The sequence below is a fragment of the Carettochelys insculpta genome, chromosome 10 (assembly GCF_033958435.1).
Source record: "Carettochelys insculpta isolate YL-2023 chromosome 10, ASM3395843v1, whole genome shotgun sequence".
Taxonomy (NCBI): Eukaryota; Metazoa; Chordata; order Testudines; family Carettochelyidae; genus Carettochelys; species Carettochelys insculpta.
In genome coordinates this window covers 8,643,849-8,715,263 of record NC_134146.1, presented here as the reverse complement: position 1 = coordinate 8,715,263, position 71,415 = coordinate 8,643,849, and the positions used below count along the sequence as shown (strand labels likewise).

General features: G+C 47.7%; 1 protein-coding gene across 3 annotated transcripts; it reads left to right on the top strand.

The window, feature by feature from the left end:
• The first annotated feature begins 25,293 nt into the window (after positions 1-25,293).
• PLEKHB2 (pleckstrin homology domain containing B2) lies at positions 25,294-67,027 on the top strand. Of its 3 annotated transcripts, none has more exons than XM_075003692.1 (8): positions 25,294-25,358; positions 38,805-38,852; positions 39,838-39,990; positions 42,039-42,141; positions 42,721-42,760; positions 60,219-60,308; positions 61,391-61,499; positions 62,643-67,027. In XM_075003692.1, exons 2-8 carry the CDS (start codon positions 38,816-38,818, stop codon positions 62,777-62,779), a joined length of 669 nt encoding a protein of 222 aa, XP_074859793.1. In that variant the 5' UTR covers positions 25,294-25,358; positions 38,805-38,815; the 3' UTR covers positions 62,780-67,027. The 3 variants fall into 3 exon arrangements, with proteins under 3 accessions (XP_074859793.1, XP_074859794.1, XP_074859795.1); XM_075003693.1 differs by having other exon boundaries at positions 25,312-25,390; XM_075003694.1 differs by lacking the exon at positions 25,294-25,358 and adding an exon at positions 25,731-25,997.
• Positions 67,028-71,415: the final 4,388 nt, after the last annotated feature.

Below are 71,415 nucleotides of genomic sequence, written 5' to 3'. Positions count from 1 at the left end.
CTGCCTTTTCCCATTTTGGATACTCACACTTACTTCCACTTGCTACATCCTTTGACAGCTGAATGCCCTGCAGCATAGTCACTTTTCATGGTATGTTCTGAGAGCTTCCAAATTATTAAAATTAGCCACACCGAGACACTTTTAGATGGTAGTGCCTTACACATTTCTGCTCTGATAGATACGTGTATTGTGGATACAAACATTTGGTGCTATTTAATGTTGCAACCATCACATTTAAAAGGCTCATCTTAACAGTTCCCATTCTAAGATCTCCTAGCAGTACAGAGGAAGTCTGTAAGAGTTACTGCTTAAGGACAAATGATCATTACTGGCAGGTGTGATGGCATGTACATACCCCCACATTCGGCTGGGTGAGGGGAGAGCGGGGGTAATGCTTGGAGGATAGAGGAAGTCCCACCCTTTGGCCATAGTGAGCATGCTCCAAGTGCAGGGGCAGTATAAGGAGGAGCAGATCAGCTCAGTCAGGCCTGGTGGCTGGAGAGGGAGGTCCTGCTCCAGGAGTGCCTGATGTAGGCCAGCTGGAGACAGGAGTCAGAGAGCTGTGAGACTATGCTGGACTTTCAGAGACAGGAAAGCCAGAGACAGAAGCGGTTGCTGTGGAGACCAAGGACCCTGGTAAAATGACCACACACTGAAGTGAGTAGGAAGTGACCCAGGGAGAGTGTGAGTTGTCTCCCATCGGGGAGCTTAGCATGTTGCTGTGGAATTCCCTGATGAGTGAGTGGTGGTTTCAATCCCCAATGGAGTGGGATAGCCCTGGCTCCCCCTAATGGGGCTGCTGCCCCATATCCTTGGGTAACCGATAGGCTCTGTGGCCCTGAACTGTAGGGCCATGATAAGGACTCAGGCCAGTGGGCTGTGTTAAGTACTCAGATGGGTTGCTCTGGAATAGAAAGTGGTAGAAGGGACTGGGGTGGTGATCACACCCCATTAACCTTGCCTCCACAGGGCAGGGTGTGACTGCGCTGTGACAGCAGGGCAGAGCTGTGACTTTTAAAGGATCTGTGTTGGCTAGTATATTTCCAGTGCTCTTTCCATCCCTGTGTAACATTGATCCTGGTAACGTTCACTGATTCCTTCCCTGTCTATTTCGATGAATAACGTCTACACGTCCTCCAGGGCTGGCAACATCGACGTTCAACTTCGACGTTGGGCAGCACCACATCGAAATAGGTGCTGCGAGGGAACGTCTACACGCCAAAGTAGCACACATCGAAATAAGGGTGCCAGGCACAGCTGCAGACAGGGTCACAGGGTGGACTCAACAGCAAGCCGCTCCCTTAAAGGGCCCCTCCCAGACACAGTTGAACTAAACAACACAAGATCCACAGAGCCGACAACTGGTTGCAGACCCTGTGCATGCAGCATGGATGCCCAGCTGCAGCAGCAGCAGCCAGAAACCCTGGGCTAAGGGCTGCTGCACATGGTGACCATAGAGCCCCGCAGGGGCTGGAGAGAGAGCGTGTCTCAACCCCTCAGCTGATGGCTGCCACGGCGAACCCCGCTATTTCGATGTTGCAGGACGCGGATCGTCTACACGTGCCCTACTTCGATGTCCAACTTCGAAGTAGGGCGCTATTCCCATCCCCTCATGGGGTTAATGACTTTGACGTCTCGCTGCCTAACATCGATTTCAACTTCGAAATAGCGCCCAACACGTGTAGCCATGACGGGCTCTATTTCGAAGTTGGTGCCGCTACTTCGAAGTAGCGTGCACGTGTAGACGCGGCCAATATCACACTAGCATCTGTAAAAATGAGTCCTGCAGCATCTTAGAGACTAACAGATTTATCAGGGCATGAGCATAAAACCTGCAAGAACGTTTGCTCTAATAAATCTCTCTAATGTGCTGCGGGATTCCGCATAGTTTTTACAGATGCAGACTTTAGCATCCGTGACAGGTGACCAGCTCTTTGTATGGATCAGCAAAATCCTTGCATTGATTTATGGACCCAGATTCCTCAGGACTCTAGAACACACCTCCACGAGGTCCTGGATTTTACATTTAGATTTTATAGGTAGTTGGGAGATACGCTAATAGTCCCAGGTAGTAGAGCTCCCAATACACTGTATCTAGTGAGCATATTGTGCACCACTCATTTCAGCAAGTAAAATATCTCATGCTTTCCGAATGAGGCAGAGTTGTACTTCACTTCCATGGGAATTTCTATCTCCAGTAATAGAGATAGCTGCCATCCCCAGCAGTTATTGCTATTGATAGATATCTGCCTGAGGCAGCAGTATTAAGAAACTGCAAATGGCTTCTTAAACAGCCACATGCAGCTGGGAACTGCCCAGTTGGTGACCTTTAACAAATCTAATGGGGCCCATATTTGGGTCCTGACCCATAGGTTGGGAATCCCTGCTCTGCATACACACACTACGTTCTATTTCTGGTGCCAAATAATACAAATACATCAGAAAAATACCTAAACTCAACTAGTTTATCATGTCAAGTTACAAGCACTTGGAACAAATTGGAGACTTTTACATGCATTTTAATGGGAATTTAGTGTCACTCTTATGAGTTTTCGCCTATGAGCAGAAATGGGAACCAATTGTGCTCGTATAGCGAAGGATGAGTGACCTGTGATCTGTCTTGGGGCGGCGGGGGGGAGGGAATTGTTCCTGGCTCTGACCAGCAACTCCTTCTTTCTGAACACCCCTTCAAAATAAGGGACTCGATCCCCCACAATGGAAGACACAGGCTGCCAGAAAAAAAGGGGCCCCTGTTTTTCTCCTTTGCAAGTAGATTTTGCTCAGCTGTTGCTGCTCTTCACAATGTGACTTCTAGTCTCCTGGAATTTGAAACAGAGAGACAAATCCCTTCTACGCCAGAGCTACGAGGTAGAAAAGTCCATAGTTGGTGTGACAAACTCATGGTTAGAGATCATCAGCTGCCACTTACCCTCCAGGTGGAGGATGAGGTGTTGGCTTGATTTATAAAACACTACATAGCTTGGAACCTCTGTTCTTGAGTGACTTCCAGCCTCCATGATAACGATGCAATTGCCAGCCCTATAGAGACTTGAAATAGGGCCCCGTCTTTCAGATGACAGAGAATTGTTGCTGGCAGGTTCTTCTCCATTAGACCCCTGGGGTGCATACAACGAGGGTAATTAACCAGTGGAAAAAGCTTACAAAGAGTCTCAAAGGCATCTCCATCATGGGCAACTTTCAAATCAAGATCAGGTGTTTTTTTCTAAGAGAGCTGCTCTAGGAATTATTTTGGGGAAGTTCTGGGAAGTAGGTTGTACAGGAGGGCCAACTAGAGAATCACCATTGTCCCCACTGGCCTTGGAACCTATGGTGTTGGAATTGACTCTCTTTTGGGGCTGAAAGAGAAATCCATTCAACAATGCAAAACCCATTTCTTTATTGATGCTTTTGGGTAGGCTGAGTTGCCTGGATGGTTCCGGGTGTATTTTGAACAAAGATGGGGTATTTTTCCAAGCAACAGGTTATTTAAAGAGATCTTTCTCATGTGGGGAGGTGGGTTTGTGACCCATAATATTTGTTATTTCTAGCTGAGGTTTTTAAAACAAATGAGCAAGTTGTTCAGTATGTGAGAACACCCTTCCCTTTAGGTGTAAATCAAAATTGCCTCACTGCACTATTTCTTATGTAGTTATTTGAATGGAACTTACACATGTGGCCAGAGTCCTAGAAAACAGAAATCAAGAAGAAAAGAGAACTCTTCCCAAAATTTAAGGCTCCTGGAAACTTTATTTGCCACTAACTAAAATGATCAAGCTCTGGGCATTTACTGACAACAAAACAATTAAACCCCTTTTCTCATCACTTCACTGGTATTGCACTCTGCCAGATCTCACAGCTGAGGCTGAGAAGTACAGTTCTGACAGTGACCATTATTCAGTTTACAATAGCAACGTTCTCTAGTATGATTCCAGCTGATTCTCCCTTGCCTTTCAGGTTGGGCTGTTATCTTACACCTGTGCAAAATATTCCCTTTCTGACTTTTGGTAGCATTTAAAACCTCCTTTGCACTGGCATCAATGAATCTCCAAGGACAAGGCAATGGAGAATCACATCTGTAGCAAGGGCATTGGTAGGAAAGATGGAGAAATTAATTTGCAAAAAAAATACAAAGTATGATGTTATGGTTTTGTCCCCAGTTGTATTTGCTGTATAGATAGTGTATTTCTTTCTTACATTCATACAATATGAGTGAAGGAGAAAAGAGAACCAAGAAATTATTAAGGACGTTGTTGGGGATGCTGCTAGCTCCTTGCAAGAAAAGGGCATTGCAAGAGGTTATCTAATCTTTTACGCTCCTTTTGTCAACATCTGTTCAGGAATTCAATACACAGAGGATGGTGGTTGGAGTAGTAATGACAGAGAGGTGTGTGGATAAAAACAAAGGGGAAGCGTGTAAGTTAATTAGCAGCACATTTTGGCAATGACAGCAGCTGCTCATCAAAGATAAGAAAAGGAGTCTAAGAATGATTAATTTAACAGTGCACTACTCGACATGGTAAGAGCAGGGGATGGGAGAACCAGGCTGTAAATACATTTGTGGCATAAATCGATGAAACTGTGTGGTGCCCTTCACAAATTTTACCTGCTCTATAAATATTGATTTATCTAATTTGCATTCTGTATATATGCTCCTCCAAGATACATATTCCTTTCTTGAAGTAGGCTGCCTGTAAACAGATTACCTCTATTTCCATAGAAATGGAGGTAATCATCCATAGATCTCACCCCCACCCCTGCCCTGCATAGATTTGTAGGAAAGAGTTGGGGCAGAACTAATACCTCCAAGCTGTGTCTACATGTGAGCGCCCTTTCAAAAGGGCAAAAATCGAAGTTTGGCGGTCAAAATAGCAGCCATCAAAAGGGAGCACCCGCCGCCATTTTTCAGATCGGCACTTCGATGCACTCTTTCAAAGTGCTGTCAAAGGTCTTTCAAAAGAGAGCATCCACACGGCTCCAAGCTCTCTTTCGAAAGAAGGGAGGCAGGAAACGCCGCGGACGGGGTCCCATGGCCGACAAGCCCTTCCGGGGCTGCAGCCAGCCATCTCCTTTAAAGGGCCCCTCCCTCTGCCCTCCCCTCCGCACGAGCCAAGTGCTGCCCAGCCTGTCCCAGCCTGGCAGAGCCCACTTGTGCTCACCATGGAGGCCCATTGACAGCTTCTGCAGGAGGACGCCCTCATCATGGACACCCTGCTGGCAGTGCTGTGCACCATCGCCACAGCTGCACCTGAGCTCATTGGGTGGCTGGGCAGTCCCCCCAGGGCTGTGGGGCTCCTCCCCAGGGCACTGCCAGGTGCCCCCCCAGGTGCCCCAACACCTCTGGACCCACCCCAGCAGCAGCGACTGGTGGGAGCGCATGGTGCTAGGGGAGTGGGGTAAGGAAAGGTGGTTGCAGAACTTCCGCATGTCAAGGCAGACCTTTGACAAGGTCTGCCACTGGCTTGCCCCCGCACTCCAGCACCACGACACCTGCATGCAGCCAGCCCTCACCCTGGAGAAACGGGTCGCGATTGCCATATGGAAGCTGGCCTCCTATCATTCAGTTGGACAGCAGTTCGGGGTGGGCAAGGCCACCATCGGGGCTGTACTTATGGAGGTAAGGTGGGGCTGGGTGGGTGGGGGGCCTGGGGCAAGGGGAACCCTCCTCTGCAAGTGGCCAGATGGTGCAGGGGCTGGACGGGAGTGGGGCAGGGACTGTACAGGGCAGGGGCTGGATGGGAGGGGGGCAGAATGGGCCCGAGGCAGGGGGTGACGGCCCCCACACCCACACTAGAGCACGTGTCTGCCTTCCCCCTCTGCAGGTCATCAGGGCCATCAACACGATGCTGCTCCATAGGGTCGTCCGCCTGGGGGATGTGAACAACATCATCGCCAGCTTCCAGGACCTGGGCTTTCTGAACTGCATCGGCACTTTGGATGGCGCGCACATCCCCATCCATGCCCCGCCACACAGCGCCAGCCAGTACATCAACCAGAAGGGCTACCAGTCAGTGGTGCTCCAGGCCCTGGTGGACATGAGGGGCCAGTTCACCAACCTCTACATGGGCTGAGCTGGCCGCACCCACGATGCCCAGGTCTTCTGGAACTCCGGCCTCTGCCGGTGCATGGGGCCCGGCACCTTCGTCCCCCAGCAGGAGATCCTTGTGGTGGAGGACGTCACCATGCCGCTCTGCATGGTGGCAGATGCAGCGTATTCCCTGCAGCTGTGGCTCATGAGGCCGTACACGGGACACCTCAACCCCACCCGGGAGGTGTTCAATGAGCGCCTCAACCACACCTGCGACGTGGTGGAGTGGGCCTTCAGGCGCCTAAAGGGGCAGTGGAGGTGCTGCCTCACGCAGCTGGAGGTCAGAGTCCTCAACATGCTGCAGGTGGTGGGCACCTGTTGTGTCCTCCACAACATTGTGGAGGGAAAGGGGGGATGCCTATGTCCCCGGTGGAGGGGGTGCCTTCCAGCCGGTGCTGTCTATGAGTAGCCGGGAGCCGCCCCTATCCACCAGGCCCACTGGGAAGGCCACCACATCTGGGAGACCCTCAGGCAGGCCTTTGCTGATGGCCACCTCTGACCGGCATGCACACCCACATCTCACGCACATCTGCCACCCACCATCCCTGCCACCCCCACCAGCACCACACCTGCACATCCACCACCCACCATCCCCCTGAGGAGCACGGTACAGAGTGGTGAACAATAAATAAATGTTTATGTAACAGGTTGTGGTGGTAACTATGTACAGCGAGGAACCTAACTTGGAGCGGGGTAAAGGCACTCATTCCAGGGCAGGGGTGGTGGGCCGCGAGCCCTGTCGTCCCCTGGAGCCCCTGCCCCCCTCGGGTGCAGGGTCCCCGGTGGGGAGGGGAGGGTGCGGGTAGCACCAGCAAATATTGACGGCAAGTGGGCCTGGTGGGGGCGGAGGAGCCGGGCTCAGTGGTGTCAAGAAATCCTGTCAGAGAAGCCCCTGGCAGGGTTTCGAGACGCCCCCAGCCTCTGGTGTACTGCAAGGTCTCCTTGGTGACAGGTCATGCTTGATACATTAACAAAACACAAAGTTTTACCTCAGAAATTTCTTCAGAAAGTGATTTTAACTTAAAATCAATACATAGCCATCCATTTAATCTGAGGGGGTAACTTTTGGCGGGAAAACAACAGCCAACAACTATGAATATTTGAGAATCATGATTATTAATGAATCATAACTGGTCACTCACGACCAAAAAAAGGAAAGACTTCTGGAAAAATCTGAAGTCTCCGGACCTGTTGAGGTAGTTCCCTGTCAGGTCCGCACCCAGCCCCCAGACTCATGAATAATTCATAAGCTGGGTGTATAAAAGAATGGTGCTCACCACAGACGAGGCCCTTCAGGAAGGCCCTGACTTAGGACTTGGACCAGTCCTTTTTGGTAGCCCCTCGGGGTGAAGCAGCTGAAAATCACTTTGCACCATACTGAGGGAGAGCACGCCACCGGACAGACAAGTGGCACTGAGGGGACCTGGATCGCCACACCAGTTGTTGCCTGCAGCTCGCAGCCATAACATCGTGGCAAAGCCCAGCAGTGACGGCGGTATACCACAGAACCTGACACCACTCCCCAGCAGGGGCTGACCGGGCCAGGGCCAGCCCTCGCTCCAAAAAGACAACTTCTTTACTGGACTGGACAACCCACCGACTAAGCAGCTGCGAGCCTAGCCTACAATAGAAAGGCCACTCCAACTGCTGTATCCTACTGTGATGGGGTTAAGGGGTCCCCATGCACTGCACCCCATCTGCTGGCAGGAGTGACTCTCACTCAGCAGGTACAACAGGAGGTTTATTAGGGAACAGATGCCCAGTTTCTCACAGAAGCGTCAGTACAGCAGTCAGAGACAGTCATTCCAACCCGTCTTGGGGAGAGGAGCCCGAGGGGTGCCCCTCTGGGGTGTAGCTTTTGGCTGGCTGCCTTCCAGCTCCCTCTCCCCCTAGCCTCTAACTGCTGCCCCCGATTTAAAACCAGCTTGGCTCCACCCTTCTCTTTGTTCAGGGCTGAGGTGTTACCTGCCAGCCTAGGTTATAGCCCCAGGGTCATTCTTAGCCGCTGGGAGCTGCTCTGCTTGTCTTACACATCCAGCCTGAGTCTCACACATCCACTCCTCCCACTCCATCACACCTACCAATATTGACTCACTCTCTTTTTCTCTTTATTTCTATTTGCAGTTATAGATATTATTGTTGATTATTGTTATTACTGTTGTTGTTGTTCTTAAATGCTTTTGTGCTTCCTCAACTATTAATATTTAAATATAAGTATTAGGCATAGTATTACTGTTATTATTAGAAACTTATTGTTAAGTGTCTCTTAAAGACCTTCTTGTTGTTAATTAACTTAGTACAGTTATATATTTACAAAATCATTGTAAGTTGCCATTGGTGTCAGGGATTAGCAACCCCTGGGCCAAACACGTATAAATAAGGGATGCCAGGAAGCAGCAGTTCCGCCCCCCTCTAGGTAAACGCAGGGGGTAACAGGGCCCCCAAGTGTATTATACTTAAGCACAGTGTTTATACTGTCTTATTTTCTCTTTGGGTCCCTGGGGAGTAGCGCCACCAGTGGATCTAACTGACAGCAGGGATTGTTGTCCAGTTTAAACAACACCCTGTTTGTCATATAAAGCAGTGCCTCCCACACGGGGGCACACTAGTGTGTACTCTTTAATACTTCTTTGGGCAATCTGTCAGAAGGCATGAGAATGGCAACAGGATTCATCCTTTATGTAAGTAGATGTGATTAACTGTAACCATGTTTATAATAGTGTAACATCATCACTTAAGGAACACTTATAATAAACTTCCATTCTGTTCCTGCAACAACTGACTACTCTCAGCTTCCATTTTCTCTGGGCCGTACAGGGAACTGCAGGGACCTAACACCAGGGGATGCCCTCTAAGGAACTTTATTAGCTATTGCAGACACCTGTGCTTCTTTTAATCTGACCACCATGCTAAATTGCCCTTGGGTCTTTTTAATTCAATCAGGCATCACTGTGTGTCATTTTTAAAGCAAATTGTTTTTATTAAAAGAGGGAAACCCGTGAGGGTTCGTTACACCACAGACCTATAGCCATTGTTAAAGCCTAGGTCTGATAGAGCTTGGCATTTTTGTTCGGCTCTCGCTGCTCACGCAGCACCCTTGTATCACAGCTCCTTGCCACATTCGGCATCTCGGCAGCGCCTGCGATAAGTGGGGGCTCAGGGGGCAGGACCAGCAGGGGGAGCTGCTGGGGGGGGTTGCCGGGAGGCAGCCCACAGTGGCTGTATGATCCCAGACAGCATGGCCAATGTCCTCCAGGGTGGTCAGCAGCCTATCCCAGGCTGCCCTCCACCACTCCATGTCAGCCCGGACGAGCTGAAGGTATTCCTTGGCCTAGCACTGGTTGGATGGGTCCTCCTCAGCCCAGCAGGGGGCTCTCCGGTCATGGGCCCAATGGTGCACTGCCTGGGGTGGCGTCCAGACACCTCCGATGGCAGCGGGTGGATTCTCAGGGGCGAGGGATGGCTCAGGGCTCTCCTGGCTCACGGATGGTGTGGCTGTATGGAGAGGGGTGTGATGTGCCCCAGACAGAGGAGACCCAGCTGTGGCCCACCCACCCGAGCCCACCCTATGCAGCCCCTGCCCCCCCCAAGGGACACCGACTCCCCAGAGAGCACTGACCCACCCCCCACATGAGCTGGGCCTCCCAGCCTAGGGGTGCATTCAGGGGTCTCTCCTGCAGGTGGCCCTTCCCGGACTGCGGTGTGCAGGCCCCAGGCGCCATCTGGCACTGACCGGCTGCCACCCTGTGCAGCTTACGGCACTGTCCACTGAGGGCGGGTGCTGGGCATCGGTAGTGCACTACTGTGGGATGCCACATCTGATGTGGGGGGGGTGGCCTGTGTGCGTCCTGGGACCACTGGTCCCATGTGCAGGCGACTAGCCATTGCATTGCCCCCACCCTGTGGAGTAGGTGTGCACCACTCCCTGTACATACTGGAGAGTCCCTTGGCGACGGCCGGGGACATCTGGCTCCCAATTGCCCGGCTGGAGGAGCAGAAAGGGATCACGATGGTCAACTCCCCCTCCTTGCTCGACCACTGCGTGGTCCCCTTGCCCTTCTGTGTCCCTGGTCTGGGCTGCTTCTCCTCACTGGAGGTGTCCAGGAACACTGGAGGGTGGTGAGCTCTCCTGGGGTCCCAGGATGCTTCGGAGCTCCCAGTAATAGGGGCATGTTGCTGGAGCTGCCCCGGAGTGTCTGGCCTGGTCCCTGTCCCAGGCATAGCCCTGGTGCAGCTCCTAAACTTTGGAGCGTACCCACTCCGCAGTACACTTCAGGTGGCCCCTGGTGTGGAGGCCCTGCACCAGGCAGCCAAAGGCTGCAGTGTTGCACCGCTTGACCCCCATGTGGTGCAGGACCTTCTCATCCTTCCACAGGCCGAGGAGGTCCCACAGCTCCCGCTCTGTCCAGGAAGGGGTCTGCCTTTTTTTCTCCACCTGGGAGCCCTGCGGGGGCTCAGAGGGGGGGCCGTGGGGCTCACAGTGGGGCTGGCTGCTGGCCATGATGATGCTAGAGTGTGGGGCTGGAGCACGTGCACAGGCTGCTCCTAGCAGGCTCTCAGCTTCCTGCCACAGGTTTCCTGCGTGCATGTGTCTTTAAGGCAGCCAAACAAAGGGACCATAGAGTCCCACTGCTGCTGGGTGGAGCGGCCCCGTGCTCCAGCTGACCGGCGCCATGGCGGACCCGTATTTTGAAAGAGCGGACTGTGGAGTGTCTACATGTGTAGTCTTTTGATTTAGTATTTCGAAAGGGAGCGATCTTCCTGATACGGGATCGGGGTTCAGCTTTCGAAGTCTGTGCCCCGTTCTTTTGATTTTCTTTCGAAAGATGGGTTTCCACATGTGGATGCTCCTCCTGCTCTTTTGAAAAAGGGCCACTTCTTTTGATTTTTTGTGCGTGTCTAGAAACAGCTCCATACAGCATAATGTACTCTTACTGGCCAGAAGAAAACACATTGTTTAGACTAAGCTGGTATCAGAAAATGAAATTCTGGCCCTCCAGTCAATGCTGGCGAGTTGACAAGACTCTATTAAGTACCTATTTTGGGCCAGATTTTCTAAGGTCTCCTGGTACGTAAAGATGCAGAAGGTGCCTAAGCAGGGTATGGAGCTAGATGCCGCCCTTTGTAAATCTGGTCCATTGTGTAAAGACACTCTCTACATTGAAAGAGAAGAGCCTGTAAGAGGGGGTGTTGTGAACGACACACAAAAAGACAAAGGTTCTCCTTTCACTTACCCTAGTTTGTCAGGAGAAACTCAGCAGTGAGTGGAGTTACTGGATCCAAACGGAAGCAAGGGGAGAGTGGGGCCCATATCCTGTAAGTAGGGTCTGTCACTGGACTGCTTTTCCCTTGGGGATTTTCAAATGTGCATATTTTGGTACATTCTACAGAAGTTGGTTAACTGACTTGAAATCATGAGTGCAGAAATGACTCATGTTCTCTTCCCCTGTTCCTTCCTGTTTACACATATTGCGTGTATCTTATCTGGACTGAAAGCTCACTAGAGCAAGGTAGTTTTTTATTCTCTGGGTTTGTACCAGGCCTATGAACTATGGCCCTATAAGTAGGAGTAGGGGATTAAAAATTAAATACATTCAGGAGATATTTGACTTCACTGACATTTCATCAGCAATAAAAATAAGGCAATTTGTAGCTCTAGGGCTCAGAGAAGGGAAGAGTGATGAGGTTCTTAATGAACTAACAGGCTGAGTGGCCTACAGTTCCCTAGCTTCTCCTTTCACCCTTTTTTTTTAAAAAAGAGCTCTACATTAGCCCTTCTCCAGTTTTGTGAGACCTCTCCTATCATCTGTGAATTTGCAAATATTCCTAGAGATGACTTGGCATTTGGATGTAATAAAATATATTCTGCTGGAATGGGCCCATCTTGCCAAGAGATCCAAATGGGTCTGGGTACATCATACACTCCCCAGCAGATCTACCCAGTCAGGGTTGATCTTCCAGGGCTCAGTTTCACGTGCCTAGTGGGGACGTGTGAAATTGAACTATCCGGTATCCACAGTCGACCCCGTACTCAATCTCACAAGGAGTAAAGGGAGGTTGGAGGGAGAGTTTTTCCCATTGACCTCCCTCAGTAAAGAAGGCCGGACAAGTTGACCATTGTGCTGGAATTGTGTATCTATTTCCGATTTAAGGTCTAGTGTAGACCTGTCCTTTGTGTGATTGCCATCCTCATTCACCATTCTGCCAACCTTTGTCATTCACGGATTTTTATCAGCAGTGAATTTACATTTGCCTTTAGATCACTGACAAAAACGTGGACTAAGCTCAGGCCTACTGCCCATCCCCAAGGAACCCTACCAGCAATACCGGAAAGCAGTGCTTTTTTGGCGCTGGTACTTGCTGGCATTGAGTACCAGCACCTCGGCAGCCACAACTAGGGGATTGGCTGGGGGACAGGGGACTGTGTGGCACTGGCTGAGTACCAGTTCATCTTTTTTTTTTTTAATTTAAAAACAAAACAAAACAAAAAAGCCTGTCCCCAAGCAAGGATGACTTCCAATTCACATCTACTTTTTGAGATTGTTCAGTTAGCCAGCTCTTAATCCAATTAGCGTATGTTTAAGAATAAAGTTACTGCTATCAGCCAAATTCTAATCTCATAAAAAATGAAATTAGATTTGTTAGAGAAGATGTATTTTCCATAAGCGGAAGAAAACTAACTTTTTAGTACAGTCTTTCCCTGCCTTACGAGGGTAATTTGTTCCTGAAAAACTCCTCTTAGGGCGAATTCTTGTAAGTCGAAAATGTAATTACCATTAATTTCAGCAGGAAAAAATTTAATGCATTCCTGAGCCCCAAAATTTACACCCACTTACGCTTACTTGGCAGAGGGCACAGCTGCACAGAGCGGGGAGCGAGCGGCAGGGGCAGGGCCAGGATGGACTGTGCGCCCAGCAACCACATCTCCCAGGAGCGCCTGGGAGCGGCCGCCAGCTGCTGCAGCACCAAGGTGGACACTAGACCAGCCCCAGGTAAAGGCTGGGCTGGGGGCTCCAGGAAACCACCGCCAGGTGGTGAGTGGCACCCGTGGCACAGCTGTACAGGGTGGGCGGAGGCGCAGCCCTAGCCGCCTGAGGAGCGAGCAGTAGGGGCGGGGCGAGGATGGGCTGACTTTCTCCAGCTGCAGGGTGTCCGTGTCCCGCTGAGGCACTTGTAAACTTGAGTAAATGCCTCGTAAGGCGAAGTAGTGGTCCTTAATCAATCAAGCTGCTCATAAACTTGAATTCCTGTAGCCCAAATGGGCGTATCTCGGGGTATGACTGTAATTGAACCCCACATCAGCTTTTCCATTATTTTGCCTATGGTTGATTATGGGCTAGCCCATCTATTAACTGGGCCAAACACCTGCCCTTTCTGAATATTCACACTGCATTAGCACTCTTCAAGTCTTCTGAAATTTCCCCAGTTTTCTAAGATTTGTTCATTTTTACTACAGCAAGCTGGAGAACTTCTCAGCCATCTTTCTTAGGACTCTTGGGTACAAGTTGTTTGTGGCTACTGACTTTAATATGTTCATCCCTATTAGGTGCTGTTTGACTTCCTCTGTACCTACTAATGGACTGAAAAGCAGCTCAGGCTCATGTGATATGAATACATCATCCTGCTTCTTTCCACATACAGAACAGAAATATTTATAGAATTTGTTTTCCTTTTCTAGATCATTATTTAAAAATGTTACTATTACCACCTAATGTGATTAAAACCATTGTTATGCTTCTTTCTGCAAAATGTGGATAACAATGTTCATATCTTTGTAAAGTGCTTTGAGATCTGTTAGAGTTAGGTACAGGCTGAACCTCTCTAATCTGGAATTCTCTAAAATGGCAACATCCATAATCTGGCATGATTTTGGTTAGCCTGATGTTCACTTACCATGGGTGTGACCAAGTTTCCTGCAGTCTCAAGTTTATTTATGGCCCCCAGCCCTGGCTCTCAGTGTTCTGTGCTGTTATTTAGCTCTAATTTACCTCTAAATGTCTTCTAAGAGCCCAGTAAGCAGTGGAAATGTTGGTAATGTGCTAGATAATATTGACCTCCTGTGATCTGGCAAATTCTCTTGTCCAGCACCAGTCAGGTTGCAGGAGGGGCCGGATGAGAGATGTCTCACCTATACTATTGTCCCTATTACACGCTAAAAAACCTCCATCCTATTGTCCTGCCAGGCATCAATTTTTTTCTGTCCTTAGCATTCTCTCAATTTTCTGTATTCTATAACTTCAAATTCATACAGATTGTAACCTAACTCCCTTTTTCCATTTGTTACATATTTATTAAAATTCTAATTGCTGCCTCCATTCCACCAGTGAAGTAAGATGACTTACCTCAAGTTGCCCTCCTTCACAGTCATTGCTTCTTGGCCATCTAAGTCTTCTTAAAGAACATTTACACATGAATGGAGTACAGTTAGAGAGTGGGTACTCTTGCCTCTGCAAAAAGAGGGCAGAACAACTGGCCCAGTCACATTGGGACTGAGCCAAAATCACCCAAAGTTAATGGAAAGGATCTTATTGACTTCACTGGGGCTTCGGGATCTGGACTATTGTCAACCTGAAAGAGAGAACTGATCCTCAAGAAGATAGAGAAGATGAAGTAAAAGTTGGGGGTGAAAGGAGTATGGGCACGTTATGGATCTGATTCAGAGCCCATTGAAGTCCAGTTTAAAGTCCTGCACTGAGGTAAGTACAGAGCTGTCCTGTCTCACCTATTAATTTTCACTTGCACACTGAAGCTTACAATGTTGCTGTAGCAGTGTTGGTCCAAGGATATGAGAGACAAGGTGGGTAAGCCAACATCTTTTATTAGCCCAACTTCTGTAGGCAAGAGAGACAAACTCTGTGTTAATACAGAGCTATATCCAGGTAATTGGAGGTAATTCTTACATGTGAGGAGGTTGCTGAGTAGCGCATGGATCATTCCAGCCCTGAAATCCTTTCCATTTCCTTCAGTGGGCTTTGGTCAGGTCCCACAGAGAAGCTCCTGTTTCTGGTGTGCAACATGTAAAACAGGTGCAACGCATGGAAAAGTATTTTTCATTACTAGCTTAAAATGACAGCGTTGCAGTCACTGTTTCAAGGGGACTGCGGAGAAGGGCTCTGCTTTAAGCATAATTTGGTCCTGGAGCTTGCCAGGGGTTGTTTCAGTGTAAAGTCACATGACAAGGTGGGTAAGAGTGTGACTAATTTTCAGCCATACAAAGAAAAATTGAAGACTGGGACTTTTCAGCTTAGAAAAAGGAGACAAAGGAGGGATATGATAGAGGTCTATAAAATCATGACAGGTGTGGTAAAAGTGAAAAAGGAAAAGTTATTTACTGGTTCCCATGACATAAGAACTAGGGGTCACCAAATGAAATTAAGGGGTAGCAGGTTTAAGACTACCAGGGGAAGATTTTCTTCATGCAGCACATAGTTGGCCAGTGGAACTCCTTGCTAGAAGATGTTGTGAAGATCAGAACTTTAGCAGGTTCAAAAAAGTACTAGATAAATCCATGGAGGTTAAGTCCACCAATGGCTGTTAGCCAGGAGAGTTTGGAATCGTGTCCCTAGCCTCTGTCAAAGGCTGGAAATGGATGACAGAGGGATTGCCCCCCCCACCGACCCAGTGCTTCTGGCATTGGCCTCTGTTGGAAGACAGGACACTGAGCTAGATGGATCTTTGGTCTGACCCTGTGTGGTCATTCTTATGTTCTCAAGCATGTGAGTAGTCCCAGTGAAGTCAGGGGATGATTTTGTACTGAATTGAATCAGGGCCTGGGTTATTAGATCTGAAACATGTTGATTCTGAGCAAACATGCACTCCCTTTACATGCTTTAAGCTAGCGGGGTTCATCTTTTTATTATTACTATGGCAATGAGCAGCCACAGCTGAGACAAACTGCATTGTGTGCTCTACAAATACATTGTAAGATGAGCAATTTTCTAAAAGTTTTGCTTATTCACAATCTGATGCCACATTTTCTGGAACAGCTAAATCCTACAAAGGTTCTCTCAACTCTTTTATTACTCAGGCTAGTTGATACTGTATAAAATTAATTCTTTTGAAGATATGGATGTTTATTGAACGGTATTCCAGCTGCACACCAGGAGGTTCACCTTGAAATAGTGCAATAGCTGGTAACAAAACCAAAGTGAAACCCAATCACTTAGAATTTCTGTACCTGTTTTTCCTGTTTGGATGATTTTGAAAAAACAGCCTTCAGTCTTGGAACCAACTTATCAACATGTTTATACTAAAGAAAGGGCACTTCAGTTGTTAATTGTGTCTGGGATTTGGGCTAAATTAACCCTATTGTGCCTTGTCTGTTTACACTGTGAAACTGTGGCTCTTCAACAGAAATGTAAAGTGTGTGCTCTGGTATGGATGCAAGACCTGGTGTACTAAAAATTCTTCCAATCACAAGCTACAGACATTCTTATACAGATGCTGGAGGTACATCCTTCACATCAAATGGCAAGACTGTGTCACAAACGAGGTGCTTTGGAACAGAGCAGGACAAGAACCACTTGATGCTCAAATCAAGAGAAGGAAGTGGGTATGGCTAGGCCACGCTCTCAGAAAATCATCATCCAGCACAGTCCATCAAGCTCTCACATGGAACCCGCAAGGAAAACGCAGAAGAGGAAGACCTTGGACAATGTGGAGAAGATCTACTGATATTGAAGGACAACAACTGGGGTGCTCTTGGAGTCAGCTAGAAATTGTCTCGAGACAGGGTGAAGTGGAGGAGACTGGTAGATGACCTATGCTCCACTCAGAGTACGAGGGTTTAAGTCAAGCCTTGTCTGTTTAGATTATGATGTCTTGGGAACAGGGACTCTCTCTTGCTATATTTACATACAGCATCTTGTACAAAGGGTATCTAGATGCTACTGTAATATATTTTTCCCTCTCTACTAGCTAGAATTAATTGCTTCACAAGCAAGGTAAAGAGCTTCCAGTGTTCAGAAGTTCTGATCATATAAGTAGAGCTATTAGTTACAAACTTGCACTCATTGTTAGAGTCAGTCAATTTCCTGATTGAGAACTGCTTGGATTGTGCTTTTTAATATTCAACTGCCTAGAATTCGTTTTCTAAAAGTTATGTACAAGTGAAACTGTAGTCTCAAGCATCTGAATTTGCAAAGTCCGTACAACACGTCTCTAGCTCTTGGGGATTTGTCAGTTACAGTTTCAGCAAGGTTTCTTCCTGCAGGATGATAAAAAGGCTAGTAGGTGACACTGGCCTAGCTTACGAACACATGGAAAGTACCAACAATGTTTTTATTTTAACATCCCTCCTTATCATGGTATAGGGTTTTCAGAGAGATGTTGCATATCTGTCTCTGGGGGATGGCACAAGGGTGCTCCGGCTCTGCCCATCCAGGCTTCAGGAAGACTCTTCTGCTTCTAGGGTGGGGGAAGGCCACCCCATCTCATTACAGAGGATTAAAAAAGCTTGAGAGTGCTCCATGGAGAGAACTTCCTATGTATGCCTTCCTGGGTTCTCAAAGGGGTTTCTGCATTTGGTTGATGGCAGCAATACTAACCCCAGGCCAGGGAATCTGGGACCCGGGGGATGTTTTTAAATACAAGCCTTCACCTACCTGGGCAGCAGCCTCGATGAAGAGCAGGGCACCAATGCTGATGTGAGAGCGAGGATTGGGAAAGCCAGAACAGCTTTTCTTCTCACAAAAAGCATCTGGAATTCTGAGCAGCTCAGAACTCAGACCAGGGCTTTTTTCTGCCAGAATGCTGCAGAACGGCGTTCCAGCACCTTTCCTCCTGGCACTGCTGCCACCATTTTGGAAGCTGATTGGGCTGCACTCCCTATTTGCCACATGTGGCAGCAAACGGGGCAGTGGGGAGCGGTGAAATGCAGCTCATTAGAGCCACACACGTGAAGAGCTCCTTCCCCTGCTCCACACAGGCATAGCTCTAGCTGGAAGCCACGTGGCTTCTCCGGTGGGGGCTGGTGCTGCAGTGAGGGGTGAAGCCTAGGGGTGCCCCAGGCCCTGCTGGGGGACAGTTATACTTGGTCCCTGCTGGGTCAGGGGATGGGACAGTTAAGCCACCGGGGGCGGCTTGGGCCCTGTCTTGGAGGTTAAGCTGTCTGGAAGTGGGTTGGGCCTCTTGGGGGAGGGGCAGTTTGACGCTTGAGTGCCACCACCTTTTTCTAGGAAAAAAGCACCGGAAAAGACAAACAATAGCTTGAGTCTCATTATGCCCTCTTTATGGTGCCAGAGTGATATACAGGATGCTTTAGTGTGACTGAGAATTGGGTGGTCTGGCAGTGTCTAGCTCTGGGGGAGGGGGAGGGCATTCATTTAGTGCAGGGAAGGGGAGTTGGGGGGTTAAGCCTGGGGGTGAGGGGGGTGGTTTGGGGCTTGAGTTCCAGCACCTTTTTTTTTCCTAGGAAAAAAAGCACTGACTCAGACTAAGAGCAGGCTATTCAACTCCAGAGCCAAATCAGTCCTACTGTGTGGAGCAGAAACTTGGAGAACAACAGAGGACTGTCGAGGGGAAAAAAAAAAATCCAGATGTTTATCCATAACTGCCTTCGTAGAAGTCTTCCAGATCCACTGGCCACATGCCATCAACAACCAAGACCTGTGGCAACTGACTCATCAACTTCTTGCCAAAGAAGAAATCAGAAGAGACAATGGCAATGGATTGGACATACCTTTGGAAAAACCAACCACCAACTTCACAAGGCAAGCCTTAAGTTGGAACCCACAAAGGCAAAAGGGTGCCCTAGAACCATCTGGTCTACAGACCTGCACCAAATACTATGGGATACACCTGGTCAGAACTGGAAAAGATGGCCCAGCACTGGAGACGCTGGTGAATTGGAGCATAGGCTATTGATGACCAGATGTAGGAGTGGAAGGGGCCTTCCTACTACTACTTTAGGGGCAAGGTATTTTTAAAGTCTCTTGTGGGCCCCTACCTTCTGCACTCAAAGTGCCAGAATGAGGAACAGCCATTACAACCTGGTCTACCCAGCATGACTGAAGAACAGATGGGCCAAACATGTGTGGCACTCTGACCTCACGCACTAGGTTGCGACATCACTCACTGAACTTTGGCTTCGCTGCTTCCGCATCATGACAGGGCTGGGGACAGCAAACCTGGCTGACAAGGCAAACTGGTTTGCAGATGGAATACCATTCAATAGACACCCATGTCCTCACATTAATTAATTTATACTGAGTGTCAATTAGCCTGAATAATAAAGTAACGATAATTTTGGCAGCAATTTGCTGTTCCAAAGAATGTGGCACCAGGTTGTGAATAAGCTGAAGGTGGTGGAGGACTCTTGTTGACTCTAGTGGGCTCTAGACTGGGCTGTAAAAAGGCAACATCAGCATACATTTAAAAGTAAGGATCCAGGTTTTCTAAAGTAGTAAGAAGCCAAGCTCCCCTTGGCATTATCAATTCAGTGCAAGTTGGGTGCCTGACCACCTTAGGGTTTGAGAAGATGCAGCATCCAATCCTTCCTGTTCCAGATAGGACTAGTTGATAGTGAAATTTACATCCCAACATTATTTAGTAATCCTACCCTAGCACACCAAAATGAATAGCATATATGGAAGTCAGAACACAAATCAGTGGTTCATCACCATCCAAGCAAAGGCTGAAGAAGGAACCTACGTTCCTTGACAAGAAGCTTTATCGTGATGCAGTAGAGCCACACAGTTAACGTTACATCAAAACTCTTGTTTAAAGATGATCCTTCTGAAAGTGACATGCTTCATCAAATTGCCCTGAAATTCCATCTGCCTGAGGACGGGGCAGGGTAGACTTAGTGACCCAAATCTGGAGTAATCTGAGCTGGGGGTTTCAGAGATATAAGCCTCCAAAAGACTCTTAAGTAGATTCTTCTGCACCGACTATAGAGCTAATGGCCACCCCTTGGTGTTCTGGGCTGAAGTAGCAAGGTGTGGGGCACGCTGCCTCACTGCAGTGTTCTGGGATCAGGCCGAGAAAGGGAATTAGCAGTCCCTTCTCGACAGGGATCGGAGTATAATAGCCAAGGCTCTGTAGCCTTTAAGCAGGACTGGCAAATTAGCAACCAGCAGCTCTGCCCTCACAGCTGGACAGCCAATTAAATACCAGGCTCAGTTCCCTGGTCTCTATGCCATGCAGGATAATTGACAATCAGTGGCTCTGCCCTCAGTCCAACAGTGCCAGTTCAGTAGCAATATGGGCTTCCTGGCCTGCAAGCAGGGCAGTGGTGAACATCCCTAAAGTCCACCTGCCCAGGGAAGGGGTTATGCAACATTTCACCAATCTCCAGGCCTGCAGAGGGGGTAGCCAGAGGGAACATGGGCCCAACCAACTCCTCCAACCTAGGCCCTATCAGTGGCAGGGCCCAGTGTGCCACTGGGTCAGCAGGGATCCACCTGCAACATGCTGACACAGACTTAGGTGCACCAGCTACCAGACTACCACCTGGCTCCCCGTCAGGCATACCAACAGATAGCTTTCTGGCTCTTTCAGGTGCACTAACAAGGCACCGGCAGCAGCTCCTCAGTGCCAATGCTTTCCAGAAGATCAGGTTAATCACCGAAGCAAGAGTGGCTCTCTCTGGCACTCACCTACAACCATGGTGCAGCTACATCTCTTGCCTCTAGCTACTCCTCCTCAGCTGAGCAGTGAGGTCAGCCTTTTATGCTTCTTCCTGTCCCACCCCTCCTCTGGGGTGGACGGGGCATGTCCTTCTTGGCCCCACCCACCAGTTGGCTAGGGGCATCTCACTGGCATCCCCAGCTCCAGGGGGAGGGGGCCTCACCATCCAGACCTAGAGAGCTAGCTACTGATGTGATGTGGGTGTAGACGGTTACAAATTGGTTGTTTTACCCAAGGTAGTGCATGGTACCCCTTAAATCTTTGGGGGACCCAAACTGAGAACTTTGTGCCAATGCAGAGAAAGGGCTGGAGGACTTCTGTGCAGGGAATGTGATGCAAGTGAATGAGGGGGTGGTAGAGAGGTGAATGCTTCCTCCTGTCATACATAGCACACAGTGGTGCCTTCTTCCACACTCAGCCCATCAGTACTTCCCCTCTTTGTACCAGGACAGCCCTCTGCAGCCCTTCCAACAAGAGTGTAATCAGTCCTCTCTCTTCCCTGCCCCAATCACTCACAGCCTCTCTGCTAGGGAGCAGCATTATACTCCTTGGCTTTCCATAGTTCCCCTGGGTCTAGTTCTGTAGCCCTGGAGATGTCAGCAAGTGAACAACTCCACTGCTCCCTTGCCTTCAGCTCTCTCTGGGCATCTGATCTAGCTTAGAGGCAGCAGGCAACTCCATCTGCTGTCACTGCCTTCTGCTCCCTGGCTTAGGGATGTTAGCCAGCAGCTCCTATCCTGGCTGTCCTGTCCAGCTCAGCCTTCCCCCACAAACTCCTGCTTTCTCCCAGGACCTCCATGAGTCCTCCCCATCACTGGCAGCTCTCTCCAGTCCTGGTTTAACACACTAGGTCATGTCCTCCACCCTGGTCTCTCCTTCCTAATCCTTCACACTCCCCAGGTGCTGCCTTGTGCCCATAATTGGCCACACGGGAGCACCAGTCCTTGCATAAGGGAGCTGAACAATAGTTCATTTGCAGGGGCCAGCTCCCTTGTGACACCTACCTGCTAGATAGCATTCTGCAAATAGCTTTTCATACTATTGTACGCACCCACATCACTAACAGGGAAATAGCTCTGCAGGTGGCGACCTGCAAGAACACCTGATAAGCATTTGAGCTCTCTTGTGTCAGTTTGTTTTTAATTAGCCTAGGCTGACAATGAAATCTGGGCCTCTGGAAACATTTTCAGCTCTTGGCCATGCTTCCTGTTTATCTCTTATCATTAGAGAGTTCCTCTGTTGCCTAATTCTCACTGCCTGAAGGCCCGCCTTGGCCTCTATCCAGGACTCCACTTTATTTGCATATAAATGTATCTATAATTTCAGAACAAAGCATACAGAGTAATATTCCATTTTGTAGAGCAGTATAAAGTGCCCAGAGTGTTCCACAAAACGCAGAAGGAACGGAAGGTTAATGAGAGGAAGATGGCTTTTGTAGTTAAAGGACTGAACATCAAACTTCCTCACTCTGCTACAGACTTCATGTGTGCTCTTGGGCAAATCTCTTAATCTCTTCAGCCCACCTTTTTAAAGGCATTGCTCAGTAGTCAGTGGCGTCAAGCCTAAGGGATTTGGATCACCACGTCCACTTGAAATTTGAACTGGAGCAGAGTGAAGTGCATCAGATCTGGTTTGAACTTTGGCCTCAGCTTCCTTGAATCCAGCTGGCAATGGATCTATAACTTTTTTCCCAAAAAGCAATGGAAAGGCAGGGGAAGACACAACTAAACCCCTCCGGATGAGGGTCACAGGTTTAAGGAAACATCCCTAACCTCATCTGCATCAAAGACCAGACAGAAAGACATCTCCATAAGCATATAGAATGGAAAGCAGCAATTCCTAGGCAAGAACTGCACTGAATTCTGGGACACAGAAAACAGGAGTGAAGTACAGGAAAGCATTGCCAGATGGGAAACCTCTGTGCCAGATGCTAACAAGGTTAGGGTTAGGGTTACTGCATGCACCCAGATCAGTAATTATCAGATCAATTTTAGTAAAAAATCTTCTCACGGTATCCAAAATACTGAAACTGTCTAATGGCATTACGCGTTCCCTGGAAGGAACACTGCACATAGCCAGCAGTGATCAGATGCTACCATTTAATCTGAACAAAACAACTTTGGAATACTCCTTGAACCACCCACTTACCTACAAACAAATTAGGTTTCCTTCTTCAGTCACTGTTTCCCTATAAAAAACCTTACCCACACTCAAGGAAAGTGTTCTGATGCATGGATCCAGGGGTGGTGCATGGGGGGGCATGAGTGGACCTCCCATATGCACCCCAAGCAGGCGGGCCGGTCAGCAGCTAGCACAGGGAAAAGTGGGGCTGGAAGGCCAGCACCAGTGGTACACATCTGTGCCCTGCCCCACCCAGGCTCACCAACAACTGGGGCTGAGGAGAGCAAAAAGGTGGCCCTGGCTCTTGCTGTGCTACTTCTAGGGAGGGTGAGGCTGGTCCTACCCCTCCCCCAGAGCAGCGCAGCTGGAGAGCAAAGCTAGGTGGAACTGCCTTGCTGCACTTTCTCAGCTGCTGCTGGTGAGCGTGGAGGGAGGGTGGCGTTGATCTCTGATGGCCCTGCAGCAGCTGGCCAGGGGCAATAGAGGGGCATGGAACAAGGGCTGAGCAGGAGAGGAACTAGAGGGAGGAATTAGTAGGAGAAGTGGGTGGCAGCATGGGCTGCAGTGATCATGAGATGGTAGATTTCAGGATCTTGACAAAAGGAAGAAAGATGAGCAGTAAAATACAGACCCTGGATTTCAGAAGAGCAGACTTTGGCCCCCACGGGGAACTGACAGGCAGGATCCCCTGGAAAGTTAGTACGAAGGGGAAAGGTGCCCAGCAACTGACAGTATTGTAAAGAAGCCTTATTGAAGGCACAAGAACTAAACATCCCAATGTGAACTAAGAAAGGCAAATATGGTAGGCAACCAGTTTAATTTACTATGGAAATCCTTGGAGAGCTTAAACTCAAAAAGGATGCATATAAGAAGTGGAAACTTGGGCGGATGACTAAGGGAGAAGTATAAATATATTATTGGAGAATGCCGGGGAATAATCAGGAAGGGGAAAGCACAATTGGAACTGCAGCTAGCAAGGAATGTGAAGGGTAAAAAGAGAGGTTAGTACAGGTATATTAACAATAAGATGCTGATCACAGAGGGTGTGGGGCTATTACTGGATGAGGGAGGTAACCTACTAACAGATGATGAAGTACTCAATGCTTTTTTTGCCTCTGTCTTCACAGACAAGGTCAGCTCCCATACTACTGCACTAGGCAATGCAGTAGGGGAAGGAGGTAGATGACCCTCAGTGGAGAAAGAAGAGTTTAAGAGCTATTTAGAAAAGCTAGATATACATAAATCCATGGGTCTAGATTTAATGCACCCTGAGGTGCTGAGGGAATTGGCAAATGTCATTGCAGAGCCTTTAGCTATTATATTTTGAAAACTTGTGGAGATTGGGAGAGGTCCTGGATGACTGGAAAAAGGCAAATATAGTAGTGCCCATCTTTAAAACAGGAAGGAGGACAATCCAGGGAGCTGTAGACTGGCCAGCTTTACCTCAGTCTTCAGAAAAATCATAGAGGTAATCTTCAAAAAATCCATTGTGAAGCACTTGGAAGAGGGGAAAGTGATCAGGAATAGTCAACATGGATACAACAAGGGCAAATCATGCCTGACCAATCTTTTTAGCTTCTATGATGAAGTGGCTCTGTGGATATAGGGAAGGCAGTAGACGTGATATACCTTGACTTTAGCAAAGCTTGTGATAATCTCTCACAATGGCCTTGCCTGCAAGTTAAGGAAGTATGGATTGGATAAATGGACGGTAAGGTGGATAGAAAGCTGGTTAGATGATTGTGCCCAATGGTTAGCGATCAATGGCTCTATGTCCGGTTCGCAGTCAGTTTCAAGTGGAGTGCCCCAAGGATTGGTTCTAGGAGTGGATGAGGGAATGGATTGCATGGTCAGCAAATCTGCAGATGACACTAAGCTAGGGGGGCAGGTAGATGTATTGGAGGGTAGGGATGGGGTCCAGAGTGACCTAAACATCTTGGAGGATTGGACAAAAAGAAATCTGATAAGGTTTATCAAGGACAAGTGAAGAATCCCACACTTGGGAGGGAAGAATCCCAAGCATTGTTACAGGCTGGAGACGAACTGGCTAAATATGAGTGCAGCAGAAAAGGACCTGGGGATTAAAGTGGATGAGAGGCTCGATATGAGTCAACAGTGTGCCCTTGTCACCAAGAAGGCTAATAGCATATTGGGCTGCAATAAAAGGACCCCTCCGCGTGCCCAGAGCCCCCGCCGGGAGGGAGGGAACCCGGAATTGCCCCCCACCCCGTGCGAGGATGGCGAACGCTCACGGCCCGGTCCGGCCCGGCCCTCGGGGCTCTAGGGATGCATTTCGCTGTAGCCCAGCCCTCTCGCCGGGCAAGCACTGCGTAGAGGGAGCGCACACACCCTGGCGGTAATTCTGGGGCTGGACGCCAGGAACGTCTCACGGGGGGAGGTGGAGACTACAACACCCAGCAGGCCCGGCGGCGAGCATGCGCATTGGCAGTAGCTGAGGTCCCGCATCACGGGACGGGCTGACATCAGAAGGGGCGAGCGTAGCCGCGCAAGCTAGGAGTCTGAGGTGAGCCGTGGGGTTCGCGCGTCCGTTGCGAGGTACTAAGTGAGTAGCGGGGCGGGTATGCTGCGCCGCGGCCAGGCCAGGCGTCGGGCGGTGTTTGGTACCCCCGGCGACAGCCCGAGGGTCCGCATGCAGTCAGCGAGGCGGGCGGGAGGTGTTGGGATGTGTCCGCCTGTTATAGGGCCCGCGGGTCGGGTTGTGTGTGTGTCCGACCGCTGTAGGGCCTGCGGGTCGCGGTGTGCGCGCGCCTGTGTGTTTGGGTGTGTGCGAGCTGTGCAGTCTCCGCTCCGCTGGCTTATGCCGCCCCCCCGCCCCTCCCCTCCCTCCGCCCGGCCGCTGCGCTCTGCCTCACGGGGCGGTGGCTGTCTCCCTCCGCTCTCCTGGGAGCGCCAGGGCTGCGACACCCGGCCTGCGGGAAGGAAGTGCCCAGCGCCCGCTTTCCTGGGGCAGCGGCTTCCTTCTGCCCGTTAGAGCGGCGGGGCGCTCCCGCTCCGCCGCGGAAGTCTGGGAGCAGCTGCGGTAAACAAACCGAACCAAAACTTCCGCTTTGTCTACCCCGATTCTCGCCGTTGAGCCTCTGCAGCTACGCAGATAGCATCGCTGAGGTCGATCCATTCCCCGCGGACGCTGGCGTGCGGTGAGGTGGGTGGAGGCTGTTCTGTCGTCTACATGGGCTTCTCTTCTTGTTCTCCTGGAGTCCCCGAGTCGCTGGCAGATCGATTTTTCGTGCCGCAGCTAGTGGCTCAAGTGCTGCATTGTCCGTCCTGGGCGTAGCAGCAGAAGTTCCTTGGTGTAACTGAAAAGCAGAGGCCTCCCGTCTCCAGCATGTTACCTCTTGGGATAACATTCCTTGGTCATAATCTTAGGTGATCCTATATTAGAGGGGGAGGTGGAATTAAGGTATTTATTTATTACAGAGCTGGAGTCAGTGTACTTTAATTTGAGGTTCCGTGTGGCCTCTGCTGCAGGAGGTCAGTGGGAACAAAGGTGCCCATTGACTTCCCTTACTACTTGCAAGAGGCAGGAGCACAGCACTGAAGGGGTTACCTTGTGAGTTTTAGTGCATCCCCACCAGACATGCTAAATAAAATTCCAAAGGATCGATTGCAGCAGCATTAATGTTCTCCATAGTGAAGGCTCATCCATCTCCTCCCAGTGTAGTGTTCTTGCCTTTTGGAAGAGAAAACAAAGTCCCTTCTGCTGAGGTCACCCAGATTAAGACTCTAGGATCTAAGATGTCTGTAAAGTGTGGTGTTGCTGTCCATTCTAAAATCATGAGACTGATTTAAAATCTTTTTTTTTTCTCCCCAATTTGGCCATCTTTTTATTTGTCATCTTGTCTTAAGGTTACATTTGCCTTTCCCGGCACCCCTCGCAAGCTTTTCCTCGCAGCCATGATGAGTAGAAATTTCCCTTTTTAATGAAACTGAGATTCTTATGGACTTTCTCTGTTCCAGCATTGAGGCTTTAAGAAGAATGCCAAGTATTGCGAGACTTGTGATTTAAAATGGCAAGAGCTGACAGCATTGAAGATATTGGGTACATGAGCTGATTGGATACATTATTTCTCCCCCCACTCCTGTTTGGTACCCCAACCAGAAAACAAAGTTCTTTTGTCTCAGACTGAAACCAAATGTGTTTGTTGCGTCTGTTTCTATTTTCTGGTTTCAGTTTCGTTCAGGATTAGTTGTTTATAGGTCTGTCTAATTGGTTAGGTTAGAGAGCCTAGATGTGTTTTGTTTTGATAGAATACAGACTACCACAGCTATCTCTGTCACTAGACACATTTTAGGATTAATACCAAGGTGGTGCAGACTTCCCAAGGAAGCTTTGCACTGCGGCTATGCTGGGAAAGCAGAGCAAGACATAATCTTAGTATAACCACTATGGCAGAGCAAAAAGGCAGTCATGTAGCACTTTAAAGACCAATAAAGTAATTTATTAGGTGATGAGCTTTTGTGGGACAGACCCGCTTCTTCAGATCATAGCCTTACCAGAACAGACTCAATATATTAAGCACAGAGGTCCAAAAATTGTTAACAAGGTTGACAAATCAGAAAAATTGTTTATCAAGGTTGGCAAATCGGAAGAGCAGTTAAGAGTTAGATAAAACATAAAAGTATGTAAAAGAGCCCTTATAATGGGTCAGGTAATTACTGTCCCCATTCAAACCATGTGTTAATGTGTCATATTTGAATATGAATGTTAGTTTTGAGCATTCTCTCTGTAAACAGTTGTTAAAGTCCCTTTTCAGTAGAACACAAACTTTCAGGTAAAAAAAAAAAAAAAAAAAGGCAGTCATGTAGCACTTGAAAGACTAACAAAATGATGTATTAGGTGATGAGCTTTCGTGAGACAGATCCACTTCTTCAGATCAATAGGCTTACCAGAACAGACTCAGAACACTGTGCCTGAGTCTTTTCTGGTAAGGCTATTGATCTGAAGAAGTGGGTCTGTTCCACAAAACCTCATCACCTAATACATTATTTTGTTAGTCTTTCAAGTGCTACATGACTGCTTTTTTGTTTTGGTAGAATAAAGACTAATACGGCTTTCTCTCTGTCACCGTTTGCTATGGCAGAGGTATAAGTTGTCCAGTAGTGGAGAGTGGGAAACTATTTCTGGTAACAGTAGAGAAACACAGCCACATAATATAAGATTACATAATGGAGGGAGTGAATTAGACAGGGAAGTAACTGGGATATTATTTTTGAGTCATTTGCATCTGAGCTGTGACTTGCTAGTCTCAAGCAGTTTTATACTGAATGATTTTGGCCCTTTCATGTGTTATCCTAGAACCTGCAAATGGCTCTGCCTGGAACATGTTTACTTCAGGAGGCTCGACTGTGCCAACATGTAGCCAGTTGTGGGATTTGGACACTTCAAAGACAAAGTATTCCTCTTTGTTTGAAAGGACATAGAGCTAGTGTTTGAATTTGTCCACTCTAATTTTTATTCAGAGAGGTGGGAGAGAAGAGAGAAGGCTTATGGGATGGGGGGGAAATAAGTTCGGAGAGGAAGACACTATAGTTAGGCCTGAAAACCCACCTCAGGATGGGGTAGGGACTAGTTAGCTGCACTCAGTGCTGACATCATTCCAAAACTGATCTTTGTTTAAATAGATCATGATGGGCCTGATATTCAGACCAGGCTTGACCTGGCTGCCTTTCATTACATTGTAGTTTTAAAGATGAAATTTTCCATCCTCAGTCATTCACAGTAACTCTTAAAGCTGCTGGGATGTGTTTGTATTAAATGGATTTAAGAGACTATGGAACATCAATAATATTTTTTTATGCAGAACACCCATGAAAATTTTCTTAAAAGTCAGGCTGAACCCCCCTCCAAAACAAACAATAACATACATAGAAAAACAAAAGAAATAATTTAATCAGGTATCCTAGCAACGAAGAAGTAACATTGTATTTGGTTTTAATAATTGAAAATACATACTTTAAATTATTTTTCCAAATGCTTGCAGCCGACCTGTGAGGTGTTGAGGAATACCAGTGTTCCATGGAGCATGGTTTAAGACACACCGCTCTAATCAGTGGGCAGAATTGCATAGCTGGGCCTCAGTGCTGCAGTTAGAACTCGATGAGCACATCCCTGCACAGACTCCTACTGAGATCCAGTTGCAGGATTGGGATCATTGTCATCTGAATTATATTAATTGTCTCTAATTTTCTTTGACCTCTTAAAAATGGGTGCAAGTAGAGAGAGCATGTTTTAAATATTTGCCCCATGAATGCTAAAGGATTAAAGAAAAGCAATTGGATAATCTGGATCATATTTACGTTTGTCAACATGTGCAAACAATATAGGAGGATGAATGCTGCTAATCTTCTTTCAGTCTTACTATTGTTAATTCATATTCAGTTTTGAGGAACACCATTATTGCCTTTAGATTTTAATAATTGATTTATTTACCACAGGTGTCAACAAAACTTGCCAATTTGTTCCATTTTAAATCCTCCATTTATGTACATTAAACTGTTTTACCAGTTTTCATTCAACCGGAAGTCTCAAATAACTGGCACAAACATGAAGCTGCTTCACCTTCTGAGTGCAGAACTGCACAGGCAAGCAATGTCCTGCCCTCTGGGGTCGGCCTGCTCCGCACTCGCCTTGCTTCCCTCCATGCTGATTCTCCCAAAGAAATTGAATTGCAGGCAAAGAATGTATAAAAAGTAACCTTTGTAAAGGATTCCAAATCAGTGTCTCTTGTGAGATTCCAGATGCAGATGACAATATAGAATTGGCTAACCAGATTCCTACATCACTCAAAGAAGTTTCCTGAGACACTTTAATTTTGGTGAGAATGGGTAGAATTGCTTGGTTGCTTTTTTTTTTTTCTTTTTGTATTTGATCTTTGGGGATTTGTGCTGAGTTGCAGGAGATCCAAGTCCTCTGTTTTCATATGCTGTGGTAACTAACTTGTGCTCTCCAGCCAATAAGGAAGGGAGGGCACTGACCTCCCCTCTGCCAAGGGGGCTTGCAGGTCTGACTTGCCTGCAATGTTCCTCTGAGATGAGAGAGACCAGCCTTTCCAAGTGAAAGCCCTGCATCTGTTTGTGCCCTGCTCGGGGGAGGGGCAGCAAAACTCATTTTGAATGTGCAGTCCAAAATGTGGATGTTGCAGTCACTGTGCCCTGGGTTTCAGCTTTGTTTAGCAAGCTGTCATTTGCCATATTCTGTAAGCCTTGATGTTGCTGCAGGAGAGCTGCTTTGTGTTCCCCAGCAGAGCACAAGTCAATTTTGTGAACTCTGTGATGTGGGGAAGGCTGAAGTTCACAGCTGGGTTTCTCTGCAAATGTGCACTTCCTGGGAGCTCCCTTTGCAGGGAGGGATGTGCTTCTACAATCCGATCCCTCACTTCCCTTGCCTGCCAGTGGAACCTCCCACAGAAGGAAAAGTGACAAAAGGACAGCTCTAGGTGGTTTATATTCTCTGTTGAATGGCCTGGGCTCTTGCCTGCCAGGGGAGAAGTGTTTCTTGCTCAGTGGCTTTTAAGCTTCTTGGAGAATCCTGAATGTGTGTTGGACTTGGTCAAGGTGCAATAGAAGAGAGCAATAACAGGCTTTGGAACTATAGCTCATTGCTCTGAGCTGTTCCTAAGATATGGGGTAAGAGAATAGCTAACTATTGATTTCAGAGCAGCAGAGGCATGGGAGAAGCGTGGCGGACTGAGCCAGGCACAGTGCAGCTGGTGTGGGTGGGGCCACAGAGCTTTTGCAGCGGGGGCAATGGTGACATGCTTTCCTGGGTCTCTGTTGCTGCAGGGGTGTGAGAAAGATGCCTCTCTCTGCCCAGCTGCCTGTTTTTCCTCTATGTGGGATCTGATTTATTGAGTGGGACCTGGCGCTGGGTGTGAGAGGGAGCTGAACTTTCTTACTGGCAGAAGGCCACTGACCCAACCTGTGCCTCCCCCAGCTGCTCTATATTAACCAGCATATTTGAACATCTGGCAGTGTCCCAGTTCCAGGGTTCCCGGGTATGAACAGGTTGACTTTAGCAGTTGCACTTGCCTTAAATGTTGTCTTAAGGCAAATACCACTCAATTCCAGCCATTCCTACCAAGTTAGCTTTTGTAATTTTGGAAATGTTACTAAATTTACTGTTGACTGACTAAACACATCATATTTCTTCTTAACCTTTAATATTCCCTTACCAGTGGTCCAGAGTAGAATATCTGTTTGGTTTCAATGCTACTCCCATTTCTGTGTTAACAATAATGTGTTTTTACTGCCTGTCTGATTTTTGTCCCTATATATGCTGCAAGTGTCTTGTGGTTTTATTTTAATTTTATGCCAGCACAGACTTGTCGTGTGTGTGAATTACTGTGCAAATATAAAACATTATCAGTCGTCAGTTGCTGCCCAGCCACTGCATTTTTTTAACCAGGGTAATGATGTGTCTTTGTGTGTGATCCCTTCTAGATATTCTAGAGGCGTATCTTTTTTTAAAAAAAAAAAAAAAAAAAGCTCTCCCCCTTTCAACTTTATATGTAGCTTGTAATTGTTGCAAAAGTTTCCTTAATTAATTAACCCTTAATTCCTTCTTTAATTTTTATTTTTTCTTTAAGGAAAAAAAATGTTGCTGGTAGAAATGTCTCTGCCCTGTACCCTGGAGTGTAACTCTGTGTATTCTAACAATACCACTGTGTTTCTAGGTGGCAACATCTTTCTTATTGCCTGATAACTATATTTTTATCCCCTGAAGTCAGTGGGATTTCATGGGAGTTCACTGTTGAAACTGCAGTTGACTTTCATACCAGTGGAGGGTAGTCAGTACCACACATTCTTGTCTGTTATGTGCCAATTAGTGTTTAAATGTTTCCAGTGCAGCAGGACCACGTTTTTCCTTTTTTTTTAAATCTTAAATACAGTTAGAGCTTTGGAAAGGAGGAAGGATGATCCAGGAGGTACAGTGCTAGGCTGGGATTTGGCAGATTTCCTGTTCAATTTCCTGCCCTGCCATAGATTTCCTGTGTAACTTTTTGGAAGCCTCTTGCATCCAAATCAAAGATATTTAATTTTGGTCTTCCATTGAAATCAGTGGAAGTTAAGAGACTACATACTTTTCAGGATCTGGGCCTTAGTCTTACTGTGCCTCAATTCCCTATCGGTTAAATGGGAATAAAAGCACGGCTGTATCTCATGGATGTCCGCAGGTGTACATTAAAGATCACCGAGTACTCGGATAGTACGATAATGAGGTATTTAATGAAAATATATTAGGTAGGAGGAAGGAAGTTGTTGAGTCTTCCTCTTTAGCAGACAAAGTGAGTAACGTGACCAGATGATGATTCATGAAGTTCTGCGTGGCAACAAAGTAGATGAAGTGTAAATGTGGAGAGTCTCCAGTAGCACATGATCTTGTGTTTACAGCACACAGAAAACTACATTAACCTCTAGATTTCATGTTAACATCATGAGCTACAATTTGTTGCTTTAAATGGAGTGGGGGACATATAAAGAGAACCAGTAAAACAAACCCAAAAGGTAATAAAATAGAAGGGATTTAACATATACCTGCTAATTTTCCAGTGTTAGGAATTGTGTGCCAGGGGAGGGTTATTCTGTGCCCAGTGCTTAGTTTAATTTCTGTATTGCCAGATAAGAGGTGCATTTGTGATGCTGATGGTATCACTTACAAACATTGGAACAGTAACAGAGAGAGAGCCATGCTAGTCTGCATACTATCAAAGCAAAAAAGCAGTCAAGTAGCACTTTAAAGACTAACAAAATAATTTATTAGGTGAGCTTTTGTGGGACAGACCTACTTCTTCAGACCATAGCCATACCAGAAGAGACTCAATATTTAAGGCACAGAGAACCAAAAATAGTAATCAAGGTTGACAAATCAAAAAAAATTTGTCAAGGTGAGCAAATCAGAGGGGCAGAAGGCGGGGAGGGGAGTCAAGAATTAGATCAAACCAAGTATGCAAAAGAGCCCCTATAATGACCCAGAAAATTCCCATCCCAGTTCAAACCACATGTTAATGTGTCGAATTTGAATATAAAAGAGAGTTCAACAGCCTCTCTTTCAAGGCTGTTGTGAAAATTCCTCTTCAGTGAGATGCAAACTTTTAAGTCATAAGGAAGAAGGAGAAAACTTGTTCTTGTTGGCCTCTGAGGATAGAACAAGAAGCAACGGGCTTAAACTGCAGCAAGGGAGGTTTAGGTTGGACATTAGGAAAAAGTTCCTAACTGTCAGGGCAGTCAAACAGTGGAATAAATTGCCAAGGGAGGTTGTGGACTCTCCATTGCTGGAGATGTTTAAGAACAGGTTAGATAGATAGTACTTGGTCTTGCCATTGGGGCAGGGGTCTGGACTCGATGGCCTCTCGAGGTCCCTTCCAGTCCTAGTGTTCTATGAGTCTATGATAAGTCATTAACATTAAATGAATTAATATTAACATTAATTAAATGAATTAACAATTAATATTAACATTAACTCCATTAAAATGCTGGCTGACAGATTTGTGGATCAGGAGTGTTTTTATGTCTGTTTTGTGCCCATTAACTCTTAAGAGTTTGAAGTCTGTCCAGTATACAAAGCATCTGGACATTGTTGGCACTTGATGGCATATATGGGGTCAGTTGAGGAACATGAGAATGTGCCTGTGATTCTGTGAATAACCTAAATATTGAGTCTGTTCTGATATGGCTATGGTCTGAAGAAGTGGGTCTGTCCCACGAAAGCTCACCTAATAAATTATTTAGTTAGTCAAGTAGCATTTGAAAGACTACTTTTTTTTGTTTTTGATAGCATATAAATATTAGAACATATTGACACTGGTATCACAATTATGAGAATTAAGGCTGTGATCCTGTGAAGTCTTAAGCCCATGATTATCTTATAACATTCAGTTCCGTTGAAAGCCATGCATATAAATCAGCAATTGTAAGTTTAGGGAGGTATGGAGCCTTAAAATGTAATATTTTCTGGTATTAAGCTAGCTTTAGAGCAGGACTTGAGCTAGTTTAAAGTCGCTAGTTTAAACTATGATCTCTTACAGATGGCTTTAAGCAAAATGGGTGCCTGTCTAGTAAGATGGCTTAAATGTCTGTTGGTAGTACAGGCTTTCTTCTTAAATACACATCATAGTTTAATGCCCGTCAAGAAGCTGAGCTTACCACCCTAAACTTCCAGAATTTTGACACTGTAAGCAGTTTGGTTTTGTATTCCTGGGACTGTTAATAATTCAGCTGGGATAGCATCCTTTGGTAGTTGGCATTTCTTCATCATCCTTGATCATGTTGTAATAAGTTAATTAGCCATTTAATGTGAAAGGATACCAAACTGCAATCAGCAAGACGTGTTATAGTGTACTCTATATATTAGCAAAGTTACTAAGCAATACAAGGATATGCTCTAGCAACTCTTCTAGGTAGTGCTTCGTAAGACGATGACAGTATTCTTTATCTCATTTTAAAAACTGGCTTCGTATGTACAAGCCATATAGAAACTGTTTGTCCATATATAGCAATGTAGCATTTTTGATCCAAGGATCTGGGTTGCTGCTAAATCATGTTGGAGATCTTTGGTACCAATGCTGGTACATAACTTGTGCTTCAGGAACAGTGGTGTGTATAACAACACTTCATATGACTCCAATTAATCTTATGTTGTAACTGAGCCTGACTGTGTGATGCTCCTTTATGTATATGTAATGTCAGAAACTCTTCTAGTATGTTTTCTTGTTTTTCCTGCCTTGATGATAAAGTTTCTGGAATCCTGCAAATAAACTGTGCCGTCCTCCTGTAGACAGAATTATAATGATCATGGAGCTGCTCTGTGATACCCTATGAATGATCTGAATGGACTTGGTTATTGGGATATTTACTGTATGAATATATTATTTTAGTTTAACGGGGCAGCATGGAAAAATAAACAGGAAGGGGAAGAATGGCTCAGATAAGCTACTTCACAGCAAGCCCTCAAGAACTGAGACAGTGCCCAGGTGGAAGTGGTGTGTACACACCACAGATTAAAGAAGGTTTGGATAGTTGAACAGAGAACACGCCCTCACAAAAGGGTGGGATGTAGTTTGGGGAGCCAGCAAGCCAGCCAGATAGGATGTCTGAAGAAGAGGTCTGCTTACACCAGTCAGGCATGGTAAATCTTTAGGTATAATATGTGGTATTATTGTAGCTGTGTCTGTCCCAGGGTATTAGAGAAACAAGATGGGTGAGATAATATACTTTGACCAGTGTCTACTGGTGAGAGTAACAAGCTTTCAAGTTGTATAGAGCTTTTATTTAAGTAAGCTAGACATGCATGTAGACTTGGTTCAGTTTTCTCTATATGCGTTTTTCTATGGTTAGCTTTTTTAAACCAGAGTACTGTTTATCCTATCTGTCATATATGCTTCTGGTTGCAGGCTGCTGAAGAGATCATGGTGGGCAAGGCAGCCCTTGCTCAAACTCAGCTGGCTCTGCTAAGAATCACAGCAGTTAATACACGGGATAATATATATTGGTCTGAGAGTGGCAGAGGTACACCTGGGGATAAATGAAGGCCTGAGGCCTGACAACTGAGGCTGGGTGCTTAGAGGTCTGAAAAAAGGGCAGCAGCACAAATTGTCTATAAGCATGACAAGAATATTTTAGATTCTTGTTGTGAGAACTGGGTGGTAAAGTGTTACTTTCATGTTCGCTGGCACTTCCATTGTAAATTTGTGTGTGTTTGTGGTAAAGTTTATAACTTGACATTAATAAATTATCTGAACTAAAATTGGATAGTCTCTGTTTACGTGAACTTTTCCTTTCTAAATTCAAAGTGTACGTGGGGGCAGTTGATACAGTTTCTGCACTTTATCTGTAGTTATGAATTGTAATGACAGGACTTTGGTAGCTGGTTCAATTTTCTCATCTCTGAGAGGGGGTAGTTACCATCATTTAAGGGCATTGAGTCTTTATTAAGCTCCTTAAGATTCTCAGCTGGAAAGGTCTCAACCATCAAACATGTTAATGTCAAATCAGTGGGACTTTTAGTGGACACTCTTGTGTACTGACCCGTGCTGGATGAGAGAATTTGCCAGACCATGGGAGGTCAATATTGTGTAGCACATTACCAACACTTTCACAGCTTAGTGGGCTCTAGGGAGACAATCAGGGGTAAATTAGAGCTAAACAACAACACAACACTGAGAGCCAAGACTGGTGGCTATAAACAAACTTTATGGGACCATGGGAAACTTGGCCACAACCATGATAAGTGGTCGTCTGGCTAACTAAAATCATGCTGTATAATGGATATTGCCGGACAAGTGTTCCAGATTAGACAGGTTCAACCTGTAGTAGATTCAAAGGGGTCTGAATCGCCTTTAAACTCCTGCATTTTTCATAGTCTTAATTTACAAGTTAAAAAAGTGCATCTGAAGGATTAACCTTGTTGCAAGTCAAAAAAAGCCTTTGTTCTAGCTATTCTGTTTGAATCATGGCCAGGTAAGTAAAACTCAATCTTTTTAAAATAAAGAACAGTCAAAACATCTGTGTGGAATGAAACAAAAACCGTTCCTTCCTGTGCTTCATTTTGACGTTGTTCAGTTTTCTTTATCGTGCACCCAAATCCAAAATGTGGTAGCTGAGTGTAGTGTACAATAGAACTTGTTTTAACGCACCATCTCACATTCAATGTCAAACATTTTATAGTCTCATTTGAAAGCTGAAGACAAATAAGAATTTTCAGGAGCAACAGTGCCTCTGAGTGAGTGTCAGTTTTTTGTTATGGGACAACACAGGACACAAAGGAAAACTTCCGCATTAGTGTTAGATTGTGCCCACTTTTAGGCTGGTGACGTAGATTGAGTTCTGAGAAGCAGAATAGAGAAAATCCATGGAGTTTCATGAAACTGCATAGAACAGTTGCGAGTTTGACTTCTGTGTGAGAATGAAGACAGCATTTTCAGTCACCTGCTGATGTGCACCCCTTCCAGTGTCAAGTGAAACTCAAAACTGGCATTATATTGGGATTGAAATGGTTCAGAAAAGGGTAGCAGAAATATTTAGTGGCTTTTAATAGCTCCCACATGAGGAGAAAAGTAAGGCTTAGATTTTTTCAGTTTGGAAAAGAGATGGCTATGGGAGACATGATAGAGGCCTGTAAAATCAAAATTGTTATGGAGAAAGTAAATGAAGTTTTCTTGTAACGCAACTAGAGTCACATAGTGTGAATAAGTGACACAAAGGTCACCCAGTGAGATTATGTGAAAGGATAAATAATACTTTCACTTTCTTCACAAAATAAATGATTTTATAGACCTCTATCATATCTCCCTTCAGTCAATAACGGTCACAGTTTTTAATTTTCTCCTCATTTGGAAGCTGTTCCAAAACACTACTGTTTGTCACACTTCTCTGTTTTTTCCAGTTCTAACATCTCTCTCTTTTGAGATGGGGGCAACCATAATTGCTTGCAGTATCCAGGAGTGGGCATAAGATGGATTATAGGTATATAGTGACTATGTATGTTGTTTTTTCTCTGTCCCTTTCCCAATATAGTAGACCCCTGAGATGCTCTTGATTTGCACATATGTCAGCTTAATGTAACTGAGTGGCATGGAAACAACCAGCTGCTCCACGGGTCAGTTTCCTGGCTCCTGACAGACAACAGCTGAGACCCTCACTTGGAGCTGCCACCCCTGTCTGGAGCAGGCAAACTGACCATCACAGAAGCGCTGGTCAGTTTCCCCTGTCCTATGAACAGCAGGCAGCCCAGAGCCAGGCTCCCAACTGCTCCCCACTCACAGGAGACAGGAAGCAGACCATCGGTGCTGTACTGGTCAGTTTTCCAGTCCCCCAGAGTCGTGCGGATCTGGGAACCAGGCAGCAGCAGAGGGGAGGGGAGAGCTGGGTTGCTGCTTTGTTCCCTGCTCCTCCTGACTTGTGTGAAATTTGAGTCGTGAGGTTACCCAGGAATCCAACCTTCATGGAATTCAGGGGTCTACTCTAGTTCCTAACATTTGTTCTCTCTTTCTGACTGTTGCTGCTCATTGAGCAAATAAGAGGGTGCCATCTATGATGCATTCAAGATCTTTGCTGAATAGTAACAGCTAACTTAGACCCCATCACTTCCGTGTATAGTTGGAATTACTTTTTGTTGCCCACTCCCATAGATTTGTGAGATTCCACTGTAACTCTCCACAGTTGGCTTTGTATTTAACTTGAATAATTTTGCATCATGTGGAATTGTTACCACCCCTTTACCCCACTATGTAGATCTTTTGCAAATATGATGAACAGCACAGATTCTTGGCGAATCTCTCTGTTCACCCCCTGTGCTGTGAAAGCTATTTATTCTTATTCTTTGTTTCCCATCTTTAACCAGTTACTGATCCATGAGAGAATCTTCTCTTATTCCATGGCAACTTACTGTACTTTGAGCTTTTGGTGCAGGACCTTGTCAGAGACTTTCTGAAAATCCTAGTACATGGTATCTACTCAGTCAGCCTTCCCAACGTGCTGCTTGAGCACCTTAAAGAAATCCAATAGAATGAGGCATGATTTCCTTTCACTAATGTCATATTGACTCTTTTCCAGCATATTGTGTTCCTCTATGTTAATATTACTTAAAGAATAGGCTTAGGTCAGTAGTAGTTAAAGGGTCTGTGAACATCATAGGAAATTTTTAATTGCATTTACTAATATTGTATTTGTTAGTGGAATATTAACTGTTCTTCAGTGGGTATCTTCCTTGCTAGGGGCTGCCAAAAAGATCTGTACAGTCTTCATTTAACCCTTTCAGATCGCTTTTCAGTGGTTCAGACTGTGTCTTTTGATGGGCATGCATTTCACGAAGGAGCTGCTCGTATTCTTCCATCAGCTAGGTGCACCGAGGTGTTAACTAGCCAGCACACACAACGATTCCTCTCCCTGATTGATTGTTGCAGTGTATTGAAGATGATGGGTGATTTTTTTTTTTTCTTCTTTTCTCGCCTAGGGTAGCCAGAGATGGCATTTATGAAGAGTGGATGGCTGCTTCGGCAAAGTGAGTGATGGGCCTTTTAGTGACTTTCCCCAATAGTTTGGTGGTGTATGTCATTTTCTTTTGTAGGATGTCAGGATACTTCCTGGTTTAAACAGTCCTGAGGATGTTCTTCAAGATATTGGACCATAAAATGTCCCATTTTGATAGCATTATCTGACCTTTCGGATTACAATAGATACTGCTGTCGAAGAGTGCACTTGATCTAGCAGTCTGCTGCTGGTATACATCTATTACTAATGCTTTGTGAAAAACAGATGACAGTAGTCCTGCAAGTTATGTGAGGGTTGCATTCCCACACACCCTCACATAACTTGAATTTAGCAGAACACATGTTCTGTAGCTGGGGAAGCAGCAGGAGCACCTGGAGCTCCTTTTGAAAGGTAAGTCCTGGGGAGGGAGGGTTAAGCGTGAAGTGGGTTAAGGGTTGCAGGGTAGGTGGGGAGAGTTAAGCCTGTTGGTGGGTTGAGGTTGTGGGAGTGGGGACAGAGTGGTTAAGCCTGAGGTGGGTTAGGACTGCAGGGTGGGTGAGGCACATGGTGAGCTGGAACTAGGAGGGTTGAGCCAGGTCTGGGGGGAGTGGGATTTTGAATTGCGTTTAATTCACGTTTCCGCAAGTTGAGCGCAACTCGAAATTGCGTATTTCGAGGGATTACTGTATTATAATTGGAGCTTGAAAAATATGGCTGATACCTTTTGATTTACTTTCTTTGGTTTACTTGGTCCCTATTATGCTAAAATCCCAACGCATTAGGTTGTTAAGCAAGCAATCTAGCAATCATCGCACTAATTCTTAAGAGAAACAATGTGTAGGGCCTAGTTGTGCATTATTTATTGTACCCTGTCGTTTTGTAGTTGAGATATCCTGATGCAAAATGAATGTGCAGTTAGTTGTCATACACTCAGAATAAGTTGTTCCAAAGGTCAAATTGAAAAGATGCAAGCGTTTTTCAATCATTACTGCCAGTTATGACTTTCCTCCTTCCAGGCACTATTTTACGACGTTGGAAGAAGAATTGGTTTGACCTGTGGTCTGATGGGCATTTACTATTCTACGATGATCAGCATCGGCATGAGATAGAAGATAAAATCCACATGCGAGTTCACTGTATCAACATCAGAGTGGGAAATGAATGCAGAGGTAAAACATAGGCTTTTTTATTTTTAAAACTTCTTTCCTGATTCCATATTTGTAAAGTAATAACACAAGTGGTTTTTCACACATGGTACTGTACCATGTAGTAGATCATCTTGGTGATTGCTGCAATCTTTTGTGTATTTTAGAAATGCGCGTGTGCCTGTCTAAGCTGCTTTAAGAACATCTAGACAGTAAGAGCTAGGCCCACTGGATTTGGTATGCAGCTTCCTCTTCTTCTAACTTAAAGCAAGGTCAGGGTTTGATTGTACCAGGGCAATGTGATGTGCATGAAATGGAAAGGGAAGTGTCTAGGGGAGGGTTTTATAATGCAGAATGATCACAGACAGGTGGCAAGGGGCCAGAGGTGGGGACTAGGACAGCTTTGGTCTCCCTGGGCTGGCAGGGGCTAGAGAAAAGGACATCTGTTTGCTGTATATTTCAGAGTCTGTCTATCTCTGTTTCCCACCTGGAAGGAAGACATGCACCCACCCCCTTGCTGTGCCCACTGCAGCTGTAGCAAACATGGCAGGTGCTTCTCACCTGGCCTAAAGCTGATGAGATGGGAGAGGTCTGGGGTTATTTCTCCTTGAGGCAGCCTGCATCCTGAACCCCCCACCCCCAGCTCTATCCTAGAACATGATTTCGATGAAGAAAAAACTCATTTGAGTTAAGGAACTGCACTGTGCCCAGTAAATCTTCTAGTTCACATATGAAACACTGCTTGGTCGGTGGCAAGCATACAGCATATGACACTGATTCCGTTGCCATGTACTCTGGGTAAAATACTGAATGCTGGCAGCAGTGGTGAGAGTTGGGGATATGGGTAGCAGAGTGCCGGTGCAGTTCTGACAGCCAGTGTGCAGTTGGAGCTGTGTGGAGGCTTGGGGGGAGAAAAGAGAACTGGAGGGAAGGCCCCATCCAAGTATTGGCAAGCTCATTTCTAGCACATCCTTTTTATGAGAGAGACTCGATCAGTCAGGGCTTGAGTGGTAAAACAGGGAAGGAAGCCACAGTTCAGTGGGACGCCCCGCCCAGCAAGAAAAACGTACACAGCATTGACTGGTAAAGTTCAGGCTGGGGTCTGGGGAGGCTGCAGCTCCTTTTGCTGTTCTTCTGTCCTGCCAGCATGTTCGGTGTGTGCATGGAAGCAAGGCGCTCCCATGAACATCTCCCCACATTCTAGCCTGACCTTTCTTGGCAGGGAGAGGGGCTAATGTTTGTCTTTTCAGGGAGGAACCTTTGTAGTGTTCTGCTTGGTCTAGTAACCAGTCAGTGACTCTTCCTCATTGCAGCTTTGTAAATCCCAGGAGTGTTCATGTTTTAAGTCTGGCTGAGGCTTCAAGTTGCAAAGGGCTTTATGGTCTGAAAAACTGTTGCATCTTTTCCTAATGCACGAAATTACTGGAGTCTCTTAAGCTGATGCCATCTGTGCTGACAGCTTCTGGTTTCAAGCAGTAGAGCACTTGAGACAATTTAACCAGTGAGTGTGTGTGTGTTTGCATTTGCGGTTCATTTTGTGTTAGTTTCTTGTACAAGACAGCGTTATGTGTGCAGTTTTGTCTCTAACAGAGCTTTTGGTCTAATGTTGTATATACATTAAGAATGAAAACAGAGCTGCTGGGCCAGAGTCCTTCCCTACAAGGCTTTCACCTTACAATCCAAGTTGTAACTTTCTCCTGTCCTGATGGAGCCCCTGCCCTATGGATACATCTACACAGTTGCTGGCCTGTGTTAAGTAGCAAGGGCTTGCCGGGCTCAGGCTGTGAAGCTCTAGAACTGCAGTGTGGACACTGGTGCTTGAGTCGGAGCTTGGGTTCTGAGACCCCATGAGAGGGAAGGGTCCCAGATTCCATCCTGAGCCAAAATGTCTGCAATGCAACTGTCTTTTCTTTCAGTCTAAAGAGAGCACCTGTACAACTCAAACTCTTTGTTGTGCTTAAACCTGGCCAGAAGGCCTGAGATCCCCATGAATTAGAATATTCGTGGAGTAAAGGATTTTGTTTTCCAAAGTATTACATGGAATTCTTTTTTGATTTCTTTTTCTGAACTAGATTTCCAGCCTCCAGAGGGGAAGCCGAGAGATTGTTTGCTGCAGATTGTTTGTCGGGATGGAAAGACAATCAATCTCTCTGCAGAAAGCGCAGATGACTGCTTGTGAGTTTTCAGCGAACATTGTTTCACATGCTGTGTTCGTCACTTGGTTGCCCAAGAATGGGCCCCAATGCTCTGGAATTCCTCAAGGCTGCTACATACTAGTGAATGCCAAGAGGAAGAATATTCCTTTGTGTCCTTGTTCCTCTCCTTGGTAGGTGACACCTTAGCACAGGTGCCGTTGCTGAAGAGACTGTGAGGACACTTCTCCTTTCCCATCCTCCCACATTGTTCCTGCCATAGTGATGCCCTTCTTTGGGATTGCTGCAGGTCCCTGGCTCTTTGTCTGTTGCCCTTCTCTGTATTCGAACAAGGAACCCGAGAGCAGCACACAATACTGCTGCCATAGGCTTATGAATTGTACAGAGGAACTAATGCCTCCTTGGTCCTTCCCACAGTCTCTCTGTGCATATGTCCTGCCTTAACTTCATCCTCCCACTGCCCCCCCAACTTTGATATACACTTCCAGAATCTCACTTTGTCTGCGAAATGTGGCTCTTTCGGTGCCTTTTCAATTGCTAACTTAAAACCTTAGAAGAGATGTGGAGTATCTCTGTATCCATTAAATAATGTTTCTCGCAGGGCATGGAAAATTGCTCTCCAGGATGCTCGAACAAATGCGGTAAGTGCACTGTGAATGTTTGCATAGTGATTGGGTAGGGAGGAGGGAGTGTGAGTGGCAGTTAGGGGCCTAGCAGTTTTTCTTCACCCTGCCTTCAGGAACCCATTTGGATTACTATGCTTTGTCCGTCATTGGCTGTGTCTACACTAGCCCCAAACTTCGAAATGGCCACGCAAATGGCCATTTTGAAGTTTACTAATGAAGCGCTGAAATGCATATTCAGTGCTTCATTAGCATGCGGGCAGCCATGGTGCTTCGAAATTGACGCGGCTTGTCCCGACGGGGCTCCTTTTCAAAAGGAGCCTGCCTGCTTTGAAGTCGCCTTATTCCCATCTGCTCACGGGAATAAGGGGACTTCGAAGTAGGTGGGGTCCTTTTGAAAAGGAGCCCTGTCAGGACAAGCCGTGTGGTGGCGAGCTGCGTCAATTTCGAAGCGTCACGGCCGCCCGCATGCTAATGAAGCGCTGAATATGCATTTCAGCGCTTCATTAGTAAACTTCGAAATGGCCATTTGCGTGGCCATTTCGAAGTTTGGGGCTAGTGTAGACGTAGCCATTGTCTGGGACAGAAGAGGGTACAAGCACCATGGATCTGGTGCCTGCAGCTCTCGTAGGGGTTGTTTTGTGGCTGTGGGTACTGACAGCTAAAGGAGAGGAAAGGTGTTCTGGAGCACCACAGCTGCTTTGCTGTGAGCCATATTAAAGGAAGAATCTCAGCTGTGGCTGGGAAAAGACTAATCTGTACATGAACACTGCGGATCAGGGCTGTGGTCACTCATGAATTCTCTTGTAGCTGTTTAAGATATGGGCTGACCTTTCTGCTGCTTTTGGCATCAGGCCCATCTAGATGCAGGTAGTCCACAAAGAAACTAGGTGTGTGTATAGAGAAGCCTTTAGCTGAAATAAGTTGCAGCTACATTTATGTAAGTACTTAACACAGGTGCCAAACTCACTTGTAGAATATGCAAGATGTTTTTGCGTTCCATCTGCCGTATACAGTTCTGTGGAACTCATACAATAGAGACGTAACCTCAGAAACTTGGGCTTGAGTCAGAATGGTTCATGGCAGTTTTCAAATTGGATGACTGCATGTTGAAATGCCTGGTTGGCATTTGCAGTTAACGTTTTGCCTCCTGAGACTGTCCCCGTAAACTTCCTGGAAAATGGAACTAAAAACTAAGGGGTGGCACCTTAAGCTTAGCATTGATGGAGAAATTGCTTATTCACTCCCTAATCTGTAAAACCGATCTGTGCTCAGTTGTAAACCCTTGCAGCTTATAGTATAACTAGTGGCATTTGCTCTTCTGGAGGGCCTGCCTAGCTCATTTCTGCCATTTATTCTGCTAGAGGGCCTATCCATCCTATTTCTGCTATTGACTCACTTTCTTGCATTTGTTTGAGACTGGCTGATAGAACACTTTCTGGCAATAGCTTTCCCCCAGTTGGGAAAGAGCAATATCTAGTGTATAACTGCACTGCAGGTGGGAGATTTGATTTCCAGGATTAGACAGTAGACTTGAGTTAGCTCCATTTGAGCTAGCTTGCTAAAAATGAAGCCATTGCTGCAAAGGTGGTGGCATGGACTGGCCACCTGAGGTCAAGCATGGGGGATCAGGTGGGCGTGAGATTGGGTGCTGCTAATTTGGCAACATTCCCATTGCTATTTTTAGCACCCTTGTTCAAGGTGAGGTAGCACTAGTTTGTCTGCTCCTTTTACGAAGCACACATCCCAGTTGCAAAACAGACATACCCTAAGGCCTGGTCTACACTAGACTTTAAAGTCAATTGTAGATGCACAATTCTAGCTGTGGCAGCTGTGTAGCTGGAATTGTCTTATCTGCAATCGACTTACTTGTCTGTCTTCGTAGTGGGGGCTCAGCAGGAGAACCTCTCCCATCAACCTCCCTTACTCCTCAAGAGGAGTTCAAGGGTCAACTGTTGACCCCAGATATGGGGATGCACAAAATCCAACTTAGGTGCGTGAAATTGAACCCTGGAAAATCGATCCTGACTGGGTCAATCTTCTGTGTAGTGAAGACAGACCCTTAGATACCAGGTCCCAAATTCCTGCAGTTCCATTGGGAAATACTTGACCCTTTATCCAAGGACTTTTCATACTCTTAGTTCCCACATTGCAACAATAGCTGTTACATCCCCTCATGTGACAGTTTAAATTTTTGAATACTTGAAGCAATATTTGTAGTATGGTAAAAGTGCTCTTTGCTTGCACCAAGGAACTACTTCGCTGTGCAGAATGCTACATTATACTGCATCACGGTGTTAAACAGAGGGCAAAAAAATGACTCTCTGAAAAGCAAGTGTAGAATTCCTGTTTTTAGCCCTTGAAGCGGTGTGCTTGTGTTAAAAATCTCTTAGTGGGGTTTTTTGACATCCTTGCCCTTGGGGTGTATTGCAGGGTCTCCTCCCATGTGTGGCCATGCTTATCGCAGGCAAATCATGAAGTTTTTACCTCAAAAATGTTGTTAGAAATGGGTTTACTTTTCAAACCACCACATGTCCATTCACTTACATTGAGGGAATGACCGTTGGAGCCCCCCAACGGTCAGTTACAATCTAGCTTTACCACTCTATTAATGTAAATACGATACAAGCTACCTATAGAATCATGATGAACTCCTGTATTAATAAATACACCTGGAACGTTTAGAAGTCCAGCGGATCACAGGACTTAAGTCTTCAATCAGGTCCGTTCAGCACTTTGAGCCTCATGAATATTAATGGAGGAGCTCTATAAAAGAGTCTGGGCTCTATAAAAGGTCTCTCTAAAAAAGTACAAGGGTCGGGGTCCCAGTTGGCTCATTTTCCCACTGTCTGCTCACTTCTTCACTGCTCACTTCTTGGGAGCCAGGCGAAGAAGGAGGAGGAAGAAGGAAGAGAAGAAGAGAGCTGAATTTGCACTAGTTGAAAAATCACTAAGGCATATGGCGTAGAGCTTTGTCTCTGTCCGCCTGTTAAGAGCTGACGCGCGGCCGCGAGCCTTGTCTCCACCCGCCATTTAAATAGCAACAGTAGACATCCGGTTCTTGATGTGAGTTGTAGTGGGTGGCTCCTGCCCCTGTTGGCTAGTGGTCAAACTGGCCCCTCTTAAGGGGGTACTGCGCTCTAGTCAGCATGTGAGGTGGTAGAGCCCCACTGCCGACAGCAAGGGAACTGGTCTCCCTGCAGCAAAAGAATTGCAGCCCAGTTCCCCCATATCCTTTATTCTGATCTGTGTTCAACTATTGACTTTGAACATTTGATATCGACAAAGACTTTAATTTCCTTAACTGTATAAATTTATATTGAAACATGAGAGGTTTTGTTAATATTATTAGTGTTAATATAAGGTAGGGTAAGTATAAGATTAAGGATAAATAGATATTATTTAGTTAGGATATTTAGAAAAGAAGGATTTATTTGCTTAATGTCGTTATCTTACTCCAATCAAAAATAGTATTCTTAAAACAGTTAGGCCGTGTCTACACTAGCCAAAAACTTTGAAATGGCCATGCAAGTGGCCATTTCGAAGTTTACTAATGAAGCACTGAAATACATATTCAGCGCCTCATTAGCATGTGGGCGGCCACGGCACTTCGAAATTGATGCGGCTTATCCAGACGGGGCTCCTTTTCGAAAGGACCCTGGCTACTTCGAAGTCCCCTTATTCCTATGAGCAGATGGGAACAAGGGGACTTCGAGGTAGCCGGGGTCCTTTCGAAAAGGAGCCCTGTCTGGAGGAGCCGTGTCAATTTCGAAGTGCCGTGGCCGACCACATGCTAATGAGGCGCTGAATATGTATTTCAGCGCTTCATTAGTAAATTTCGAAATGGCCACTTGCATGGCCATTTCGAAGGTTTTGGCTAGTATAGATACGGCCTTAGTGAAACATAGGTAAGGTACTAGAGAAAAGAATATATGTATATTGATAGCATCGAGAGGGAGCAGCGCCCCACCTGAGCTAACTATAGTAATTAGGTTCAAAGGTAGCAGGGCCTGGAACCTACATAAATAGTTCGTTTGAAAAGTAATAACCTTAAGGGTTAGTTACAGGTATCAAGAAGAAAAGGCAAAAGATTTGCTACTTTTACATTGACCCAAAACTTGGCAGAGTGCAAGTCCTTTGGCCATGCTTGGCGAGCTCTGTGTAAGTACTAACTGTAATCTTATGTAACCATGTTTGTGAGTGTGACACAGTAACTGATACCAGTGACACGAGGGCTACGTCTACATGTGAAGCCTACATCGAAATAGCTTATTTCGATGTAGCAATATCGAAATAGTCTGTTTCGATGAATAACGTCTACACGTCCTCCAGGGCTGGCAACGTCGATGTTCAACTTCGACGTTGCGCAGCACAACATTGAAATAGGCACTGCGAGGGAACGTCTACACGCCAAAGTAGCACACATTGAAATAGGGATGCCAGGCACAGCTGCAGACACGGTCACAGGACGGACTAGCGCTTCCGGGGCAACAGCTAGCTGCTCCCTTAAAGGGCCCCTCCCAGACACACTCAGCCTGCACAGCACGCGGTCTGAGGAGCCATAGGCGCACAGACCCCGGGCGACGCAGGCATGGACCCCCAGCAGCAGCAGTAGCAGCCAGAGGTCCACCCAGCCCTCCCTGCAGGAGCAGGGCTTGCCCTGATCCATGCTATGCGGGAGGCAGCTGAGCACCTCCTTGCTACACCGGAGGAGGAGCTGCCCCCAGGGCAGCAGGGCTCAACCCCCAACCCTGCAGCACCCCGCCCCCCCACCCCCTGCCTCACACGCCAGCGGCTGTGGAGCTACCCCACCAGCACCAACTGGTGGGAGTGGCTGGTGCTTGAGGAGTGGGACGACGACCACTGGCTCAGGAACTTCAGGATGAGCCGGCAGACATTTATGGAGCTGTGCCAGTGGCTCACCCCCGCACTCAGGCACCAGGACACTGCCAAGCGGTGTGCCCTCCCTGTGGAGAAACAGGTCAGCATCGCTGTCTGGAAGCTGGCCACTCCAGACAGCTACCGATCCGTGGGACAGCAGTTTGGTGTCGGCAAGGCCACTGTCGGGGCTGTCCTCATGGAGGTAAGAGAACCCACGGGGGAAGGGCAGGGCAGGGGAGGGGGGCCCTGGCAGAGGAGGGGAGGGCAGGGCAGGGCCACGCACACCTTGCTCACCCCTCATTGGTACTCTCCCGTGTGCTTTCCCTGCAGGTTGTGCGTGCCATCAATGCCATGCTCCTGCACAGGCTCGTGAGGCTGGGGGACCCAGATGCCACCATCGTGGCCTTTGCCACCCTGGGCTTCCCCAGTTGCTTCGGGGCTCTGGATGGGACTCTCATCCCCATCCACGCCCCGCATCACAGTGGAGGACGCTACATGAATCGCAAGGGCTACCATTCTGTGGTCCTCCAGGCCTTGGTGGACAGCTGGGGCCGTTTCCAGGACATTCATGTGGGCTGGCCTGGTAGCACCCACGATGCCCGGGTTTTCCGGAACTTGGGCCTGTGCCGCCGGCTGGAGGCGGGGATCTACATCCCCCAGCGGGAGATCCACATCCCCCAGCGGGAGATCCCTGTGAGGGACACCACTATGCCCCTCTGCGTCATCGCAGATGCGGCATACCCCCTCCGGCCCTGGCTCATGCACCTGTACACGGGCCATCTCTCCGTTAGCCAGGAACGCTTCAACCAGTGCCTGAACCACGCGCGCCAGGTGGTGGAGCGCTCATTTGGCCACCTGAAAGGATGCTGGACAAGTCTCCTGACCCGCCTGGATGCGGGCCCCAACACCATCCCCCTGATTGTGGGTGCCTGCTGCGCCCTGCACAATTTGGTGGAGAGCAAGGGGGAGACCTTTTTCCAGGGCTGGGCTGTGGAGGCAGGCAGGGCCGACGTGCAGCCACCCGCTGCCCCCAGTCGGCAGGTGGACCCCGAAGGGACCCGGGTCCGGGAGGCCCTGCGGGCCCACTTCGATGATGAGGCCATGGGGTGAACTCTGCCAGGCCCCCCACTGCCCACCCCTTCCTCCACAACACTCCCTGTCCCAACGCCCACACCATGGAGCACCCAACCGCACCCCCCGCCCCACTTTTACTGGACAAATGACAGCACGCACTTGTGGCTGAACTTAAACTGCTTTTTCTTTTAGAACTTTTTTTTTAACTATAAATAAAACAAGAACAAACTATATACAACGTGTGGAACAAAAGTAATGTGTACAAATAAAACAATAGTAATAAAAAGAAAACCAGGGATGATAAAGGGGAGAACTATTTACATGGGGGGGACAGGGCAAACCTGGGGCACAAATTAATAAGTCACAACTATATACAAGGGGGGGCCACGTCCCAGGTCCCTCGTCCCTAAAGTCCAGCACTGGGCGTGGGCAGCGGGGAGCCCCGGTGCGGCTGCAGCCCTGTCTGGAGCTGGCTGGGGGCGGGGCGGACTGGAAGATATGCCTGGCAAGTCTCAGCTGGCTCCAGGGGTCCCTCGGTGCTCCAGCCCTCAGTGGTGGGTGGCGGGGCAACTGCGGACGGGATGGCGATGTGCAGAGCAGCTGGTGGTGCGGCGGGTGGAGCAGGCAGGGCGGGCGCTGCGGCGGGTGGAGCAGGCAGGGTGGGCGCGGCGGCGGCCGGTGCGGCATGGGGGGCCAGGTAGTCCACCAGGCGGTTGAAAGTCTCCATGTAGGCCCCCATGCCTCTTGGCGCCAGGTCAGCGCCCGCTCCTGCAGTTCGACGCGGCGTTGCTCCACCCGCAGGCGCTGCTCCACCACCTCCAGCTGCTGACGGTGGATGGCCAGCAGCTGGGGGTCCGTTGCCGTCGGCTTGTGGTGGCGCGGCGTCCGCCGTCTAGCCCGCCGTGGGGCCGGTTGGCCCTCGGCCGAGGGGCTTGCCTGGAGCGATGGCCCCGGAGGGGTCTCCAGGACCACTGATTCCTCGCCGGTGCTCTCGTCCGGCCCTTCCGATGGTGCAGCTGCGGGACACAGGAGAGGAGGCGGGGAAGAAGAATGGAGACAGGCGTTAGTGTGGGCCCCGAGCCGTGGCCTTTGTCCCCCCAGCCCTGTGCTGCAGGTTCCCCGTCCCCGGGAGATGCTGCTGTGATGGATGGGGTTCAGGGGTCCCCCTGCACTGCACCCCGTCCCCTGGTGGGAGCGACTCTCACTTCACTCTGCAGGGTCTGACAGGAAAGGTTTCTTAGGCCACAGATGCCCAGTCTCGCCCAGGAGTGACAGCACTAGCTGTCAGAAGAGACAGTCTTTCCAACCCGTCCTGGGGAGAAGACCCCAAGGGGTGCCCCTCTGGGATGCAGCTTTCCCCCTCCTCAGGCTGGCTGCCTTCCAGCTCTCCCTTCCCCTAGCCTCTACCTGCAGCCCTCGCCCTCCCCCCCCATTTCAAAGCCAGCTCGGCTCCTCCCTCCTCTTGGTTCAGGGCAGAGGTGTCACCTGCCAGCTGTAGCCCCACGATCATCCTTTGCCCCGGGAGCTATTCGGCTCTTGTTGCTCATATGTAGCCTGAGTCTCCCTTTTGCACTCCCCCCACTCCATCACGTGCTGCTGCTGCTGCGGGGTGTCCCACCCCCTCCTCCCGGGGGCCCCTCGAGGTTCCGCTCCCCCCTGGCCCGGGGATGGGGCATGGCACTGTCATGTGGGGTGGGGGGGGCAGGGGCTGATGCACTGCTGTGAGGGACATGGCCCTGCTGTCCTTGGGGCCATGGCCAAGGTGGGGGGCCCTGGACACACATCTATTACCCCCCGCCCCTCAAGCCCAGGGGTGTACACCGGAGAGGGGTACATACCTGTCAGTCCACTCCCACGGTCCGGAGATCCCCAGGGGGCGGAGGTCCGGCTGCTGCTCCGGGATGGCAGGAGGAGGATCTGCAGCCCAGATTCTGCGGAGGAGGAGCCCCTCTCCTCCTGCTGCGACGTCCCGGGGGTGGGCTCCGGGGGGGGGGGCCCCCGGGGTGCGGGGCTTATCTCCGGGGCAGACTCCGGCTGAAGGGCCTGCTGGGGCTCGTCGGCCGAAGTATCAAGGGTGGCCGGAGGGGAGGAGGTGTGCCGGGGGCTCAGGATGTCTCTGAGCTCCCTGTAAAAGGGGCAAGTGACGGGGGCGGCCCCAGATCGGCCGGCTGCATCCCGGGCCCGGGCATAACTCTGCCGCAGCTCCTTCACCTTACTCCTGACGTGATCAGGAGTGCGGGCAGGGTGACCCCGGGCAGCCAGGCCGTCGGCCAGCCAAGCGAACGCATCCACGTTTCGCCTCTTGCTCCCCATTACCTGGAGCACCTCCTCCTCGCTCCAGAGCCCCAGCAGGTCCCGCAGCTCGGCCTCCGTCCAGGAGGGGCCTCACTGCCGCTTGCCAGTCTGGCTGCTCGCCTGGCTGGGCTGGCTGCCCTAGCTCCCCTTGGGGGGGGGTCCGCTGGGGGGGCTGCCGGGCGGCCATTGATGGTCCTGTGGCTGCTGAGGGACGTGCAGGCTGGCCGCGTGTCTGGGCTGCTGCCTGCACGTTCCCTTAGCTTCCTGCACGGGAAGGGAGGGGGAGGGGACCTTTAAGGGGCCGCTCCACGCGGCCACCATTGAGCTGAGGGGCTGCAGAGAGCGTTTCTCGACCCCTCAGCTGATGGCTGCCATGGAGGACCCCGCAATTTCGAAGTTGCGGGACGCACAATGACTACACGGTCCCTACTTTGACGTTGAACGTCGAAGTAGGGCGCTATCCCCATCTCCTGATGAGGATAGCAACTTCGACGTCTCGCCGCCTAACGTCGAAGTTAACTTCGAAATAGCGCCCGACGCGTGTAGCCGTGACGGGCACTATTTTGAAGTTAGTGCTGCTACTTCGAAGTAGCGTGCACGTGTAGACACGGCTTAAGAGATAAATCAAACCTAAGGGTTAAAAGATACAGGCAACAGAGCAAATAAACTGTTTATTTGTTTTGATCAAGTTGCCTGTTTTGTCTTCATTTGCTCTCGAGTATGCTCTAAGTGTGAATCGTGAGTTCCACCTGATGCCCTCTCTCGGTATTTTACCTGTACAGGAGCAGGCACCTGTGTATATTCCTAAATTTGGCACCATATCATTTTTAACTAAACGCCCACATTTTTTTGGTCTAATTGGCCAAACACTTTAATCTTCTACCAAAATGATTTTGTATAAAGGGGAACTGGTATGTGACAGCGGCACAGATCACCAGGCTGTTGTTAGTGCCAGGATCTGATCCTCTTGAGGGGCTTGGGAGGTGGAGCGGGGCCGGCTCTTGCATGCTTGCACGCAACAGCTTGCACGTGGAATTAAAAAAGAGGGGAGTTTTCTAAATATTCAGTATGCTCCATCTGAAGCTAACTGATGTGTGACTGGGTTTTAGGTCCTCTGGAGGGCACAACTGGTAACTGCTAACTTTGCAAATTGTACCCTATGTAATGTCTTGAGCTGTCTGCACTTATATTGGTGTTTAGAGTACATATATTGCATGACACCTCCACCCCCAGCACAGGTGTGAATAGCAGGGTAGATCATGAGGCACTGCTTAGGAAACTGAAAACATGCCAGAACCTCAGGCTCTGTTCTTTACACACTCAAGCAGGATCTCCCCTATCTATGCTGCTGATTTTAGCAACAGAGCTTCTTCTTTGAGTGGTCCCCGTGGGTGCTCCACAGTAGGTGTCAGGCTCGCCCTGGCGCCGCAACTCGGAAAATCTTCAGCAGTCTCCATCGGGTCGCGCATGCGCCGATGTGCGTCGGCTCTTTGCGCGCTTACGGTCAAGTGCGCGATCCGGTCCCCGCCAGTTCCTTCTTAATCGCTAATGGCTGCAGATGGAATCCTCTCTGGCTCCAATGCCTGAGACAGATAACTCTTATTTTTTCTCGTGTTAATAGTTTTTAACAGTTCATAGTTAGCAGTTTTATAGTTATTATAGTTAGTTACTCTGTTAAAAGTTGTTAAAAGCTAAAGGCTATCTTAAAACCGCAGTGGCCGCCTCTGGGCGGGCCCGCTGCTTTTGTTTGTCAGCCTTCAAAGGCCAACGGTTATTAACATCACCTAATAGACTGTTAAGTGTGCTATTAGCACCTAAGGACTCAGAGTTAAGTTTTAACAATGCCATCCCCCTGCTTTAAGAAGTGTGAATCTTGCCGGGAGGCCATGCCTGCTTCGGATGGCCATAGCAGATGCATATGGTGCCTCGGGGAGACGCACGTTCCCCAGAAGTGCTCCCATTGTTCCAAGTTGACTAATAGAGCTAGAAAAGATAGAGAAATGAGGCTGAAGATGCTACTAGTTGACAAAGCACTTCAGCCTGCCTCATCGGAGACAACGCATGCGGAGGGCTCTTCAGGATCGCACAAGAGGAGGGCTGCCTCTTTGACCTCCTCTGTGCAGAAGAAAAGAAGAGCGTCGCCTACTCGATCCCTGCCCCTTACTGTTGGGAGCGGGACGAGCGTAACAAAGGGCCCGCGCATGCTGGCTTCCTCCACTGGTAAAGCCGCGGCGCATGCAACCACTCAAGGCCCTGCAGCTACCGGGGAGACGGCACCGAGAGCCATGTGGGCACTAGTCAGTCCGGCACTGGCTACTGCGGCACCGATCGAGACTTCCCCAGAGGCGACGACGGCACCAGGAGCAGTGGTAATCAGCATGACACCTGCTCCGGTACCAAGTTCACCGATAAGACCACCTGAGAGGGTAAAGGCTAAAACGAAGACCAGGCACCGCAGCCCCTCTCCTGAGGTAATTGCACTGCCTCTGTCACCACGATCACCACCAGAGATTCGATGGGCAGCAACACCTTCAGCCTGCCACAGACGACGTCCTCCTTTTCTTCGGAGTCCATCCCAGGGGTCTGCACGCTTTTCTCCATCATCTAGCAGAGATCCCTACGAGTCTTCTCACAGAGGCTCTCCTCGTACGTCGGTATCATCTCGGAGCTCTCGACATTCCAGGCACCACCCTTACATCCTTGGGTCATGGTCCAGGTCTCCATCGCCGGGCCCCTGTCCCTGTTGCTATGACCGCCATCATTTTGCGGGGCGTCAGCATAGGAGGTCAACGTCTCACTATGGATCCCCGTCGACCACCCCTCAACGCCACAGTGTTCTACTTCCACCTGGGGGAACACCACGAGTTCCCCAATCAGAGGCTGGGTCTAAAGACATTGTACCCCACCTCGAAATTCCATAAAGGCAATCACATCAATACAGCCAGGATCCAGAGGAATTGGAGGAGAGATACCATAGTGATACCTCCTCATCCTCGCCAGACGAGGCCGTGGTCCCTGGAGACATTTCTCCCCCAGATGACCTGAAACAGTTCCAGGAGCTGTTCAAACGAGTAGCTCAATCCCAAGATATTCAAGTGGCGGAGGTGCAGGAGAAACACCACAGACTCTTTAAAAACCTCAGGCCTCCATCTTCTTCTAAAATTGCTATTCCTCTGGACGATGCAATCATGGAGGCAGCCACTAATATATGGCAGACTCCAGCATCCGCTCCTCCTACCAACAAAAGAGCAGACAAAGAGTACTTCGTCCCTGCGAAAGGTATGAATTTTTATTTAGTCATCCACAGCCAAACTCGCTAGTGGTTGAATCGTCCCAACACAGGTCCAAATCGTCCCAGTACAAATCTGGGGGATTGGACAAGGGCATAAAGAAGCTGGATCTTCTGGGTAGAAAAGCCTACTCCTCCTCTACTCTGTTGCTCCGCATGGCCAACTATGCTGCTCATTTGTCGAATCACAATTTCGACAACTATTCCAAGCTTACTGCCCTCATGGACTTCCTTCCGGAGGATAAAAGGCCAATTCTTAAGGCAATTGTGCAAGAGGGCTACGCGGCTTCTCGAGCGGGCGTGCAGATTGCACTGGATGTGGCGGACACAGCGGCCCGCGCCGTGGCCACTGCAGTGGTAATGCGGAGAGAGTCATGGCTTTACACATCCGGCATTCCAAAGGGGTTACAGGTCAAAATTGCAGACCTCCCCTTCGACAAAATAAAATTGTTTGCTGAATCGACCGACTCAGTCCTACACTCGAGCAAAGATTCCAGAGCGACACTTCGGACTTTGGGGATATATACCCCACTGTTCAGAAGGAAGAAATTTTATCCTCAGCAATGCTGTTACGGTTACCAACAACAACGTACCCAATTTCAACGAGGGTATGATCAGGGACGTCATCAACAAACACATTATAAGGGCCCGAGGCGCCGGCCTCAGCAAGGCAACGCCTCTGCAGGGCAAAGTGCAAGACAGCAAGTTTGACGGGTATGTCGAGGGCCGTGAAGCCAAGACCGTACCTCAGTGCCAATCTCAGTACATGTTCCATCACCGACTCAAGCCGTTTTACCCACAATGGAAAAGCATCACATCGGACAAGTGGGTATTGGAGATTGTAAAAACGGGATACACGATCCCCTTCCAGTCTTTACCTCCACCAAATCCTCCCACCGCACCCCTTCTCAGAGACCCCTCTCACCTACCGGAATTAAGGCGGGAGGTGGACCACCTCCTGTTCATAGGGGTGGTGGAGAGAGTACCGGAATAATTTCAAGGCAAAGGGTTCTACTCCAGGTATTTCCTGACGGAAAAAGAAGACAGGAGGGTGGAGACCCATTTTGGATCTACGCGCACTGAACCAGTACCTACGCAAACAGCACTTCAAAATGACTACAATGGCTTCAATAATCATGGCACTAGACCACGGCGATTGGTTTGCAGCCCTCGACTTACAGGATGCATATTTTCATATCGCAATTCATCCAGCCCACAGGCATTTCCTCCGGTTCCTTGTGGGCACAGATCATTTCCAGTACAGAGTCCTCCCATTCGGACTCTCTTCAGCACCCAGAGTCTTCACCAAGACCTTAGCGGTGGTGTCAGCATACCTACACAGACAGGGAGTTTTCATTTTCCCGTACCTGGACGATTGTCTGCTAAAGGGAACTTCCCGGGCGGAGGTATTACGGATGATACACATCACCACAAACACATTTACCTCACTGGGCCTCATCATCAATTTCTCAAAGTCAAAGACCGACCCCACGCAAAATATAGAGTTTATAGGGGCTCAGATAGACTCAGTCACGTCAAGGGTGTATTTACCCGAGGCTCGTTTTTGTGCCATCGAATCTCTCATACAACTACTAACGTACAGCCCCACTGTTACAGTTCTCACGTGCTTACAACTGTTGGGGCATATGGCAACCACCATGTTTGTGGTGCAAAACGCTAGGCTGCATATGCGAGGATTGCAGCATTGGTTGGCAACCGTATTCAAACCCTCAATCCACACCGTCCACAAGAGGGTGTCACTTACAACAGAGGCACGAAGCTCGCTAACATGGTGGGGAAACCCCAAGAATCTCCTAACGGGGTGCCCTTCCGCCAGCCGCAAATTACTGTGTTCATTACAACAGATGCCTCCCATATGGGATGGGGGGCTCACATGGACAACAAAACCACTCAAGGATTATGGTCCCCCGCGGAGAAGACACTGCACATAAACATATTAGAGCTCAGGGCAGTGTTCAATGCGTGCAGGCATTTTCACAATTATCTGCGCGGAAAAATAGTCGGCGTGAATACCGACAACACTACCACCATGTTTTATATAAACCGACGGGGGAGCCAGGTCTCGTATGCTTTGTGCAGAGGCGGTCCGACTCTGGAACTGGTGCATCGCCAACAATATAATCATAAAGGCTTCATACCTACCGGGGGTCCACAACGTCAAGGCGGACCAACTCAGCAGACACTTTGCGCCCACTCACGAGTGGCAGATCTGTTCAGACCTACTTCACCAAGTGTTCCGCAGATGGGGTTTTCCCCAAATCGACTTGTTCTCCACCCGAGAAAACAAGAAATGTCCCCAGTACTGCTCCAGAGCGGGCATGGGACAGGAGTCTTTGGGGGACGCCTTCATGATCCCATGGAAGGGCCCTCTACTTTATGCGTTCCCTCCCACGACACTTATACACAAGGTCTTGGAGAAGGCCAGAAGGGAGAAAGCACGCATGATACTCATAGTCCCAACCTGGGACCAGCAACAGTGGTTCCCATTGCTCTTGCGCATGGCTCAACATCGGCCATTTCCCCTACCAACAGTACTGGACCTTCTCACTCAGTCTCGGGGGTCAATACTGCACCCGCACCCGAAGAGACTTCGGCTACAAGCATGGCTAATCCATGGCTAAGCGCCTTAGAGACTACATGCTCAGAGGGAGTACAACAAGTCCTTGAATGTAGTCGGAGAACTTCCACCAGAAAGACTTATCAGCACAAATGGTTGCGTTTTTCCGAATGGTGTTCCTCCAGGCAACTAATACCCCGGGACACCACCATACCTACGATTCTGGATTATTTGCTACAACTCAAACAAAATGGACTTTTGCTATCCTCTATAAAGGTGCATCTGGCGGCTATATCAGCGTTTCGGCATGAAGAGGATGGGTCAACCACATTTGCCCATCCTGTTGTCTCGCATTTCCTAAAGCGGTTGGTGAATCTGTACCCCTCTTGGAAACCAATACTGCAGTCATGGAGTTTAGACCTAGTTCTACACACCGTCTCGGGACCGCCCTTTGAACCATTGGCTACGGTCCCCCTTTGACTACTTACTATTAAAACGACTTTCCTCCTGGCAATCACGTCAGCTCGCACAGTGAGTGAGCTCGCGGCCATAATGTCCACACCACCCTGCACGATCTTCTCAAAAGAAGCGGTGGTCTTACGATTACACTCAGCCTTCGTTCCGAAGGTCTCTTCAGACTTTCATATCAACGAACCAATAGTGCTGCCCTCGTTCTATCCTAAGCCTCACAACTCAAATGAAGAGGCACGGTTGCACTTACTTGACGTAAGAAGGGCACTGGCCTTCTACATCTATAGAACTAAACCTTTCCAGAAGATGGACAGACTCCTGGTGTCCATTGCATCCAGGTCAAAAGGAGAAGCGCTATCTTCACAGAGGATTTCAAGTCACATTGTGTCTTGCATAAGACTGTGTTACGAGATTTGCAAGACTCCTCTGCCAGTTCCGCCAAGAGCCCACTCTACTAGGGCGATGGCGGCGTCAACGGCCTTCTTCAAAGGCATCGCGCTGAGAGATATCTGCAGAGCGGCGACGTGGTCTTCCTATGACACCTTCGCCAAGCACTATGCCATGCACAGGATGCTTGATGAGGATACACGCCTGTCGACAGCAGTCCTTTCACGGGCAAGCTGCGCATAAATCGGGTACCCACCTCCTTTTTTGGGGGGGGGGAGGGGGGTTACTGCTGGGTAGTCACCTACTGTGGAGCACCCATGGGGACCACTCGAAGAAGAAAGAGAAGTTACTCACCTGTGTAGTAACGATGGTTCTTCGAGATGTGTCCCCGTGGGTGCTCCACTACCCACCCGTTCCTCCCCACTTCGGAGCTCTGTTCGTGTGTTTTTTCAGGGGCGTCTGGAGTGGTTGATTAGGAACTGGCGGGGACCGGATCGCGCACGTGACCGTAAGCGCGCGAAGAGCCGAAGCGCATCGGCACATGCGCGACCCGACGGAGACTGCTGAAGATTTTCCGAGCTGCGGCGCCGGGGTGAGCCCGACACCTACTGTGGAGCACCCACGGGGACACATCTCGAAGAACCATCGTTACTACACAGGTGAGTAACTTCTCTATCCCACTGCTAGAGCTTTCCTGCAGTGAAAGACTCAAGTGGGTGAAGAAAACTCCAGTGACTTGCTGCCACCAGAGCCTTTCACTGGTCCATGTAGCTATGTGCTGCAGTGCAGCCACAGCCTGTTTTCTGTGCAGCGTGTAGCTACATACACACTGCAGGCTGCCACCAGTGTAGACAAGGCCTTAGAGAGTGAACTTCGGATGTTATCTACTGTTAAACCTCAGGATGAAATTTCAAAGAAATGAATGACTAAAGGAGTAGCCCCAGTCCATCTGCTGACACTTATGTAAATAGTCATACTTTGAAAAGTGCTGAGCATCCAGCTGCAACCATGGGGGATAACTGGGTGCTTCCCAGTTGGAAAATTGGACTACTTAAGTTCTGGTCCTGGAAACCCTCACACACCTGTGTAGTCCCACGAGTTCAGGGAAATTCCCAGTGTATGTAAAGCTAGTGGTATATGTTTGTAGGAGCAGTGTTGTGGGTAACCTAACGGTAAGCTTCTAATTATTATTATTAAATCTTGGCTCTAGTTGCTTTACTTGATTCAGGGTGTGAAATCTTCTGCTTTCATGGAAGAAAAACACAGGATCAACCAAAAGACACCCATAGGGCCTCTAGAATTGCTAATGAATCCAGAAATATGACTGGAGACAAAGCCAAACTGTGTCCACTAAAGCATTTCTGCAATCCATGTACAATGGTTTGTGGGCAGGAGAGAATATTTTAGAAGCTTATGGGTGCAGTCCAGCTAGCCTTTTCCTTTTGGAAAGCCTCTGGTTGAATAGGAGCAGCGTTGTGCATCACCACAACTATGGCAAAAATCCTAGGCTGTGCTAAAACATATAAACAGACAGCTGGAAATGTGCAGTAGTTACTGTGTGAATTGATTCAGAAGAGATTCGTCTAAAAATAGCTTCACTGGTAAGGTTTTAAATTGTGTGTGTTTCTACAAATAACTAAAGTGTGCATTTAAATTTAGATCTGTTATTCACAGGCCCTTGTCTTATTTGTAGTCGAAGAGTGTGGGTTGTTGAGTCACTAGTACAAAATGTTTGGGGGTAGCAGTGAGCTGTACTTTTGAACCTTGTGGGCTAACATCTGCACTCAGTGGCACTGATGTAACTCCACTGAGCTCAGTGGGCTTACTTTGGAGTGACTGAAAGCAGAGTATAGAAACTTGTATGCAAAAAGTGTGTTGTTCCCCCACCCGCCCCGTAAAAATTAATCCGTTGAATCTGAACTTCAAACCAGTGACTTATCAGTTAAAAAGTTTTTATTCCCCTTACTGTAATGAGTTGGAGAAAATAAAATGGTTGACTCAGGGAGCTGATTTACATTACTAGCTCCTGTCTTGCTCTGTGGCGTTATGGGATGTACTTTCTTCTTTGACTACAGGCTAGGTAAAAAGTATTAGAGAAGTTGGTGCAAACTAAAATTTCATACCAAGATTTGTTTATACTGCTCTATAAACAACTGTACATTGAAATAGATTAGATGTAATTGCTTTGTAATTGTACAGTAAAAATGGAGAAGATATTTCCATAATGGTGTGTTATCGTTCTGATTTTTTCTAAGTAACTTTTAAATAAGGTGAAATGTTAGGTGAACAAAGCTAATCAAACACCTGAATGGGGTACAGTAGTCTGGAAAGGTTGAGAACCACTGACTTATAGCATAGGTATGACACACAATAAATATTCATATGAATTCTAGGAACACTTCAGTTTACTCTGGGGTCACTTATATGTTTAATCTATGTTCTGCTCAGTTCTCTTGTCTGTAAAGATGTGAACAACTGCTGTCGTCTTGCTTAATGTCTAGGGCTGTGTTGGTTCTGAAGTGATGTATGACGAGTCCGCAGTTTACTCAGCTCCTCCCCCATACACGGCGTATGCTACCCCATCACCTGAGGTAGGAATGTAAACAAGGAACAGTAACGCAAATGTGAAAAGACTGAGTACTGACTACTCAAAAATGTGTATCTTGGAAGTGTTGTTTCTTTTTTCCCTCCTTAAAAATGGTGTCATTAGAGAAAAGTTCAAGTTTTTAAAAATGACTTGTGGTTTTTGGGGGCTCAGATTGAGACACCTTTGAATGGGTTGATCTTCTGAATGGTAAGGTACACAACACATCTGAAAATCAGGCCCCTTTAAAACATCTCGGATTGGGCACAGAAAAATAGAAGCATTCAAGTCATTTCTGCGAAACTTGGCCATATATCCTTCAGCTACAGAGATGCAATAACATTTTAGAAAGCTTTGATGCTATATCTGCACTTCCAGGGTAAAAATTCTATTTTGTAATTCTTCCTGGATTTTACTGACATTTGTAAAACAGATAAGGGAGGACTTAGTGTCCAGGATTTCATAGTAACTCAAGGTTAGGATGGGGCAACAATAGGACCGAAATATTTGCTGATCTCAGTAGTACTATATAATATTAACTAAATCTTGTCCTTTTTCCATGTTGTTGATTAGACTTTGGAACATAATCACATTTCTTGTTTATAGTTGTGGTACCAGTTGTGAGCAGCACCGAAGATGAGCAATGTGCTTTGTTTCTGTAGATTAGTGAAAAGACATGGGAGTCCTGCCCATATAGTTAACTGCAGTATTTCACAAATGAACACGTTCAGTTCCTATAACATCAAGTTTAGCCATTGCAGAACTAGAAAAATGCTGACATTTAATACATATAAACTTGGCTGGCCTGTGGCTCCTATATAATATTGCCTTGTTGATGCACTACAAAATGATGGCCAATAGGCTGCTGACAGGACGGACCCAGTATCGTATTAACATCCCAGATTCCTTATGATAAATACGCTTCAGAGGCAGTCTTTTCACAAAACTCTTCTGCTTTCTACATCATGGATTTTGATTATCCCTAAACTGCACTAGCAACAGGGTGGAGTTTTAATCAAAGCACTTTAAACTAATTTAAAAGATGCTTAGTAAGGGAACGTCTTCTAATAGATCCATTTCATTTCCCAGGTTTATGGCTACGAGCAGTACAATGGTGCATATCCTCCTCCTGGTCCTCAAGTCATCTATGCCTCTAGTGGACAAGCCTATGCTGTTCCTTATCAGTATCCATACCAAGGTAATACATACCAGCCCCTTCCTCCAGGTTGCTTCATATGCTTTCTCCTCAAAACTAAAGTTACTGCGAAGTTACAGATTTCCTATCGAATTAAAAAGGTCAAATTACTTTGAATCAACGCCAGTATTTCCATTACTCTTGATGGGGAGTGAATGATGGTTTTAGAAAGAACCCCATTCCTCCCATATTTGCCTTAACCAGTGCTCTGTCCTTCTTTCTCAAAAGGGAAAGGTGACAATTATTGCTAAACAAAGAGAGCAAATGAAGAATTTTGGGTTCAGTTGAGCTATTCTGGGGCTTTAGCAGAAGAACATACTTAAGGTGGAATTTGGCCAAGTTTGGCTTAACCCCTCTACTTTCTCAAAAATTCCGTGGGGTTATAATCCTCCCCTTTGACTTTAATGGGCTTTGGATTCAGCCCTTAATGATCACAAGTAGACAAGACCTCAGTTTTAAGTCTCTCCACCACCATCTCTGACACATAGTGCCTTCTGCCACCATTCTTGGTCCTTGGTTTAGAACGGACTCAGGGAAAAGGCCACACTTAATGAATTGCTGCAAGTGCTTCATGCTGCATTTGTTTCCCCTCAAGAGGTCTTCTCCCAAGCACTTTGCAGGAGGACTGACTTCTGAGTATCTGGAGGTGTAATACAATGAGAGATGATTGGCTTTGGATGGTACCTTTGCTTTTCTATATGGCGCTTCATCAAAATCAAAATGTACATTAAAATAAGCCCCCAACACTTCTCAGGTTGGGGTTTTTTTTATTTCCATCTTGAAAAGTTTGAAACTGAGGCACAGAGGCTAAGTAATTCATCCAAGTCTATACAAGGAACCTTGGGCAGATGCAGGAATAGAACCTATGTCTCTGGGTGCATAGCTCTCTGGGCTAGCCACAGGATTATCCTTCTCCTTTTTGTCAGTGTTAGGGAAGGCTGCTGTCTGTACTCTTTTTGTAGCAGGGTCAAGAATTTGCATCAGCACTCAGGTCTGTGGGGGAGTTGGTTTTCACCATACCAACTGCAAAGAAAGATATAGTTAAGGGGAGGGAAGGAGTGGGTGAATGGGTAGGCCTTTTAGATCTGCATCTGAATCAGGAAATGTGCAATCTCTTTTCCTAACCATACTCTTACTGCTTTCCAGGACCTTATGGCCAGCCCCCAGCAAATCATGTCATTATTCGAGAACGTTACCGTGACAATGATGGAGACCTTGCACTGGGCATGCTCGCTGGAGCGGCGACCGGCATGGCCCTGGGATCATTGTTCTGGGTCTTCTAGATTTCCTGGGATTTTCTTCTTTGTAGCTCAAAAAAACCTTTATTTATTCTTCCTGTGCAATAATATATTTTGCAAAGTACTGTTTACTCTAAAGGTTTTTAATACTCCAAAAGCAAAAGTACCTTTTTTGGTAGTGACATCTTAACTAACCCACTTTTAACTGTTCTAAGGTGAGGGTTTAAGGGCACCACTTAGTTGAAATATACTTAGAGAGACACTTGCTAACTTTGAGAGCGTTTTTATGAAGCTTCCCATTGGTCACTGATTAGCATTAGTACTAGTGCAATATTATAACCAAAGGATTGAGTGTCGTCGTTTCTCACCAGTCTTAAGAACGGACTGTTAAGCATTTTTTCTGCAACCTTTTTTATTTCTGATCCTACAAGGGTCTTGGTACTCCAGCATGTTACAGTGCAATAGCAGCCAAGTGTGTTGAAGTCATATATTCAGGGATTTTATGCAGTTGGCTTCACAAAACACTTCTGAAAGCAGATATGTAGGGTTCTATTAGTAGTCCCCAGGGCAATTTTCACTTTTGGTATGTGGCACTGAATTTTCGTAAAAGAACATGTAAATGTTGGAGGGTCATTGCAATACATCAGCAGTGGAATTTAGGATACCCTCCTCCCAAACTCATTTTACAGGACAGAATCGTCACCAAAGGGATCAGTAAAGCAAGGAGATATTCTGTCACTTCTGTGCTATAAGAAATTTGAATTATTTCAGTACTTCTAAAGCGAAAGAAAATCTGTTGCCAGTGCAAGCCTTTTCTTTAACTTAGTCCGCAGGACTTTAAGCATTTGGTTCTCAAGCTTAAATAGGAGGGTAACGTGATAGGATGGGTATATTTGGGGATCTGAGAAGAGAGCTGTTATTTCCTCATGCCCAGTCACAAATGTATGGATGGGGAAGCAGCTGGTGTGTGTAAGGTCCTGCACCTGTGCTCAGCTTCATAGCATGTTCAGGGAAGACCACTGATCACATCCATCCTTGCAGGGCTGGACCTGGCAGTATTTCTAGATGTTTTTATGTAAGCTGGAGTTTGGGGAGAGGATCGTGGATGACTAGGGAAAGGAGGAGCGTGTGGAAAGCAGACAGGAAAATGGGAAAGAAACTCTAGTGGACCATATATGCAGGGTGTGTTATATACGCCTTAGGGTATGGGCCAGCAATGAAATGCAGATCTGCTTTCCCCATCTGTTACCTTACCATTGCATGAGTTCCCCATAGCATAGCATAGCAAGGGGTTGCTTGGTGGTAGGCATATGAGGGCAGTGGTGTCTACACTTTACACCCACAACCTTTGTTATCTCTGATAGTGGCCATTAACTCACCACTAAAAGAATACCCCTTCCTCTGTCACACTTTGCATTCCTTTGACTGGTTTTCGACTGCTTCTTAATTTCTCATGGGTGATCAATTTTACTATCCTGCTTTATAGTACAAACTGAGCAGTACTAAGCATGATGGAATAATCTGTAAACAGAAATGTACGTGCTTTCTTCATGGGAAAAGCCATGCCTAAGCATTGATCTTTGTAGAAAGTTGTCACTTTTATAGTTCTACTGTTTTTAGCTTCCCTAACAATGCTGTCTGAATGTTTTAAGGCTTTTACCCCTCAAGCTACCAGTTGAAGTTGATTACAATCCTGGAGGTGGAGAAGCCAGAGTATGTCAAGGAAGATGAAAGTAGCTGGGATGTGGCAGGCATGGAACTTTGTGATAGAAGGAATAAACTTGGTGAAACCTAAAACTGTATTGTTCAGGTTGTGCTGTAGAACCAATAGAGGATTCTTACACATTTGGAAAAATGTGGTTAACAGACAGCAACAGAGCCTAATCTTTGTGACTGTTTAGGCCAGCTGTCACAAATTGACTTAAGCTTAATAAATCTCTTTGAAAAATCCATTGAAAAGAAATGTGATGAGAGACTGCTAAACCAAAGCATATTGGAATTGATGCAAGTCCTTCAGTGAACGTCAGTGGGGAGGCTTTGTAACAGGCTGTATTTTCTTGATTATGCTCTTATGTTCCTTTAATGGCATAATGGAATCCTCTTCTAGAGTCCAATCCTGCAGTGTGCTCAGTCATCCCTTCATACCCATCAGAACTAAGGGTGCTAAGCTCTTCCGGGGTCAGGCCCTAAATGGATACTTTTTAACAATCGAAGCATTGATCAAGGTTATCATGGAACTGGTTGTTTAACAGTAGTACAGTACAGAACTGTTTCTGTAGCTCTGTAGTCCTACTAGCTGTATAGAACCCCACATGTCACCAATTCCTGCGCTGCTTTGTATGTGCAAAGTAGAAAATGAGAACAGCAACATATAACTCCACTTTAATGTTCTTCTGGTTAGACTGTAATGGTGAAAGCAAAGCACAAAACGGATCAGTCTAATTAACGGCAGGTCTCCATTTTTGCAGGGACCGTTGACTGCAGCATAGGCATTTTGTGTCTTGTGCTGAAAGTGCAAAATGGTATTTTAGTCCCTGGTTGTAGAAATAAAGCCCATAAGGAAAAGGAGCTCTATTGCTGTTAGAATTCTCTCTTGTGCATCTAGCTAAACTTTAAAATGATCACATTGCTTTTGATTTGAAAGTTCATAATGAAAGAAACCAGTGTCTAAAAAAAAATATGCAAACCAGACATTGCAGATTAATGCATTTGAAAGGAAAATCCTTAAAGAAAAGTTGAAGGTTGCAGTTGGCGTCTGCTACAGTAGATTGCGTTCAGACAAAATCTTGGCAGCTGAGGGTCTATACTAATTTAACAGCATTTGCTTATGGCTGGTAAGTGGAGTAAAATGTACTGGAGAATATAATCAAGGTGTTGGTTCATTTGGTGCTGGAAGTCAGGACTCCACAGCCTCCTTGCTGACAATGAAAGATCCAGGCAAACTAGCATAGCGCAGTTAACCAGAGGTGCCACGTTTCAGATAGAGATGGCCTTTGTGGGTAGTAACCTCAGTTTACTCCTATCAGTGATGAGATGAACTATATATACCAGCCCCTAAATCCAGTTCCCTAAAACGTCTTGCATATAAAGTCCTCAAAATTAAAGTAACAGCTTTATTGTGTTTGTCTGGATGGCTACACAGTAATGTCCTTTTTTTTTTGCCCCCACCAACACAGATGTGTTCAGCAGCTGTAGTTTCTGAGGACCATAACAGCTGCAGAACTCAGCACCTGGGGAGAGTCTGCTCATTAATGAGCAGCTTTGCTTACTCTTACAGAAAAGCTTGGTAGGAAGCCACAGCAATAACATTGTAGTCTGGGTCTGAGTGCCTTTTCAGAAGCTAGCTGAAAACTTGATCCTAGAAAGGCATTTCCTTTTGAATATTTGCTGAGTCTCTGATTCAAGCCGCTGCTTTTCAGCAAATCATGGAAACATACCTGGCCAAACCATGGCCTAATACAACATCTGTGTAGAACTATTAGAGCTACACAGGTGTTCCTGTTCCATTGTTCCTCCCTTCTCCTGTCCCCACCAGAGTAAGGCACTACACTAAGGTGGCAGAATTGGGGCCATAGTGACTAATAATAGATATTTAATTCAAATGTTTGCAGAAACCAGGAACCTCCATTGTTAGATGTGACTTGTCTTTTTTTTGGTTTGGGGTGGTGCCAACCAAGAGAAACCTGATTTTGAAAATAATTGATACTTGCCACTTTCAGATAGGTGGCGCTTCCAAAATCACTATTGAAAATGTAGATAGGTTTTTTTTTTTTATGTTAAGATCTGAAAGCCAGCCAAGTGGTGATGAGCTTGTAGCGAGCTAGGGATTAGAATTATGGGAAAAGCAGTAGTGTTTTCTCAAAAAGCAAAACAAATTGGACGTTGGTTTCCTTTAACTGTGGAGTTTGTTTTACCTGGTGCCTACCAGGAGCCGGCTTCCAATTCAGTGGCATGGAATGGTCAGCTTTTTGTTGGGTCTTCATTTCTAGCACCTCCTACTAAAGTTGAACAAAGAAGCAAAAGGGAAATTGGACCTCTGGGTCCCCCACCCATCCCCAACTCAAAATATACAGCTTGTGAGATGGAGAGTACAGAAGCTGACATGCAAGCCAATATCTCGATAATGGAGGCTAGCATAAACATAAATTGCTGTCATTCTCAGGTGCTTTAGTATTATATATTCTTTGCTCTGTAGCCTACCTACTGTTCTTTCCCTTCTGTTCTGTTCCCTCGCTGTGCAGTTGTGAAGTTACAGTGAAATTTCTTACCAATAAAATGCTTATTAAACTAAAAGCTTGTGCCTTGATGTGTTTTGCTATTTTCTCTTAAGCCTCTTGTTGGAGGAGCTTGAGTGTGTACACTTAGACACGTACCCAGCTTGTACAAAAGCACCTTTCACTTTACAGGGAGATCCATGGTGTGAGTACTGGAATTTTCCATTCAAGCAAACTTTCCAGAGCATTTATCCAAATGACACTTTTGGTTTTGGCTGGAGAATAAAACAGAACTGTAGTCTGAAAGATTAGCATTTGACTCCTCTGTTGATTTTTACACTTAAGGCTGAAAGCGGCAGCCTGATCTAGTCAGTTACATAGTAAATCTAGAGTAACTCTGAAATCGGTGATGTCACTGAGCATTTAATAAGGGTACATGAGGATAGAATCAGGCGCATAGTAATCACATTTCTTCTTCGAGTGTCCCCGTGGGTGCTCCACATTAGGTGTCGGGCTCGCCCGGCGCCGAAGATTGGATCTTCCAAGCAGTTTCTGCCAGACCGCACATGCGCCGGTGCGCGCCACTCCCCCGCGCGCTCCCGGCCACGTACGCGATCCGGTCCCCGCCAGTTCCTCTTAACCGCCGTCGGCTGCAGACGGAAGCCGAACTAGGCTAAGGCCAAGTAGCGTATTCAATGGCTTTAACTGTTTTTTCTTTAAAGTTTTTCAAGTATTTAGGCTACTGCAAGTTAGCCGGTTGTTATTTTTCAAAAAAAAAAACAAAAACAACAAACAAACTACAAGCGGGACAGCTTCAATCCAGTCCCAGTAACAAGCGCCGGAGGCCAGGAGCATAGGGCCATCAGCCCTCCTGCTGCAGCAGGCCATCAGAAGGGGAAAACAGCACAGAGAAGGTGCTAAGTACCCGTTTAACAACTGAAAGACTCACCAACAATGTCCTCTTCAGGATTTAAAAAATGTGAGTCCTGCCGAGAGGTGATGCCAGCGTCGGATGGGCACAGTCTATGCATAAGGTGCCTTGGGGAGTCCCATGTTGCACAGAAATGCTCCTTCTGTGCAAAATTAACAGCCAGAGCAAGGAGAGACAGGGAGACGCGGCTTGAAATGCTGCTTTTCGACAAGGCCCTCCAGCCAGACGGCCGGAGCGGCCGCAGCAGGAGGGACCCTCCAGGGCCCATAAAAGGAAAGCTGCCTCCCTCACCCCATCAGCGCAAAAATGGAGGAAAGTCTCCCCAGCCCGATCCCTGCCGGCAACAATAGCGAGCGGGACGGGAGGAGTGAGCAACCCCCAGCCGCAGCAACAGCTGATCGGCGGCGGCACGAAGAGCCACGTGGAAGTGGCTCAGCCTCCAATAATCAGCCAGCCGCCCCGCACCGCAGGCAGGGCGACGGCTAAACAAGTGCCGGTACCGGCGGCACCGCAGGCAGCGGCACCGACCCCCGGGGAACCGGCGGTGCAGAGCGCGCAGGCACGCAGCCTGCAGGCACCGGAGGACACCGCACATGCGGCACCGCCCTCGAGCGTGCCAAGCTCGGTGCGGACGGGGCCGGGATCCCCTGTATGTCAGGGGGCGGAGTTACCTCCTCAAGGGAGGGGGAAGGCTGCACACAAGAGGAGGCATTGCAGCCCCTCTCTGCACAGGGCTGTGGAGTTGCTTTCTCACAGCCCTCCGCTTATGTTGCAGACTCCAACCAGAAGGCAGGGGTCCCCCCTAGCCTACCCGGAGCCCCCTTCTCCATTTTTTGCAACCAGCCTCACCCTGGCTGGGACCACCTTCACCCTTCCTGGGGTTTGAACCGCTGGACTATTATGCAAAATCGCTCTCTCCAGTGTCTCGATGATCTCCCTCCCCCAGACGCAGAGGGTATGCACCAAGGGAGTGGTCTAGGTCACCTTCCCAAGAACAGTGCCTATACTGCCATGGTCGCCCCTACCACGCGGGGCATAGACACCATCGGCTATCTACTAGGGAAAGATCCCCGCAGACGATCTCGTACCCCCGAGGGCAATTGCGACCGGGGACAGAGACTCAAGCATCTCAGGGGGGACTGGTTATGGAACCCCGAGATTTTCCCTCGCAAACCTCTAGTGAGAGGGTGTACCATCACCAGCAGGAACCGGAAGGGTCCAGAGAGACGTACCCCAGCGGTTCCTCGCTCTCCTTCCCGGATGAGGCTACGGCCCCGGGGGACGTCCATCCTCCGGACAATCTCAAACAGTTCCAAGAGCTGTTTTACGAGGGTGGCCTTCACGCAAGGCATCCAGACAACTAAGGTGCAAGAGAAACACCATAAGCTCCTCAAAAATCTGAGACCTCCGGCCTCCTCCAAAATAGCAATACCGCTTGATGACGCAATCTTGGAGTCTGCCATTATGATATGGCAGACTCCTGCGACTATTCCGCCTGTCCACAAGAGAGCGGAAAAAAAAACAAAAAACTTTGTGCCGACAAAGGGCATGGAGTTCCTGTTCAGCCACCCACAACCAAATTCCTTGGTGGTGGAGTCGTCGCAACGTGGGGGAACAGACAAACATGCCAAAAAGCTAGAGCTGTTGGGCAGAAAGGTCTACTCCTCCTCCACTCTACTGTTGCGAATGGCAAATTACGCAGCGCATCTAGCGAACCATAATTTCGATAACCACATTAGGTTAACCTCCCTCATGGACTCGCTTCCAGAGGGCAAGAAACCAGTGCTCAAGGCCATCATGCAAGAAGGCTACGCGGCCTCGAGGACGGGAGTTCAGATCGCCCTGGATGTTGCGGACACAGCAGCACGCTCCACAGCTACGGCAGTGGTGATGCTAAGGGAGTCCTGGCTCCAGACTCTGGGTATACCGAGGGCCTGCAGACAGAGATAGTCGATCTTCCCTTCGACTCGCAGAAGCTGTTTGCTGAATTAACTGACTCGGTCCTTCATTCCAGTAAAGATTTAAGAGCCACACTTAGGACCCTGGGGATTTATACTCCTCCATACAGAAAGAAAAAGTACTACCCTCAACAAAGACGGTACCAGTACCAGCAACAGCATCCCCAGTACCACAGGGGTTACGAGCAAGGGCGACATCAACAGCACCAGCAGTACAGAACTCCCAGGCGACGTTCCCAACACAGCCGTGCGTCTTCGGGGCCGGGCCAAAGGCCACAAGTTTGACACACAGATCCAGGGCTGCGCCATCGCTACCATCGCAAGGTCATCCGAAGCGGTTATTCCACCATCGCCTCTGACCATTCTATAACCAGTGGCAAAGGATCACCACAGACAAATGGGTGCTGGAGATCATAGCCACGGGGTACGCCATCCCCTTCCAGTCGCTCCCACCGCCATGACCTCCACCCAGGCCCCACCTCCAGGAGGCCTCCCACGTAGCGAGGCTCAAACAGGAGGTAGACCATCTCATGCTCATAGGGGCAGTGGAAAGAGTGCCGGAGCAACTGCAAGGGAGAGGGTTCTACTCGAGGTACTTCCTCACGGGGAAAAAGACAGGAGGCGGGAGGTCCATCTTAGATTTTCGAGGCCTCAACCGGTACCTGCGCAAGCAACGCTTTCGGATGATCACAATCGCCTCCATCCTTACGGCATTAGACGATGGAGATTGGTTCACAGCCCTCGACTTATAAGACGCGTATTTTCACATAACTATTCATCCGGCTCACCTACGATTCCTCTGGTTTTTCATGGTAGGCAAAGAACATTTTCAATACAAGGTCCTACCGTTTGGCCTCTCCTCGGCCCCCAGAGCCTTCACCAAGCCCTTGGCAGTGGTGTCAGCCTACCTGCACAGACAGGGGGTATTTATATTTCAGTATCCGGATGACTGCCTACTCAAAGGGGCCTCGAAGGAGGAGGTACTACGCATGATATGCGTCACAGCAGGCACGTTCTCTTCGCTCGGCCTGGTTATCAATCTGACAAAATCAAAGATAGACCCCACACAGGACATAGAGTTCGTAGGGGCACGCATAAATTCTATTACAGCGAGGGCGTATCTACCAGAGACTCGCTTTCGGGCCGTCGGCTCCCTCGTGGAAGTCTTCACCTTCAGCCCTACGGTGCCGGTTCTGACGTGCTTACAGCTGCTGGGCCACATGGCAGCAGCGATGTTCGTAGAACAGAACGACAGGTTACACATGCGCAGCATGCAGCACTTGGCTGGCGAGCGTATACAAACCGGCAGCACACACTGTTCACAGGGTGGCGTCGCCCACAACAGAGGTGCGCAAATCCCTGCAATGGTGGGTAAACCCCGAGAACCTGCTAACGGGTACCCTTCCACCAACCACACATATTGGTTTTTCTTACTACAGATGCCTCCCTCATAGGGTGGGGAGCACACATGGGCGAAGAGGTGACGCAAGGGCTGTGGTCCTCCACGTAGCAGTCACTGCACACAAATATACTGGAGCTCAGAGCAGTGTTCAATGCCTGCAGACACTTTCGGGACCA

What these genes read in the sequence shown, in the direction of transcription:
- PLEKHB2 (XM_075003692.1), top strand. Translation starts at nt 38,816, where the DNA reads ATGGCATTTATGAAGAGTGGATGGCTGCTTCGGCAAA. An exon ending in GAAAGCGCAGATGACTGCTT is followed by an intron (nt 42,142 to 42,720) that starts GTGAGTTTTCAG and finishes TGTTTCTCGCAG; the next exon opens with GGCATGGAAAATTGCTCTCC. An exon ending in ATGCTACCCCATCACCTGAG is followed by an intron (nt 60,309 to 61,390) that starts GTAGGAATGTAA and finishes TTCATTTCCCAG; the next exon opens with GTTTATGGCTACGAGCAGTA.